At 39.9% G+C, this 70524-nt stretch overlaps 6 protein-coding genes across 13 annotated transcripts; 2 read left to right on the top strand and 4 right to left on the bottom strand.

Annotated features, from left to right (window-relative positions):
* The first annotated feature begins 16690 nt into the window (after positions 1 to 16690).
* hapln2 (hyaluronan and proteoglycan link protein 2) lies at positions 16691 to 27521 on the top strand. Its single transcript, XM_027029350.3, has 6 exons — positions 16691 to 16918; positions 18204 to 18304; positions 18407 to 18766; positions 23199 to 23315; positions 24919 to 25101; positions 26135 to 27521. The coding sequence occupies exons 2-6, from the start codon at positions 18229 to 18231 to the stop codon at positions 26410 to 26412; spliced, it is 1014 nt and encodes a 337-aa protein (XP_026885151.2). The 5' UTR covers positions 16691 to 16918; positions 18204 to 18228; the 3' UTR covers positions 26413 to 27521.
* Positions 27333 to 46046, bottom strand: bcan (brevican). 3 transcript variants are annotated; one of them, XM_027029347.3, is made up of 14 exons: positions 43559 to 46046; positions 38403 to 38485; positions 37658 to 38020; positions 37201 to 37375; positions 36811 to 36938; positions 36427 to 36720; positions 35426 to 36331; positions 34103 to 35167; positions 33362 to 33469; positions 33077 to 33235; positions 32005 to 32087; positions 30087 to 30231; positions 29635 to 29817; positions 27333 to 29362 (listed from the first exon to the last, which is right to left on the bottom strand). In XM_027029347.3, the coding sequence occupies exons 1-14, from the start codon at positions 43564 to 43566 to the stop codon at positions 29259 to 29261; spliced, it is 3804 nt and encodes a 1267-aa protein (XP_026885148.2). In that variant the 5' UTR covers positions 43567 to 46046; the 3' UTR covers positions 27333 to 29258. The 3 variants fall into 3 exon arrangements, with proteins under 3 accessions (XP_026885148.2, XP_026885150.2, XP_081552865.1); XM_027029349.3 differs by having other exon boundaries at positions 35426 to 36283; XM_081696739.1 differs by lacking the exon at positions 33362 to 33469.
* A 153-nt stretch (positions 46047 to 46199) lies between these two features.
* On the bottom strand, positions 46200 to 49988 carry isg20l2 (interferon stimulated exonuclease gene 20-like 2). The gene is made up of 4 exons (XM_027029354.3): positions 49854 to 49988; positions 48144 to 48980; positions 47828 to 48028; positions 46200 to 47494 (listed from the first exon to the last, which is right to left on the bottom strand). The coding sequence occupies exons 2-4, from the start codon at positions 48804 to 48806 to the stop codon at positions 47384 to 47386; spliced, it is 975 nt and encodes a 324-aa protein (XP_026885155.2). The 5' UTR covers positions 48807 to 48980; positions 49854 to 49988; the 3' UTR covers positions 46200 to 47383.
* A 13-nt stretch (positions 49989 to 50001) lies between these two features.
* Positions 50002 to 53980, top strand: mettl25b (methyltransferase like 25B). 3 transcript variants are annotated; one of them, XM_027029352.2, is made up of 8 exons: positions 50002 to 50286; positions 50441 to 50559; positions 50740 to 50959; positions 51127 to 51189; positions 51299 to 51433; positions 51584 to 52527; positions 52760 to 52944; positions 53278 to 53980. In XM_027029352.2, exons 1-8 carry the CDS (start codon positions 50185 to 50187, stop codon positions 53373 to 53375), a joined length of 1866 nt encoding a protein of 621 aa, XP_026885153.2. In that variant the 5' UTR covers positions 50002 to 50184; the 3' UTR covers positions 53376 to 53980. The 3 variants fall into 3 exon arrangements, with proteins under 3 accessions (XP_026885153.2, XP_026885154.2, XP_081552870.1); XM_027029353.3 differs by having other exon boundaries at positions 50120 to 50238; XM_081696744.1 differs by lacking the exon at positions 50002 to 50286 and having other exon boundaries at positions 50293 to 50559.
* Positions 53981 to 54097: 117 nt separating this feature from the next.
* On the bottom strand, positions 54098 to 55505 carry s100a1 (S100 calcium binding protein A1). The gene is made up of 3 exons (XM_027029355.3): positions 55348 to 55505; positions 54331 to 54489; positions 54098 to 54247 (listed from the first exon to the last, which is right to left on the bottom strand). Exons 2-3 carry the CDS (start codon positions 54469 to 54471, stop codon positions 54098 to 54100), a joined length of 291 nt encoding a protein of 96 aa, XP_026885156.1. The 5' UTR covers positions 54472 to 54489; positions 55348 to 55505.
* A 1113-nt stretch (positions 55506 to 56618) lies between these two features.
* tlr18 (toll-like receptor 18) lies at positions 56619 to 65620 on the bottom strand. Of its 4 annotated transcripts, none has more exons than XM_035530807.2 (5): positions 65401 to 65620; positions 62364 to 62462; positions 60990 to 61966; positions 59697 to 60873; positions 56619 to 59443 (listed from the first exon to the last, which is right to left on the bottom strand). In XM_035530807.2, exons 3-5 carry the CDS (start codon positions 61958 to 61960, stop codon positions 59021 to 59023), a joined length of 2571 nt encoding a protein of 856 aa, XP_035386700.2. In that variant the 5' UTR covers positions 61961 to 61966; positions 62364 to 62462; positions 65401 to 65620; the 3' UTR covers positions 56619 to 59020. The 4 variants fall into 4 exon arrangements, with proteins under 4 accessions (XP_035386700.2, XP_081552867.1, XP_081552868.1 ...); XM_081696740.1 differs by having other exon boundaries at positions 59277 to 59408; XM_081696741.1 differs by lacking the exons at positions 62364 to 62462; positions 65401 to 65620 and having other exon boundaries at positions 60990 to 61054; positions 61156 to 61345.
* Between the last annotated feature and the right edge of the window lie 4904 nt (positions 65621 to 70524).

Below are 70524 nucleotides of genomic sequence, written 5' to 3'. Positions count from 1 at the left end.
TTGCTGGGGCTGAGCTTGTAGTGGTGGGCTGTCATCTCTGAAGCAATGTCAGTCAAGCAAGCTGAGATACAGCTGGAAATCTTAGTGTCAGATGGAGTGAGAGTGAGTATATTAAGAGAAAAGTAGAGGACCTAGCACTGAGCTCTGGGGGACACCCGTGGATAGATGAGACACACCACCCTTTCAGCAGGACATGCAGGACTGCAAAGGATAGTTGCAATAGGACTGCCACCATGGTTCTACTGGCTAGGCAGTATTGAGGCATAATAGATTACTATAAAGCTTGACCTGCATGTCAGCTAACAGGACCAGTCAAAAATATGAGCCCCCATAGTCAATTTACCGAGAGTGGACATTCCTTTCACTAGAATAGCAATGGACATAATAGGCCCACTTCATAGGAATAGAGGAATAGAGAAACGTGAAAACAAGGCAGAAATCAATTTCACCGATAGAATTATTCTCCAGAGTCAGTGTCATCAGAAGACTTGTCATGACAGCACCAAAAGACCTGGACGACACTGGTCACAACAATAATAATAACAATTTAAAGTGAAATATTAATTTACAAAGAAAAAAAAAAAGCAATTAATGACTAGTCCAACTTTCTAGAGGTTCTAATCTTGTCCCGAGGTCTGTATGTGTCCAAGACCCATTGCACAAGAGAACGTCCATTAAGGGTAACGGAAAAGTAGTTGGCTAGGGTGGTGGTGTGGTGGGCTACAGGAAGGGACATCAGGGGAAGGTTGGAGGAGACATGGCAGCTGAGATGAGTAGACGCTTAGTAACATCATGACATCCCACAAGAGAACATCCATTAAGGGCAACGGAGAGAAGTTGGCTGGGGTGGAAGTATGGTGGGTTACAGCAGGGGATATCAGGGGGTGGTAGGAGTAGCAATGGCAACTGAGACAGGTTGAGGCTCAGTAACATCACGACATCAGTGGTAGTTATGCCTCGACAGAAAGAGAGACTAGATTAGGCATGTCTAGGTACAAGGGTGTATAAATTAAAGAACTATAATGTGCAGTGATGGACTCTGCCAGATTTGCTTGCCAGATGTCATGTTAATGCTCTTAATGTTATCTCTAATGTGCTTAATTTTCTCATTACTCATTACTACTATGTGATGTTGTAATCTGAGCATTTGAGTCAGTCTTATTCCTAGTTAGATGTGCAATTGTACTAAAAAGAAATCTAGGATTGTTTTTGTTATTTTCTATTAGGGTCGAGAGATAATCTGTTCAAGCAGTAATATGTACTTTTATATACTTGAGAAGGCTCTCCTGCAAGCTGGAAGACTAAAAGCTTAGTGTGGTTCCATTTACATTCTATTTTTAAATGTTTTAAAAATTGTGAATGTAATTAATGTTTTGTCCCTAATTTTTTATTTTTAAGTGGAGCAACATCACTGAGTGTGCAGCGGAATACTGATTCTAAGCATTCAGTTATTTGATCAAGTTCTGAGGGGTTTGAAAGTATCCTATTCCTAGTCTGGGAGATTCACAATAAATCTAGGTGATCTGATGTGATCGTGCATCTGGTAAGGTAGCAAGTTCAGGTTACTATATTTTGGCTCATACGTAGTTCAGATGAAACTAGGGAATGGTCTGAGATGGCATCCAATTGAGTTAGTATGTTAGATAACTATGCTATCTATGTCTACACTGCATGTCAGTCCTAAGTCAAGCATATGTCCACCAGAGTGTGTGGGTTCTCTTATATATTGGGTGAAACCAATTGATTCTACTATAGAACTAAATGCTGATCTTATGGGTCTTGGGCACTATTAAAGTGAATATTGAAATCACCAACAATAATGGCTCTTTCTACTAGAGTGACTAGATTAGAAAGGAAATCTGCAAATTCCTTAATGAATTCCGAGTAGGGTCCTGGTGGTCTGTAGATGCCAATTAGTGGAAGAGGTGGGCTTTTTATTGCTGGCTACATCATTTTTGCTAGTAAAAATAATTTTCAAGGACTCGAAATCATAACGAGCTTTCTGGTTCATGCCTAATGTGTCAGTATAAATAACTGCAATGCTGCCTCCACAGCCAGTTAGAGGAGGGCGGTGTAAATAAAGCTGTAACCAGACACGCTTCATTTAAAGCTATGTACTCATGTAGCTTGATCCAGGTTTATGTTTGGCAAAGTACATTAAATCTATGATCTGTTAGGATTTCATTTATCATGAGTGCTTTAGATGTTAGGGATCTAACATTTAATAAACCTAGCTTTAGATAAAAGGTGCAGGCAGTGTTCTGTAAATCAGTTACTTTAATACTAATTATATTATTAAGGCATGTTTTTCTTTGTTTTCTGTATTTCTGTTTAGCTCGGGAACAGACACAGTGTCAATATGATGAACCTTGGTTGACATCAAGTAGCGACCAGCAGATGGTTGGTTTAGCCTGGCCTCTGTTCTGGATTGTCATAGATTAACTAGGTCTGTCATGAGACTATAGTTTATGTTACAGGAAAGAAGAGCAGTAGTAGGATAGATACCATCCCATCCTAAAAGGCCAGGTTTGCACTCAAATGTGTTCCAATTATCTAAACCCCACATTGTTTTGTGAGCACCACTTGGACATCCAACAGTTCAGTGAGCGGCTGTATAATATATCGCCATGCCATATTGGGATGGGACCAGAGCAAACTATAGCATCGGACATCGCCTTCGCTAATTGACACACCTCTTCAATATTATTTTTAGCAATCTCTGACTGACTAAGGCATATATTGTTAGCTCCTACGTGAATAATTATCTTAGAGAACCTATTCTTGTCTAAAACCTTAAGATTACCTCCAATGTCTGGTGCCCTGGCTCCTGGTATAGAGCTAACTACTGCTGCTGGTGTCCATAATGGCCTGGCTAATTTCACGTCACATTTACATTTACATTTACGGCATTTAGCAGACGCTCTTATTCAGAGTGACTTACAAAAGTGGTTTGTCATTTACTCATAGACTATATTTACTCTATATTTACTCATAGAATATATCCATGTACAGTACAGTACAGTACAGTACAGTACAGTATGTCACAAAATAGAGTCCCCTGTAACCAGAGGTCTTTCAACAGGCTTCTCAATGGGTCTCTTGTTGGGTGAGGACAATCTCACACGAACTGGTGATGTGTAGTGCTCTGGTGGGCGAGTCAAAGCTTGTCTATTTTGCCATAACCCCATTCACCCCACTTCGAGGGTTGTAGTGCCTGAGCTGAGAGCTAACCTCCCCAAAGGCATCCAGAGCTTGCACTAGTCCTGCAGAGCCTTAACTTTGATCTCTCATTCACAGTACAAACACGTGCATCAGGACCATTCTTAATAGGAGGGGAGAATCCATCCTTGTTCCAGGAGAAAGGGGAGACTCCTCCAATGTATATGGAAAGCCCAGGAAAAGAAAAGGAAACTAAAACAGAAGAAAATTATGTAATTAATGGATAAACGGTTTTATATTAGAATGTATTGTTTATGTTAAAATACTGTTTACATGCATGGGTAGGACTACATATTTAGAGAGATCTAAAATTGTGTATAAAAGAAAAAAATTGTGTTTAAAAGCCCCATCCCATTTGGCTGCACTTGAGCACAGTACACTGGGAATCTAAATAGATGTACGTATACTGCTCTTCATTGGAATCTTGAGTTGTGGCTACCATCATCCCTCCCCTTGTCTGCTCTGACCACACATTCACGCCATGACTCACACCTACAGATGTACATGTCTGTAGTAGTTGCAATTTTATAGCAGTTACAGAAGCGAGATTTATCCATATACATATATGAGGTATGCACAGGTCATCAAATGCACAGTGCTAGCGAGCATTCCACTAATACAGCTATGGGATAGTGGCCTCACGAGATTGTTACTGAGAGCAGCAATAATTACAGCGCTCAGTCTAAGGTGCAAATTTGAAAGCAAAAGCGAAGGCTTAGCTCAGCACAGCTCGGTGAGCAGGAGACCAGTAGCGTCGCTGCAGACAGGAGACTCTTGAATAGACTCCTATCTCCTCCCTTCCTTCTTATCTCTGAAGATTTCATCACCTTCTTTGAGGACAAGGTTGCAGCATTCTGCCAGTCCTTTTCCTCTGCTCCTACTTTTTTGTTCTGTTTGCCACGCTCTGTAGCCATAACGTGGTCTCCCATATGCCACACTGTAGGGGTCTGTAGGTTGTATCACCGCTATTGTTGGTATCAAGGTTGCCTTGTGAGTTTGTACTACAGTAACGTTCTGTCTGCTGGGTTCTTGTTTTGTACGTAGGACCTTGTAAGTTAGTGATTGTTAAGGGCTTTGCTATAGACTTGTCAATAGTAGTTATCTGTTAATTGTATTGGTTCCTAGGGGGACCTTTTGAGTGAGTACTGATAGAAGTGTGCTTAGACCTTAGACCAGGGAATGAGATTCATTGTGTATGTATAACATATATATTTGTTTGGGAGTTGTAAGGGTGGGTGCAGTTTGCTTTTGATCTTGCTTTTCTCTTGTTTATACAATTGATTAGCGAAGCATTATATTTTCATTTTCTTTATTTTCAGGGAAAGTAATTTTAATTTGGACAAATCATAGACAGTTTGTCTGTTATGTTGTTGTTATGTCATAAGCCCACCTTGAAGTACACTCCAGACCACTTGGATTATGTTTCATTGTGTTTATTGTGATTATGCTGACATAAAAAAACAAAAACTTGGTTTAAACCCTATGAGTGTCTGCGTTTTGGCAACTTCTTATGTTATGCCCTTTGAGTTACTAGACATACGGGCTATTAGCTGCACTAGGATAGAGCCATAACATAAATTCAGGGCTTGTCCTCTGCATGTTGTTTGCTTGTTGTTGTCTTTGCACCTTTTGCTTGGCTGATTTCTTTTGTATGTGTGTGTGTGTGTGTGTGGGGGGGGTGCTGTCTTGTGTTTGTGTGTGTGGTATTTGTAGGGTTTTGTAGGCTTTTTGCTGTTGAGCATGTCTGACTTAGATAAGTTCACTACTGCACCTTCGGCGGAGCAGTTGGATTCGTGCTGCAAGGCTTACCTTTGGTTAATTGTGGATTTTTTCCAGAATTAAACTTCAAAAGTAAGTCAAAATGAAGGCTGACATAAATAAACAGTTAGTGGACAGAGCAGTGTTGCCAGAGCATGCCTGTGATATGTTTGGTAGTGTGAGCAGTGTCAAGGAAGAGCTTACACCTGTGGTAGAAACAGAGGTGGAAACCATGGTTGGTTCTACCAGAGCAGTATCTGGTACTCCAATAGCACTTACTTCCGACCCTGCTCTGTTGATATGCTTAAAAGAGCTGGAACTGAAACTCCAGTGACAACATGTTCATGCTGTACAGGCTGAAAAGGAAGTCCAGCTGAGGCAGAGATGGAAGCTAGTCAAGTTGAAAGCCTAGTTAAAGGCTTATTGTCAAAAAAGTAAAATAATAGCTGACTGTTGACTTATGAAAAGGAAGAACACACAGTCATATCCTAAATAAGTTGCTTAGAACTTAGAAACAGCTTGCACAGTGACTATTTTAAGAGACATGGATGCTGCCCATACCATTGTCTGAGGTAACACATTGTGGTTTTGAATGACTAATTCAAGGGTTTTTGTCTGTTCCTTCACATTTTAATAATTTACATTCAGGTGTAGTTACAAGTACTGTTATGGTTGGTGTTTATGCAGCATTGTCACTGGTGTTACCTTTAATGACCTGGTGGGAAAAAGAGATTTGCCTGTCCTGCAAGTGACAAAGAATCCTGTTAGTACTAATGCTAAGCAGGCCAAAGAAGAGATAGAGTTAAACGCAATATTTCCTGCATGTGTTAATACCCATGCGCAGACTAGTAAATTGAAAGATGTAATAGCCCTTCATGAATATGAATGGTTCTTGGCAGAACCTTGAGCTATTACTGTGAAGCCTGAGGTTGACAAGTCTGCTAAACTGAGTAGTCATTGTAAACCATCTGTGGAATTTTGCTAATATGGATCTTTGTGCTGCAAGAGAAAATCTTAAGCATGCACAATTGAATAATCCTTCATTACATCTATGAAGAGAGAGCATAGATAAAGTTAGAGGTTGAAGGAGTATTGATATAGAAATGTATTCAATTCAAGCACAATAAAAATCAAGAGTGGGACAGAGTCGTTCAAAGAGTCATACCTGAAGAGTACTGATCCTGGGTTTTAGCATTGGCACATGATCATGCGTTAACAGGCCATTTGGAGGTAAACAAGATCTTCCATCATATTTTGCTAATTTTTTTTCTGGCCAGAGTTAAAGTCTGATGTGCAAAACTATGTGCACGCATGCCAATTAACAGGAAAATCCAACCATAAATGACTGCTTGCTGCGCTCCAGCCAATATCAGTGGCTTTTGTTCCACTCTCCTTTTGAATTGTGTAGGCCACATGCCGAGGACAAAATTGGGTAATCAATATGTTCTGACAATGATGTGTGTGACATCAAGATTTCTGGAGGAGATACCTTTTACACACTTTAAAAACAAAGTCAGTAGGCAACACTCTGCTTAACTTTTGTTCGACATTTGACTTATCACAATATATTCAGATCAGGGATCAAATATTATGTCCAAATATTTTGCTCAAGTTTTGAAACAATTATTAATTAAACACAGGGTGTTGATAGCATTCTACCCAAAGTCACAGGGAGCTTTGTAAAGGTTTCACCAAACCTTAAAATTAATGTTACGAAAAGGCAGAGATTGAGTAAATCCTCAATACAAAGTGTATACAAGTTGAAGTAAAGTACTTAGTGGAGCATGGATTTCCTATCCTGAGCTCTAGTCCATGGAGATTAACTGTTGTTTGGTATTGCACTTAACATTCTTTGATTTAGTACTTATACTCATTTTGCATTTCTCCTAGGTATCAGCATTGATTCCTGTGCTTAGCAACATTCTAGTTCAACGGTATAATTGGCTGTAACCTACACATATCCAGCAGGTATCCTAGATTATAACCTACTGTTAGAGTCTAGGATACATTGCATGAGTAGATGACAAAGCACATTTGTAAGTCATTCTGGATAAGAACATCTGATAAATGCTGAAACTTACATTTAAATTTATATATGAGCTGGCTACAATGGTGTCAACATATATTGCCATCCTAACGTATATCCAAGCAGTTTTGCACCAATTCCCATTTCAGGATTTGAAAGACCGTGGTGTGATCTTAACAGTCAAGATATCAAGATATCATAGGTATAAGTCCCACAGGGGTTTGAAAATCAGGGAATTTCCACATTCTGAACTAATGAAGCCCTTCAGATAATGGGAGAAATATCTGCAATATTGTGCTACAGATCAATACACCTTCACTTACTACTACAATTCAGTGAACAACTAAATATTTTCATAAACGTCAATGAAAGATCTGTGCAGGTTAAATTGTTTACATAATTTTTATTTATTATTTTATTATTTTATATAACCAAAAAATCAAATTTTTGAGAGGAATGACATATGGCTGTGTGTCATGTGTCCATGCTAGATTAAAATTTTTGGTTAAATTTACAATGGTTGTGTTCTAAGCACTGCTTTCCAAGTATGTGTACAAAGCTAATATGAAGTTTAAATATTTTACTATAAGTGAGAGGTGCCAAATACATATAATGAATGTATTACCTGTAAATCCACTTGACACACCGCTACCACGTAATCTGTTGACTGTACACAGCTCTTACTTTGTGTAGTGTAATTTCAGCTGTACTTTCACCTTAAAATGCTCGCAAGCTTTGACCCACACCATACAAAGAGAAGAATCTGAAATAGTATGCTATAACAGATATATAAAAATATATAAAAGCATTCTTGATAATACATTGATTCCAACAAATTGGACATATCAAAGGAAAGAAAAAGAAAACCATTGCAACCAGTTTATTATTTTCACTGCACTTAGAATTGAGTGATGGAAGCATTATAATGTTATACTGGTGTAGTTTACATGCTTCATAATGTATGAATGAGACCTCAGTAGACCTGAACAGAAATTTCAACAGACCTCAACACTTGTGTGTCATGTGCTTACAAAATAAAGAGCAGAATACCTGTAAGCAATAGCCAACATTTTACAGGACGTTTATTAAACAGAAAGCAGATTACTAGGCCTATGTCAGTTTCATATTTTGTGATTGTCATATTCAGATAAAATTTGGGTAATTCAAGTTGCTAAAGTTTCTCCACAGGAGCCACTACAAAAATAAATTGAAAACACAGTGAAAGCATCGTAAAAACACATTTTCGAACATAATGTTGACATTGTATTGATGTACGTACTCTGAATATAATATAAATACTGAAGTTGCTCTGGATAAGAGAACTTCAAAATTCTGTGAACATCAAATATAAAACACTGAGGAGGGTAGAGACATGTTTGAACATGTCCAAGTCGTGCGTATAAAAACCTCTCCCTCTATTTATCTTTATCTCCCTGGCTCCTCCTCACCTGGGATTCCTTAAATGCTATTATGGCTCCAAGAAATTTCAGCTATTGATACCTGAGACCATTGGTCTGCTCTATCCGTGTGTCAAAGCTGAAAATGGGTATCTGTGCAGAGAAACAATGAATTATGAAGAAAGCAAAATGAATAAGAACTCAAGTTTGCGAATACTGTGCCTAGATTCAGGTGGTTTATTCCTCAAATATGCATTTCACTCTATTTCTCATGGCTGTGTTCACAGTGTTAAATCTGTCAACATGGCAAACTGGCTTTTAGAGGATGTCATTACTACTTATAATAGCTAAATGGCTTAATGAAGCATTCTGAGGATAAGGCTCTCCCTTAACACACTGACAGATTTTTCAGTGCTCAAAGGAAATTGCTCAGAGATGTTTACTAGGGTCAGTAACCCCTGAGAGACATGCCAATCATATCCATCAATTTAATATCTGTAAACAGGATGTATAGGTAGTGTCAATAATTCCCATACATTAAGACTGAGAATGCTAGGTTCACAAATGCCAGGTTCAGTTTTCCAGGAGTTAATGTTTACAGAAACATGAATGACATGAATTGTGTAACTATCATGCAACAGTTCATCAGACAGACCCTCACACCACTGCCCTTTATGATGTCATATGATCAGTTTATTTATGGTTTATTTATAGGCTTAATGTCTGTAAGCGATTAAGTAGAAACATAAAAACACAATTTGTTGTCTTCTGCTAGTGAAGGTGAAAAAACAAAAGTGCAATACCAATAAACTTTGTCCATTCACAACAGGGCAATGTTTCCCCACTAACCAAGAGAATTTTGGGCCTTATAGTCACCTTCTAATTAGTGACATATTACTTGCTAGTCACAACTACTCAATTTACTTGAATTGTTCACCATACACTTTTTTTTTCAGAAACTCAACTGACAACAAAGATGTGGTATTGCTCATTATTTCAGGGAGATGTTAATAATGTGTTAAAAGTGGACCTGGACCTCTTAACCCACAGCGGGTCCTGCTCTGTAAAATGAGATAACACTGATAACACTAAAGTACTTACTATATAACATCTTCACTGCATTCAAGCCATGCAGATGATTATATCCTGGAATGCATATGTGCATATTTATGATGTGCAGATGGCTAACAAAAATTCATGGTATTTGAACACAACCTATATCATGAGATGTTGGCTGTTTAGCATTTTATGGGGCAGGTTTGTTGGAATTATGGGGCACTGATATTAACATGTTTCCGCTGTTACATTAAGATTTATGGTGAAAAAGCCAGAATGCCATTCATTGTAGTTTCAGTCATTTGAATCCTTCGTTGCTTGTTGTGGTTTCCTAAAGTGCCAAATTAAAAATGTGAGACACTTTACCTCTTGCTCCTAAGAATGTGTTTGGATCTAAAAACTCCTTCTACTGAGCCATCATGAATAGGGTGTCCAGACACCACCAAGTCATGTTGAAATTCAAGCCATTCCAGCCTCTAAATCCTGGATTCTAGATATTGGACTAGATGCACAAAAGGGATGCAGTCAGGGGATCTGTGAATGGTTCTGTGGCCGAGCGAGATGCCGGCATCAGACAAACCGAGCTGTGGCACACAGACACGTGATACTCACAAGCTTCATGAACCACATGCACAAATTTAAATCTCTAGACAATCTTCATCTAATCTAACTTCCATCCCTTTTTCCATTCACTATCTATCCCATCGCAACAGCAGAGAGGGCGTGGGGTGAAGTAGTAAAGCACTTCTTTATGTAATGTCATGCACTCTTTCCAGCTCCTGACCTGTTCTACAGATTCACAGAAGACCCAGCAGTTCTTGTGAAGCGCAATCAGTCATGAATACCTGTGTATCGAATATGCATGCAAATGCTCACCATGTCTGGCATGTTATCGCTGCAGAGGCTCCTGGGGGCCTCAGATAAGGCAATCAGGCAATCGGCTAGTTTGCCGAGACATGTGAGTTTGCCTTTTGTGTGTGGTATCAGCTCAGGGACATGCCTGCAAAAGAACTTACCGGCAGAGACGCCAGCTAAGATCATGAGATAAGCACAAGACTGTGTGCTATAAATGTTTTTTTTTGTGCACAATAACTTAATCAATCATGAGAGAAAGAGCAATAAACAAACTATGGATAAAAAAATATTGAAACTTTTGTTTTATTTTTGTTGTAACCTTTTGTAGAGTGTCACTGATACAGGGTTAATACAGCAGTCAGAGACCTCAGAGACTGTGTGTAAGAGACTGTCAGTGGATATTCACCAATAACCAATGCTGTCTCAGTGCCTTATTCTCTGCTCTATTGCCCATTCATAGAGTGTATATTCTTGTATGTGAGACTTACCACTAGGCCTGTGGTAACAGAGTTGGAGAAAAAAAGATCTCTATCTGCAGTATAACCAGAAAAAGTGTACAGAGATAACATTGACATGAGTGTCAAAAAAAAAAAAAAAAGCCAGACATTTGACTAAGGATAGGACTGTTGCAAGTGTGTGCAGTTTGCTGAGTGAAACAGGCCAGGTGACCTACTCTGACCTATTGTGAGTTTTTAGACTGTAAAGATGTAAAAGTGTGTATAATGTACAATGAGTACGGTTGGTAGAACCCATGAGCTTTGTGGTGCCTCATCACAAGTTAAATCCTAGGATCTCAAATAACCATTAACCACTAACCACTTTATATTTATATATAAATATGTTCAGACAGACCATTTTAGCAAAACAAAAGTTCCCACCAAAATGTGTAGTAATATTATATTTTATCAGTCATCCTTCACCGTTGTGCATGCCATAGATTACAAGAAGTTCAAACCAACATAAAAGCACAAGTTAAGGACAATGGCTATGTGTGATGTTGATGGGGGTGATATGCTACCCTGAGACAGCACTTCCAGGTTTCGATTCATACAATTATTTAAACAGCCACTATGACAGCCATGGATCATGAAAGAAAACATTAACACACCCACACTAACCAATACAGGACATAAAGAGGGCAAAGAGAAGCAACCACACATAAAATGGCAGAGATACTCTTTAAGTTAGAAAAGGACAACATCAAATTGTGAACACCAGATACTGTAGCATACTTGAAACTATTCTCGCTGATTTTAACTGATAGAGAAAAGCCAGGGTCACCTTTAAGATAGATGTTTCTTTTCAAACAAATATTTGAAAAATAAAATATTCAAATATTTTTAAAAAGCACTGTTTGCATGAGGAGTTCTGCGAAGTTTAATGTCACTCAGTGTTTTATTATATTTTCTGATGATCTCATGGCAAGTAAAAACCTGCAAGGTGTTATTTGAGAGAGCAGATGTGAACCTGAACCTGAGCCAAACTCTGTGTCCCATTAGGACTGCCACACCTGAGTGCTAGTAGCAGCAGGAAGAGCATGACCTGCCATTTAGAAGTGTGGCAGAACGGTCTCTCTCTCTTACACATGCACGAGCAGTGCAGCGTGGTGTAGAACTGGGCCCAGATTACGAACACATTTCCCTGCTAGCACCTAAAACCTGTTCAGTCTGTTCATAGTGGAAGAGGAGCTCATTTTTCACAGCATATGTGCCATCGCATTATAGAGGATATGTGCTGTCAGGATAGGTATGCTAACCTTAGGTATGCTTCCTCAGTGAAACCAAAAACACTAATTCATCTTAAATGGCCACTACTCATTCATATTTATGGAATTTGGCAAACACTCATTTCCAGAATGACATTCATATTTATCAGTATGACAGTGCACACATTCCCTAGGAATCATTCCCATGACCTTGGTATTACTTGCACCATATTCTATCCACTCTACCAGGTGAGCTACATGAGACAAACAACAAAAGAATCACAGCAATGGGATTACATGCACTCAATAATCCAATAAATGCAAGAATGCAGATTTTTTTCAGTAATCTGATTAATATGTTTATATGCACTTCAGTAAACAGATAGGAAAACTCATAGTCTAATGAGTGTGGCAGTAACCTGATTTCTGCTTTGAGGCACTCCAGTAAACTCTTCAGAAGAAGGTGATGTAAATTTAAAACATTGTGATGCTGCTTTTTGGAGCATGGACTAAATTTACTCGCAAGTATGAACTTGCTTTTTTATGGTTTCATGTGCATAATGTTGCCCTCGTTAGAGTTTTTCTGGTTTGGTGCGAAGACCGAGATGACATCTTTAGAATGAGCATCCTTTCATGGAATGAGCATGTTGTGCTTCCTCCCATTACAAAGACTCAAAGCTTGTCTATCCAGGTACATTTACACCCATGTGCAGTTTGTGAAATCTGAAAGAAATCAGAAGCGAGGCAAGTTTATTTAGTACTTTTTATACACAGAAGCAAAACTATTGATTTCAATCAAAAAAATTTAATTAAAAACTATTTATTTAAACAGAACAAATTTTAAACAGAGATCTAAATAATGTTAAAAATTACATTTACAGCATTTAGCTGATACATTTATCCAAAGCAACATACAATTATGACCAAACACCCCTTGGGCAATTGAGAATTAAGGGCTTTGCTCAGGGGCCTAACAGTGGCAGGGATTGAACTGATAACCTTCTAATCACTAGAAAAGTACCTTAACCACTGAGCAACCACTGCACTAAAGTACTAGATGAGTTAAATTTAAATATGTAAAGTGTAGAGATAAATGATGAAAAGAAAAACAGAATAAATAAACAATTAAAAGTGCATTGTAATGCTGAAAATGTAAAGTTAAAAGTGCAGTACATGAGATAAGGGAGTAGCATAATATCTAAAAACTGGCTCTCCATTCAAGTCTTTACATTAGGCAGGACTAACTGGCCAGTTTCTAATGATCTGAGAGTTTTGCTCGACTCCTAATGCTTCAGAATATCAGATAGATCTCTGGTCCCACAGCATTAAGACCAGCAATAATACCTTAAAGTCTATTCTGTAGCCAAATTGGGATTTAAGAATGAAAGTGATTTTCCCTTCTTTTCCTTCTAGTGAGAACTCGAGTAGTTGCATTTTATCTGTGTTAGGAGCCTTGTTAGGACACAATTACAATAATCAACCCTGCTAGAAATAAAAGCATGGATGAGTTTCTCAAGGTCTGGCTTTGTCAGGAAATCTCTGAGCTCTCTTTTTAAGGTGATAAAATGCTGATTTAGTAAGTAATCGGATATGATTGCTAAAACTGAGATCAATGTATGCTATTAGGCCAAGGTTACAAGCTCTTTAGATTTCAGTGCTTTTGAGTCCAAAAAGCAGCTAGTGTGTGCTTCCCAATGCTGTTAGCAATATAAAAATCTCTGTGAGGCACAAAGTGAGTTGAGGGGACCCTATTTCCCAGAGGAGAGGGCAAAGTAAATCCAAGTATTGCAGCCATGGTTGTGGCAAGATAACTCAACATTTCTAAGATTTGGCCAAGCGAAAGCATGCATAAGTTGTGCATAATAGGAGAATCAAAGCCCAAGGAGCACCACACTCTTTCAGAAACTTTTTTTTTTTTTTTTCCTGAGAAAGTAATTCCTGCCTTGTAGATATGAATGGAACCATTTTAGAACCTTTCCTGAGAGTCCAACCCATTTCTTAAGTCTGTAAGAATGTTAAGGGCAGTGGTATCAAAGACAGCACTGAGATCAAGCAGTAATTAAACTGATACCTTCCCAGAGGTAGATATCTTCCCTGTATTTAAACAAGTGTCATTAATTACATTAATTAAAGCAGTCCTAATACTATGAATAGGATGAAGTCCTGATTGAAATTTGTCTAGACAGCTATTTAAGGCCAGTAAGTTGCTTGAAGATAATTTTCTCATTGATTTTCCCAAATCAACAGATTTGAAGAGGGTCTGTAACTATTTTACATAGGTGCTTCCAGATTGTTTTAATAGAGGTTTCACACATGCAGTTTTTTGTGAGTTAGGAAAAACACCCGATAATAGTGAGATGTTTACTCTCTGAAGTATGCCAGGTGCTATTGAATGTAACACATTTTTAAGAAGCTGGCCAATAAGGTGTCATAGCAGATGGATGATTCAAAGTAATTCATTGTATCAAATAAATCTGTAATTCAATAAACTTTTTTATAACTATGTGGTGATGCAGAGAACATGGGCTCACTTGTGGATATAGATGGACTAATGGTTTGTCTGATTGTAGATTTTAGTTCTAGAAAGGAGACAAACTCTTTATATCAGAGTAAGCAGATACATGCACAGAGACTCAGAGTATGCGGATACATGCACTGAGAATCAGAGTATGCGGATACGTGCATTGAGAAACCCAATTATAGACTTAATCTGATCTAAGAAATCAAAGTAAGTTGTTTACACAGCACTTGAATTACCATATAAATGCAGAAATCCAATAAAGACCATATTATTGTGTGTATGTAAATGCGCTGACACTGTAATGGGTGTACAAATGCTGTAAAGGTCAATAAGATGTATCATCAAGAAAGGATAACACCACAGACTCTGGCTAAGGGAAATAAGTCAAGGTGCTTTATTCTATAGCCCTATCGTGCCCATAAAGTTGAAACATGAATGTTTTCAGTCAGGAACATTATTTGTTTGTCTCAAATGATGACAAGCAGCCACATAGGTAATTATTTTTTTCCTCTCTTTTCTTTAAAGCTAGTTAACTAATGCCATAGTTGAGTCCTCCTAGGGTTCCATTTTGTAAAATGATTTGTGCCACGCCCAAAAATACAAATTGGCATACCAATATTAGTGCATTCTGCAGGCTTTTGGCTAATCACAGATCCATGTAGTGCATATGCTCCTGCACTGCTGTAATCTGTTTATCAATGAGAAAATCTCCTGCTGTCATTGCATGAAAATTTATAGGCATTAGTCACGAGAGAGCCAGCAGGTATTAACTTAAACTTAATCTCCATGGCAACTACCCTTTAGGGTAAGTCTTTATTTTTCTAGAAATATCAAACATCTTTGTCAGAAAAGGATGGGACCAACTGACTCCACACCTTGAAGCAGGCTCCACCCTGAAGCAATGCATCAGATTATTACTGCACTACATCAATCATGTGTGCCAAGACTCAGTACGCTCAGTTGATCTACATGAGCTAGCCCCATTTCTAAGATCTAGACCAAAAATCTCTAGTTATTTTTAGGAGAAGTGGAGGTGCCAGGTTAAAGTAATGTTTGAATGTTCTATAATGTGTCATTTTTCTGTAAAATTTTAATTGATGGGAAATAAGGCATAATCTTAATCATTTCACATTTTATAAAATCACAGGTTCAATTCACTTTGTCCAAATTCAGTGCCACGTTGAGATGATGGGAGAGTACTGCTTCTAGCTCAGAACTCCTCTTATGTCCACCAGGGGGAGATATATTGTAGTTAAATACTCAGATGATTTAGTATGGCAGTGGGAATAAATGGAATTTAATGAGGACCATTCGTATTTACTACTTCCAAAGAAAGTTGAGTACACATTTTAAGCATTGATGAACTTTTGGAGTGGCTTCAAAGTTTGGTTTTGGCAGTTGTTTCATGTGATGAATGTAAAATAACAGAAGCAGTTCCCACATGCATGCTTCAGTGAAAAATACAGGTTATGATTTATGAGCATTGTGTGCTGTCAAGAACCCAGACAGGTTCAGCAAACAAACTGATATCTCATCAAGTTCGGAGCATGCTCGGTCCTGCTATTCTAAAATTCTATAGGTGTGGATAGTATTTGAGGCTTTCCAACAACCCTTCAAATGACATTGCACAACAATATAACAACTGAACTGAAAATCCATCTACCCCCACTTGCCTCCAACTTCAGCTGTGTACTCATCAACAGTGGGAATAGGTTGGCTTGTATCCTTCTACCGCAACTCCAGAAAACCTCTTAATATGTTGTGCAGGGACGGTATCCTGTAAACCCCTGAGTTCTAGTCAACATCACAGATTACTTTAAATCATTGTGCTGAAACAACAACACCTTATTCATCAAAAGGATAAGCTGATGTTTTAGGCAGGATCTGAAAAGGCTGGAGAAGACAAACTGAAGGCAAGCCCAGCAAAAGCACAATGAGGCTGAGAGAAAGAGAGAGAGAGAGAGAGAGAGAGAGAGAGAGAGGCAAAGCTGTCACCCAAGCGTGCCTTTATGAATACTAATTACTGAGGTTCAGAAAGAGACCTATTGATGAATCAGCACAATGAAGAAGGGGCCAGAGGAAGCAGTGGAATCTCATTATTTCATTTATTCTCAGCCTCTTTATCCTGCTGGTGTTTGTGTGTCTGCTGTTGTCTTTGGGATCTGATGGGGATGTTGGTGACAAAGTGGTTATTGTGTATAAGGTCATAGAGAGAAAAAGAGATGGACCACTCTGCTTCCTGTGTCTGAAAACAGCAACTGTCCCGTTTGCAGTGAACATGTCATAGTCTACATAGCCCATCATGCACAAAAACGATTCCCCTAACTGAAACTAATAAAGCAGTACGTCAGGTACTACAACAGGCCAACTCTACTTAGCTGGTAAGTAATAATGGCTCAGATTTTGTATCTTTTGTGTGTTTTTTTTCCACTAACAGTAAAAAATATTCAAATGAAGTGTGAAAAGTAATCTGTAGGATTTACTTTAACAATGCTAGTCTGTTGTATTGTAAAGCGACTGTTGAGTGGTGGTTGATGCAGTGCATTGGTTTGAAGCAACTGACTTAAGAGAAGTCTTTTTTAAAAGTGTACATGGAAGAGGATGACATATTATGATGCATTTCAAACCTGAACAGTAGCCTCTGGTTGATTTGTTAGATTTAGCTATCCATTATATTCAGGGTTCTGCTCACAAGAAACATCAGAGTGCTAATATCTTTCATTCGAAAAAAGAGTTTAGTGGCGTACTCTGCCATCATCCAATGGTCTTTGTATAATGCCACCTGGGAACCCCAGACTTTCAAAATTGTTCTCCAGATCTGAGCCCTCTTCCACCACAAAATACAGCCTGTTGTAATTAGCTATGTACACCACGTTTAATAAAAATATGCTTTTAGACAATGAAGCAACTTCAGCTAACTCAACCAGCTATAAAGAACACAGTGGGGTTGAGGTAAAATAGTAATGCAGGTAGGAACTGGGTTTTGTATGTAATAATATATTTTTCTAGTAACATGACGGTTGAGAACCATTTGCTGCTTAAGTTTGCTTGTGTCTATAACAGGTGTATTCCTGTTTCCCATATTTAGATGAAAATAAGAGATAAGAAAAGGAACAATGGGGGGTCTGTTTGACTCGTTAACATCTGGAGCAGATGGAATAAAAAAATGTTAGTAATTAATCGGTCCAGAGCAAGAGACATACTGAGAGTTTGAAGTCAATCACAGCTGCCAAAGCTTAGAAAATGCTTGCTGAATCCTCTTAGTTGACCATATTTGAAAGAAAATAAATTTAAAAAATGAGAGGTTAACAGGTTAGACACAAGCTTCTGCTCATTTTCTGGTTAGGGTTAAGGTTTCTTGTTTAGAATTGTTACATTGTTGCATTAAAAGGACCTGCCAATGTTGTTAAAAGGTCTGTAACTAAACTGCACTTTGCACACAAACCAAAACTAATTTGGACCTCCGGGTGTCCAGTTGCACTTAACTGAACTAAACATGAAGTCCTTTATAAGGTAAATCAGATTATAAAAGACTAAATTGCGCAGACTGTGCAGACCAGAAACAATGTGGGACAATGTGGCTTTTTTTTCGTACATTCTTTATGCTGTTATAGCTAGAACTTTGAAAATTCAGTTTTGAATGGTAAATATTTTTCTTTTTGCCAGGCTGTATTCAAAGGTGTGTTCAGTTATGAACTGCAAAGCTTTCATTGTGACTGCCAGCTTACTCACATGGACTGAGGCAATTTACCACTACCGCAATAAAGGTAATGATCAAGATGACTGTAAGAATATAATATAATATGCTTTCATTCTATATATAAAGTGTTTCATTTTTAAAACTGCGTATACTGAAAACCATTTTCTAGATAAAGACAAAGAACTGCAATATCTTCTGGAACCACCTGTGTATGCTGAGATAACAGCACGGCGAGGAGAGAACGTAACCTTGCCATGTATCCTACAGACCAAACCAGCTCACTACAGAATTAAATGGACTAAAGTCGAACCCCTTCATCAAGGAGTGGAAAATATTGTTCTCATCACGAATGGCCATAAGGATAAACAGTACGGCACCTTGGGGCCTAGAGCAAGCCTGAGACGTGCACATGCTTTGGACGTTTCCCTTCACCTCATCAGCGTAGAACTTGAGGATGATGGACAGTATCGTTGTGAGCTGATCAATGGCATCGACGATGAAAATGTCATTGTTACTCTGAGGATTGAAGGTACAAGATTATAAACTATCCTAACATATGGGTTATCTGTGAAATCAATAGTATTTTAGTGTTGGCATGGAAGAAGAACCACAGAATGCCATTTCTGCTCAAGAACACCTCTTTCATTGCAAGGCCAAGTCTTTAAAGACTCATAGACAGCAAACAAGCAGAAAAGGGAAACTGAATCTATCAGAGAATACAAGACGTGGGTGGTGGTAGTGGTGATGGTGAAGATGCCTAAAAAGACAGACATACACAAGGAGGGTAACACATTTTTAAAATTGCTAATTTAATCAAAAATCAATGCAGCTCATTGAACACACACATTCAAACAAATTAACCAAACCACAATAAGAACATTACATTTGACATTAAAATTAGGTGTACAGCATCCAGGGAGTTTTTAATCATGCTCTTGTCCACTCTTTCATTAGCCCACTCACTCAGAACCCTCCCTGACAAGGATCAACTGTCCCTGTGACCCACACAGCCTGGACAATGTCTCTCAGGTGCACAGGATCATGCCACTAATGCTGTGGCTTCTCTGGCCAGTACAAGTGCCGCTGGGTGCCCATTCCTCCTCAGAAGCTGGTGGTCCCAGTCTGCTCTTGGGGCCATGCCCTCGTGCAACAACACCTCAACAATCCTTTCAGCTTCCTGGCCAGCTAGGAGGTGTAGTCCCAGTTTTCTGGACTCCCAGCTTAGTGCAGACCTCAGCCATGTCTGAAACTCCCAACTGGGAGAAGAACTCCTGAACTAGCCACCTGGCATCCTGGGAGTCCTTGCTGTGCCTTTCTCTGCTCTCTCATTGGCCTATTCCCAAAGCCACACAGCAGTTCAGTCTGCTGGCTAGGCTCAGCAAGCTGCCTGGCCAGCATATTTACGCTCTGGTCTAGTAAGTGTATGTCTCATGCCACTTAGTAAATAGTCCATGGTAAAGAGGACATAGCATCATTCCTAGCATCGTTGGTGGGAAAGAAGCCCACACTATCCATGGCGACCCTCTCCATTGGCGTGCCAGGCATAGAGACTGAAGTGGAGTGTATGACTGTTGCTGCAGTCCCTTCTTTGCCATGCATTTACAGCTGCACATCTGTCTGCCTGGTTATTAGGATCTCTACCACAGCCAGGTCAGTGTCATGCCTATGCTGGAGTGCCACAGCAGGCCCATGCACTGTGCCACACACACTGCCCAGGCACCGGCCTCTCCCACACATGGTAGAACAGCTCATCTAGTGGCTATCCCAGCCAGCATGAAATGCCTTAGCAGCAGGAAATTGCAACATCATCTCTGCCCAACTCAGATTTTGTCCCACTTGGAGTTGACCTCATGTGTCCTCCTACTGGGTGTGATGGAGCTGCTCACTGCTCACAAGTGTGGAGTTACTGAGGTTGACATCAGCAGCATTTGCATGCCTCTCAGCTGCCTCTGCTCTCTCCTCGAGGTGCACACAGTACCAGTATTCCTCACACAGCAAGAAAGGACATCAATGTTACTGCATAGGCATCCACTTAGGTGTCAGATAGTGAAGTGGTAATCCTGCAGCATCAAGATCCACTTCATGACCTGACCCTCATGCTGAACTGCATGATCTCAGTCAATGAAGCCTGATCAGTACACAGGATAAAGGAGATTCCATAGTGGTAAGGGCAAAAATAGTGAAAATAAAAAAAATAGCTCACAACAGCTAACAGCTCCCTCCTCATCATGCATTTATTGTGTTCTGTCTTGCTCAAGCACCATATGTAGTATGCAATGACTCTCTCAATTCCGTCCTGTAACTGTGAAAGGACGGTGCCAAAGCCCTTATTGCTGGAGTCTGTGTCAATGATGAATTTGCTGCCTGCGCTGGGAGATGCCAGCACTAGTGTCTCACATAGCCAAGAAGAGGTAACAGCAAGTGCATGCTCAGGCTCCTCATCCCACTGAAATGCAGCCCTTTTCATCATGAGCCAGTGTAGCAGTGTGACTGTACTGGCCAAAGGCAGGCCAGCACTATGAAGCCAAACCCAGATCCTCCACAACTCACCAACCGGTGTGGGCCACCACCACACTGCATCCACCTTTCTTGGGTCTATTTCCACCCAGGCTTGGCTCATAATGTGTACCAGAAAGCTCATGTGCCACTGAAGGAGGTTACACTTTTACAGTTACAGCCAGAGGTTTGATAGTTTGGAATACCTGCTCAGGCTTGTGAGCACATCATCAAAGTTGGGTGCCTGGAGGAGTACATTAACTAGGTATATGATGCACTGATCCTCGATGATGGTGGCAGGCAATTACTCCATGTTTGAATGTGTTGCCAGTGTATTACAAAGCCCAAAGACCATCATCATATCATCAATTGCCACTTACCAGCTTGCAAGCTTGATCCAAGTCATCATCGTTGCATTAGAGTGGGTACAAGTTGGGATTTGTAACAGCACTAAGTCACCAGTCGTCCCCACATGAGTGCCAGCTTTTATCTGTTTTATTTCTCCAGGTCCACTGGCACTGCCCCAGGGCTATCTGATGGCTCAGTGATTCCTACAGCTGCCATCTCCCTTACTTTCTGCTCTATGGCCTCTTTCTTTACGAACAGAAGCCTGTGGCATCAATGCTGATGAGGGTGCTGCTTGTGTAGGCTGTCAATGGCTCTTGGTCAATTCAGCTCTGGTGCAGCATATTCAGCTCCTCCAGCTTTGTTGTCTTCACTTATGAAAAGCCAGGATGCCTTCAACCTGATAGCATGCCCCACCTCAGAAGATGCACCAACTGGCTCTGATGCTGTGTGGTCAACTCCTCTAGAGCAGGAAGCTTCCCCCACAGAAAATGAACACCGCGCTGACAAGAAATCCCAACTCTCTGCACCTGCTCCACTGCTAGCCATTATGGACAACTTTACTTGTCTCCTCTTTGCCCAACATTTCCTTCTTGATCGAGAATAGCCTCGGCTACTGCAAGGAAATCCACAACAATTCTGCATGCATCCTGTATTTGTGCAAGCCAGAAATTGTGCGCTCAGCTCAGATCCCACACAACATTTCCTCCCAGTTGTCAGATGTGCTATGTTAGATGCGGGGGGGGGGGGGGGACTCCTGCTTGTAGTAGCACCATTGATGAGCCTATGCTAATGAGAGTAGTGAGCTGATTTCTATCTACACTGCACTCGAACCTAGTCCATGGCAGCAGATAATCTTCCTGGTTTGGCATCAACAATGAGGTTGGTTGTTCTTTCTGGAGGCTACCTGTTTCCTGCTGGCTGAGGTTCGTGGCATTGACTGATGTGCTGTCCTCTCTTCCTACACTGCCAGCACAATTCATCGCTACTCAGGAGCCTCTCAACTTGTTGACCTCTCCTTGAGCTCCTATGCCACATAGCACTGTGTTGCTCCTTGACATCACTGTAATGTCTTTACACTGAGAATGATTTCTACCCTCTCTGACTCAGCAGTGGCTGCCTAGATGCTGGCTAGTGTAGTGAGTGGCACATACTGTCTCAGCTCTTCTGGCACATTCAGGAAGTGCTCTGGTGCTAACTCTTCCTGCGCAGTCTTCTCGATCGCTGGCTATGCCTGTTGACTCACCTTGCTCAACTCTGTTGTCAGAAAACTTATTCACTCTCCTTTTAGCTTCTGCCTCTCCAGGAGCAGTCACCGGGCTGACAACCCCATCAGCACCTGTCTGAGTTGTAGCTGGAGGACAACAGTCAACACCACTGTCATCATGTTGTTCCAGTGGTGTCATTCAGCCACGATGCCAGATGACGGCTTGCAGCTGTGTGGAGGATGGCTCCTGAGCACCCTCAACATTCTACCAGGGGAAGTGGATACATGCTTTTTCTCTCTCTATGTCTCTCTCTTCCCTAGTCAGCCACGTCGATCTCGGATGGCTGGACCCATCTCAGAAAGGGAAGGCATAATACTTGGTAGCCCTTTCCTCTGGGCTACATCTTCTTCACCACCTGCCTTTGAGTTTGTTATCTTCAAGCTCATTGACCCCATCACACCAATGTAGCATTGGTGCCGAAAAAGAACCAGAGAATACGATTTATGATCAAGACCAGGTCTTTTATTGCAAAGCAAAGATCAGAAAGAAGCAGAAAAGGAAAACAAACTAACAGGGAATATAGGAATTTGGGTGGAAGATATGTAAAACCATAGACACACAAAGAGAGGTAGCACATTTATATAATGCTAATTTAACCAAAAAGGAATGCAAACAAACAATGAACAAACATACACACAATTTAATAAAACACATTAAGAACATTATATTTAAAACAAAAAAAGTCAGCAGAGAGGCACATGGCATCCTGGGAGTCCTCAACATGCTCCTCTGTTCTTTCAGTGCCAAAGTATCTATAAGCTACAAAGCTTTTAAAGGTCCAAAGAAAAACAACTTTTGAAATCATTAACACTAATAATCTTTAATATTCTGGTGTAACTGCATATATTTCAGGGGTTGTGTTTCCCTATCAAAGCAGCCGTGGTCGGTACAGGTTTACCTTCTTGGATGCCAAAGACGCTTGTACAGGGCAGGACAGCACACTGGCAACATACAGACAGCTCTACAGAGGTAAGAAATAATAAATGTGACTTTGGGAGGCGAAGCAGAATGCAGAAATGAGCCATGCTGATGCAGACACAGAAGTTTATTCAACACGTAACAAAACCAAAACCAAAACATGAACAGCAACACAGAGCAAAAACAGGACAATATGCGGTACGTGCAAAGAAACAACAGGCCAGCTGAAAATAAGCGTGCATGGTTTAAACACCAACAAGGAATGACTAACACACAAGGACTTAAATATACATGTTAACAAAGACTCTAACGAAGGACAGGTGTAACACACAACCAACTAACAAGGGAGGAGCGTGGCCACAGACACAGACACACACACACAACAACACACACAGCACATGCTAGCACAGACAGGACAAAGGGGGTGTCGATGGGGACCAAATCTATGATGACAGGCACAGGGAACAGACACAAAAGGAGACCAAGGGGCCGACAAGATAACCATAACGGGAACAGGGACAGTGACAAGAACAGGTACATATAGGACAGAACCATATAAAAGAGTGGGAAGGAGTCCGGCGAGTCCTCCGGTCGCTGGTTGTGGCGAGGCCCAGTGAGTCCAGGAGGAGGCGCTCATCAACGGCTTATGTGATGACAGCGTCTTCGCCTCCTTGGCAGATGTGCTGGGGAGCCCATTAGATGAGGCGCCCACCTTGGAGTCAGGTGCTGGCGGGGCTTCCATCTCTCCCAGTCTGGGCTGACAAGCAGGCACACGGGCTCTGGGGTCATACGCACTAGGTGAGGGATTGTATCTTAGTGAATTTGGCGATGATGACAGAGCCTTTTTGGAGGGCACAAGGGGAAGATCGCGGGCTCTAGAACAGCGTACTCTGGGTGGAGCCTTGGGGCTCGGGGTTCGTTGCTATCAGAGTTCCCTGACATCGTTTCTGATCTGGAAGTAGGATCTTCATGGAGGGCCTCCTCAACCTCCATGGAAGGGTCCTTAGAGTGGCTGGACTCCGCTTCTGACCTGAGGCTTTCAAGGTCATCATAGTCCTTACCCTATTTCTCGTAACCATCCCAGTAGTCCAGGGGTAGCAGGTATGACCCTGCAGAGTCCAACATTGGACCACCAGGCACCCGAAAACATTTTCCAGTAGAACTCTACCCCTGCACCATCAGGGAGCATACCCAACAAGATCCATCCATGCGGGTTGGGTTGGAGTGGCTATGACACTTCCTTCCCTTCTTGGCTTACGGTTGGTGTTTTGAAAACAGGACAATATGTGGCAAGTGACAAAACAAACTCGAAACACAACAGGGCAGCATGCACGGATTAAACACCGGCAAGGTATGAATAACACACAAAGGCTTAAATATGTTAACAATGACACTAAAGAGGGAAGCATGTATCACACAACTGACTATCAAGGGAGGGGTGTGACAAGAAGTAGTAAGCCTCTGTTTTATTTTTCTTTATTTTAGTCTTTCATATTCAAGGTACAACACTTGCTATTTTTATACACTTACTGTATGGTAAGTTGTTACTTCACAAGTTGTTAGACGGTGAAGTAATATTTAGGGAGACTTCTATAGTTGCACTTTTAGGGAGATTTCTATAGTTATATTTTTCTATTGCTTATTCCATGTGTAGCATGGACAGAAGGTCTGGACTGGTGTAATGCTGGATGGCTAAATGATGGGACTGTCCATTACCCAATCCTGCACCCGCGGCCAGCCTGTGGGGCAAATCTTCCTCCAGGGATTCGCAGCTACAGAGCCCAGCACAGGACCAAGGATCATTATGATGCCTTCTGCTTCACGTCTACCTCTAAGGGTCAGAACAATATGTGATGGACACAGGTCCTTAGTGTCTTTAGCGGCTAACAAGTGTCCTATGTGTTAGCGGTTTTAAACTTTGCTATGTATCATGGTGCACCAGGCACCCTGCCCGAGGGACATGCTCACTGCCACACACACATAGCACCTGCCCCACTCTCAACCAATGTTTCTCGCCTACTGCACTCAGTAAGATGCCCTGAGGATGGTTGCTACTCTGCTGCATCTCACTGCCCCAAGTCTTACCACCCACGATTATATATTTTTTTGTTATACTTAGCCAGATTGCCACTGTGCTCTTTGTCAGTTCCTTTACTCTGCTATGGAGAATAAAAACTCCTTTTCAGCACTTGCGACCCTCTCCCACTCTGTTGTCAGACTATGTTTTTAACCAGATTTGTTAATTGGCATTTGCTCCTTTAACAAAAAATAATCTTAGTGACTGTAGCTTTACAGGTAATCACAGGGAATAGCTGCCATGGATTAATAGCCATGTTAACATGTTATGATTTTGGCTAAAGTGGGAAAGAACATGTGCTGGATGGTGGGCTGGATAAATGGACTAAAGAAGATAAACACAAAATGCTGCTGTGTTTAAGCGCACAGGAGAGAGCCTGTTAGAGAGAAAGATGGCATTACTGCATTGACATTTGACTTCCTACCATGTTCTTGTGATATTGGCAGCTATAAATATCATTAGAATGCTGTGATGGAAACAGCTGGCTTGCCAGTAACAGAAACCACTTTGTTGATTTTCCATTTTCCAATTATAGCATATTATATCAAGTCATTTTAATATCTGAATAGCACAAGTTATTCAAAAAGTAATTTAATTGCATATAGTAGGTTACCCACCATATTTCTGTTTAAAACATGCACAGTTTATTAACCATTCAATTTTACCATTCAATTTTTATGAATGCTTCACTGCCTTTGCTTCTTTTGAATAGTTTTAGAACTGATGCGAGTAGAGCAATGTGGGGCTCTTCTGCTCTGTGTGTAACTCTGCTGTGTTTGATACTTAACTACAGGTTCTGTGTTCTACATCTCTGGGCCACTGAGTTTTTCAGAGGCTGCACATGCCTGTCAAGAGAGAGGGGCAGTTCTGGCCCTTGTGGGACAGCTCTACTCAGCCTGGAAGTTCCAGGGGCTGGACCAATGCAATGGAGGCTGGCTGCAGGACACCAGTGTGCGCTTCCCCATCACCACCCCCAGGGAGCACTGTGGAGGAATCCCCCAAGCAGGGGTAGTCAGCTTTGGATTCCCCAGCCAAAGCCAGCGTCTCTATGGGGCGTATTGCTACAGGTAGATTGCCCCTGCAGCGAGTACGCATCTGCACAAGGCACATTGCTAAGGCTTTACTGCTACTGGTAATCTCGATGTGAACAAGATAAAGTGCAGGCATCACTGTTACAGTTTCCCAAACAACCAGCGAAAGGTGGAACTGTTGAATGGTTTTCTAGAATTAACATCTGTGTTTGCAGGAATATCAGATAATGTTTGGACATGCTTCGGCTTGTTAGAAATGCTTATCTGTGCATTGAACACTGGGAGTTTCAACACAGTACCGTTATGACATCATCAGTGTGATATCAGAAGATTTCTTTTTGTCTTTTATTTTATTAAACCAGGCCAATACAATATTTTAACATGGGTTCACCAGAGAGATCCTTGTTTGGGACATATCTACGTGTATATTGTCCTAAGGAGTGTTGTGAGATTTTTTTTGGTTTAAATCACTTTTGAGTATTTGAGGATTCTTCTTGTTGGGATTCACAGTGATGTACCCTGTTCTGTAGATCTGTATTTATTTGTCCAGTGATTCCTGGCATTCCTGTAGTAACTATATTAATAATTTGCTCCAACAAGATCAAATTCATCGTGTTGGGCATATTGGCTGAGAAGCCTCATAATATATGAAAAATCTATAACCAAATAAATTAGTGTATGCTACTATCCAGATGAAGTCAGAGTATGTGGTAACTTGAATTAATGCATAATTTATTGTCCACTCTAAAATACTCAAACAGCATATACTATAGCACACATTCTTGCATCTTAACCAGCTTTGTTTGTGAATCATTACCAAACCGCTGAGTCTTCTATATGGATTAAATTGTATGTATGCGCATTAAACACAATATTGTATATGTGTACTATTATAAATTCAACAGGTGGGTCTCACATAAGTAAATGTACTCTGTTAAGAAAAAACCCAATATCATTGGATACTGTTAGTAAAAGACTTGTTTTATTATTTTTGATGAAACCCCAGAACAAATACAGCATCCTACATGTTGCAGCAGTATTGCACCATATACCAGATGGCACCTTAAGGCTTGATTTCCCCCCCCCCAACACTGAAACAACAAAATATTGTATGATGAATAAAAGACGAATAAAAGTATCTGTAATGTAGTTCTGTGGGCTACCTTTTTATTTGACTTATTCTGTCTTAGTCTGACTTCTGTTGCATCCAAACTGTTTCTAAAAAGGGTAGGGAAAAATTCAAGCCACAAAATAAATTACCATGAAAAGACCTGTTTACAAAATCAGTAAAGTGCAAATTGCAATGACAGACCTAGAAACTGTTTAGTACATCAAAGACACATTCATTCACACATTTTACAGCCAATTAAAGGTTAAGAACAATGTTTTGTTGTTCTGAATTCCACTTTATTTGATAGATACTGATGCCAGTGGATGGAACAATGTGTACATTTTTGCCATCTTATGAATGTGTTAGAATCTGGATGGAAATGTTTTAAAAATTACAATTAGATTTAAATCACGCTCTCAAACAAACCTACGAGGAACAATTAAATAATTAAAATATCAATTTCTGTTAGCATGGGACAAAACATCTGTATGCTGAACCAAAAAGAATTTGATGTCAATAAAATGAGGAATAAAGCAATAAATTCAGGATATAGGTCAGTAAAACCATCATTATTACATAGAAAGTAAGGAATTCTGGTAAGAACTATTTCCCAGAGCAAGTTACAGACCTGAAAAAAGTAAGCACCAAATTGAAATGGAAAAGTAAAGCTTGTGTTTCACAGCCAGGCACCAATTAATCCAACAATTAGACCTCCTGGCTAAATATTTATGGAGAATTTTCATTGTTGGCCTAAAGCTCTAATACGGAACTGCTGAAACTATCAGGCCAGTTTTTGATCCTGTAAAAAATGGAATGGAAAAAGAGTACAGTGAAACAATGCTACCTGGTACTATTCACAGAGCTGGGCAGATGGGATCCTGATTCAGCTACTCCTAGTCAGAGATTTAGCTGGCTGTGTACTGAAGCGAAAGTTCCTGATCTTGAGCCTAGACTGCTCTTACAATGCATGGCTGAGAGGCACAAGTTTTACTGTGCACAAAGGCGTGAATGACAGCTGCTGGTGAGCATTAAAAACCTAATTTCCACAGTCAGGCTTAAGCCTGGTGAGCCAAGACTTGATCTTTTAATCCCTTTTTATCTTCCATAGATTCTTCTGGGCAACATATGATGTTTATCAAGGCTAGAAAGGCCAGGGACAAGTGAACAAATCTGTCTGTGATCGTGACGCTTGATGTGTTTTGGTTTTTACATTTATTTTTATTTTTTTTTTACATTTTACTTGGTGGAAACATTTTTTTATATAGTATATAATTTTATATTTATATTATTTATTTGAATTATGCATGTTGTTCTTCAAGCCTGGTTCACCTTGGTACACCCGTTGTTTAGCTATCATAATCTGCCTACTGAGAAACATAATGGCACTAAGATTTTGATGGGATGAAATTAAGTCATTATGAAACAGTGGCATCAGTTCAATTCAGACCAGCTGAGGTTAAAAGGTATTTGTTCCATTATGTTTTGATTTTTCACTTGTGCTTCCACATATGCTGCCATTGTGTTGGAACTGTGTTGTTCTACATTTACTTACTTTAGCGCTTTTTGAATTACGGGTCATAGAATTACAAAATAGGTAATTCAGTGTCATATTCTACAAAGAAAGAAACTGATAAAAGGAGTAGATGGTTGCAAGGGTGATGTGCAGATGGCTCTTATTCTAAAATGCTGCTGTAAGCATGCTTGGTGGAAGTCTCTTGAATGAAAGGTAAAAAAACAGAAGAGAAAATGATGAAACACTAATTGGTATTAAGTCTTCACCACTGTGTTTTGGCCTTTTCTGTTGCTGTGTCTTCTATGAATACTTCTTGGTTCTGAGCAGTGGGTAGTGTGATGGATTCTCCATTTGACTCATTCGGTTCTGTCAAATACAAACTGCATATGACCATGCCCTCATATTGATCTAAGTTACATTTGTGTCCACAAAATTGCATCTGAAATAGGAAAGCATCCTAAAATAGGATGGTCATTTCTGCACTAAGAAGGTGCATTTTACAGCCTTGACAAGCATTGATATGCATCATCTGAGTATTTTATCATTACTAGAGTTACCAGCAACCTCTCAATTACCTATATACAATATCTTGTCCCTAGTGGCTAAAACATGGTAACATCAGTGGAAGTCCTTCTTACTTGGCGTGCAGGTGATCTGTGGCTCCTCCCACTGCCCATTGCTTTGGCACCGGACGATGGGGTTGTGCCTCTGAATGAAGCCATCCTGGCAATGGTAACGCACCTGAGCACTGCTCTCATATCGCTGCCGCTGACGACCAAACAGCAGAGCGTTCAACACAACCGGGGGCTGGCCACAGAAAACTAAGGAAGAGGGGGCAGCGTGATTGGGCACACATAAATAAACAACAACAGAGGACTGTGTTAAGCCTTACCACCAACACCGTGAGTATTTTACATATTTAATTTTTAGGTATTTAGTCAAATAAATATTGTCAAAACCAGCATGTGTAACCTTGCTATGACCATAAATACTTAGACGACTAGAACTTTGTTCGTTTCTCCAATTATATGAAGAAACATAACCCTTTAAATAAGGTTACATGTATACAACCACTAGGTGGCAGACTCACCAATGCCCTTCTTGCAGGTGTAGGGCAGATGGTAGTTACAGGGGACATCACTCCAGCGCCCCTGGTCATGCCACACCATCACCACACAGTCTTCTCCAGACAGGAAATAACTATCAGGCTGTCCACGACACCAGTTCTCATACAGCTGAGTAAGAGAGAGAAAGACAGAAAGGAGGAGAGAGGAAGGAAGATGGACATAGGAAGAGAGAGGGAGGAGAACATCATTATTGTGAGGTATTTAGATCCTGTTTCTTCTTTTGTTGTCATGGGTATTATATTAAATGTACAAAATCCAAGTTCAAACGAAATGGTAAAAGCATTCAAACCAAAAAAGATGATTCTACACTTTAGTCGCATTGATCTGGGGAACTTCCTGCATTTTGTCTGGCATTATTATTCCTGGAGAGTATCTGACCCTGCCTTCTTACATTGTGGAGATATTTGTGCAAATTTATAGATAAAACAAAAGGATTCTGAACTGAACAGTGATGAGACACGTTTTAAGGTGCTTCCCTTAATGCCTCTTGGAAGAAAATGTCTGAGGTGTCTACTTCATATTTAAAGCCCAGTAGTGTCTATTGGTTGATTGAAATGTGCTGACACCTAAACATATTGCTGGACCTTTTATTGTGACCTCTGGGCCTAAATAGTTTCTAAGCATTGGTGTCTATAACATCTACATGACAAAAAGAGAGTGCATACACAGTTGTGTTGCATGCTTGAACATTTGAGTAGCCTCAGGGTAGTACTTAGGACATCATAACAGAGTATTTTTTAAAGGTGAAAATGGTAGTTACCTGCCCACAGACTGACCAGCCCTACAAGCACTGTTGCCACAACAGATCCCATACCCTCACTATGACACATGCCCATTACGGTCACAAACAGTTTTCTCTCCCACACAGGGAGAAAGGCAAGAAGCACAAAGTGTATATGCACATTATTTGTTGTCCATACTGACATGCGTAGAGGTCACTGATGTCACTAAGCTCTTACTTTCATCTTTCCTTTTAGCATACACTCACCAATCGCTTTATTAGAAACACCTCTGACATCTCATACTTACACTCACTGGTCACTTTTTTCTTCATCTTATAGGTGCATTTTCTGCTTGTGCAGTTATATTGTACTGATAGGAATGTGTAACTGGTTCTCGCAATGCCGTTAATAACTGCTCAGTTTCTGACATCATTTTGGTGGCAGATCATTCACAACACAGTGCTAACACTGGCATAGTAGGGCATGGGTGAGGGTTGAACTGGTAAAAGGTTGTCAAACATAGCAGTGTCACTGTGGTTTTTACACAATCACTGTAAGTCCACAAATTCTGAACAGAAATCAATGCGCCATTAGCTGTAAGAAACTCCCTCAAAGTGTTTCTAATGAAATAACGGGAGTGTATGTCTGTATACTGTAAATTTGTCTGCTGTATACTTTAGTTTTTTGTGCATGCTTTGGAAATAGTACACTGCTGAAGAAAGAGGTTGGCCCAGTGGTTTTTGGTTGTATAAATACAGTTCAGTACTACACATACCAAAGAAAGCAGTCATCAAAAAGAACAGGCCTCAACACTTGCACGTTCCAGCAAAAGAACGTTCTTGTAAAATAATCAAATTGCTGCAAACTGAGGAGACAAACATGCAGTGTGAATTTTAAAAAACTCTTTGATTTGGCTTAAAGGAACATAATCTTAGCACCATACTTAATTCCTTGAGAAATGTGTTATTTGTTGTTGTGTTGGGGGTGTACTAGAGTCTTTAGGAAAGAACAGTTTAGGAACACTGAGAGTCATTATTTCTGTTCCTATCCCAGCACACCACACTGGTTTGCCATTAACAACATAGACCAGAGGGCTCTGTAAGATGGGCCAGGGGGAATCATCACATTTCAGTAATGCGAGGGCCTCTACAAAGCTTACCAGTGGGTTGCCATCAGACCAGCGGAAGTCACCCTCAATGGTCCTGTCATTGAGGCCAGTCCACTGGTACTCCCTGTATTTATCTGTGGAAAGAAACCTGCATGTGAGTTAGATTCAGATTCATGCCTGAGTACCAGCACACACACAGGTCTACACATTGCAGGCATTAGTGACCTGAGCGACACACTGGTACACGCAGACGTGCACAGGAAATGTCACCCACCAGGATGCCGTGGGTTACTTTCCTTGCCAAAATTGTGCTACATGTTGTAATCACAAAAAGGGCATCACTTCTGTAAGCCTTGTCAACAAAAAGGTCAAAGTATAGAATCAAAAAACCTATAAAATGCAACTACAGCACTGGTATCTACCTTTTTGCTTGTATTTAACACATGGTATCTAATTTAAATGTAAAATTAATGAACATAAAAGTGCCATCCACCAAGCTTATCCTATTCAGATGGCAATCATTCAGTTTGGAATTTGGCATTCAATGGCAATGACATTTTGCTCCTTAACCATTGTGGGGGCAACATGGATCTAATCTGACTTCAGTGTGAATGTAGATACCTTATAACACTACACCCTAGTGGTTTGAATGATAAATTAGATATTACTTGTTTTCTGTGATATAATTTTATTAGGTATTTACATTAGTGTGTCTCACTCTCAAAGTAAAACTTAACATTTGTTTGTGTGAATATCAGTTATGAGACTGTGTAGGAGCTATGGATTCATAATATTTTAAATGTGTCTGAAATCATCTGTTAACCTTTATGGCTGCTCAATCAAGCCACTGATACACCTATCTAGTGAACTACATATATGGTGACGATGTATTGCTCTGTTGCACTGAGAAAAGTCCAACATCGACTGAAATGTTTGCACGTTATGTACTTTTGCATGTTTTTCACTGCATGCACACCAGTGTAATGGAACAACAGTTGGTGAGTCCTGTTTTGTCACACTGAAACCCCTTGGGTGAGTTCTGCAAAACTTCCACTTATCAAGCAAAAAGCAGTTTTAGATCAGGTGCACAAAGCAGCTTCTGTGAAGACCTGTTTAGACATACCGTTGAGGAAATGCTGCTCTTCGGGGGACATCACAGAGACCAGATGAGCAGCACACATCCGACAGTGTTGCTCCGCTGCCTCCCAGCTCTGGCGTTTTGAAAAGTGCTTATAACAGTTGCCCTGGAACTTTTCCCAGCCTGGTTCACACTGTTCCAGATCTGAAGAGGACAATACAGGAAGAAGCACTCATTAACAGTAAAGGTCAGAATCCAAAACCTCACATATAGAACACTATCCATTTAGGTTTTGATCTCATGCAGGGATCTCATGCAGAGAATTCTTACCATTTTGGCAGAATTCGCCTCCATAAGTTGGCAAGCAAAGGCATTTGACACCGGTTCTGATGTCTACACATGTGCCTCCATTTGCACATGGATTCTCCACACAGCTGTCTAAAACACACAGTTCCCACTGGTGAACCGACCAGTTCTGCCAGCTGAGGTTCCACTGGTTTAAAATGTGTATGTAAAGTGCAAGCGCAGACGATCTCAGCACATAACCAGGTGATATTGGTGGCTGACCACTAGGTGGGGACATTATATAGCAGGAGGAACTGTCTGTCTGTCTAAGAATTGTAACATGTCATTGCAGTGTAGTATACAAGGTTTGTAAAAAACAGGACATTTTGGACAGAGCTCCTTCATTAGCTATGCAAGAAAAGTGCTTCTGTAGCTCTAATGGAGAAAATTCTCTTTTTTAAACTAAGGACTAAGGCAAGTTTGCTTAAATCAGGCATCCAGTGTAAACCAGCTTGTTTCTTTAAGTGCATTAAACAGTTCAAATGGTCTCAAACATGTATTTTTGTGATATTATACCACAGTATAGTTTGTTGAAAGTAACATATAGAAAAAATTAGGCATTATACCAAAATTAAAATATTATAACAAAATTAATATTATAAAGAAGCAGACACAATTCTGAAACCATCAAATTTAAATAAAACAGAAACTAATTTTAATTAAACTATGTCACAACAGAAAATAAAAAATATTCCAATCATAAGGGATTGCTTCTAATTTTGATACCTGAAATGCCAGTTCTGACCAGCTGTGCTGCAGTGGTGGGTGGAGCCAGAGGCTGTGTTGGGGTGGGCATTTCATCCTCATCCTGGCCGTTCTCAGAATCGGCCGTTTTCGTCACATCATAGTCCTCATCTTCTTCGTTATCTCTTGCCACAGTGATGGAAGACCTCTGGCTTTCCATCAACTCTGCAGACGGAGCTGTGGTGGCGTCTGATTCAGTGGAGGAGTCGGTGCTGTCTGTGATGAGCGTGTCATCCCCACTGATAACCACATCTGCCCTGAACTCCTGCGGTGGGGTGCGAGGTGCCAGAGTGTTTGAGCTGGGCATCAGTGTCGTACCTGAGAGCAGCATGACCTCCACTATAGAAAGAGTGGTGTTGGAATCACTCTGAGTGTCATTAGCATCTGTTGCATTCAGAATCAGCAGCTCTGTGGCGTTGAAGGATAAGCTGGATGTGGGGGTGGGATAGGGAAGGTCGGGGTACTCTGTGACTGAAGAGCCTCCTCCAGAAGCCTCTTCCTCTCCTAAAGAGTCTCCCTCATGGCTACTGCTGCTGCTGCTGTTTTGATTGGAAGCTGCATCAGCCTCACTGGACAGAGTTGTCACTGTGGAGAGGACATCAGGTGCTTGTCCAAGCTCCTTCTGCTCCACCTGCTCCACCTCTTCCTCCACAAAGCTGTAGTTGGACATAGTACCAATCTCTGGAGTGCTACTCTCCGGTACAGGACTTTCCACCTTGCGAGGGGAACTTACTTCCACCTCCAATGTCTTCTGAGTAACTGATGTGCCCATCAGGTGTAGCACAGGTGTGGTCAAGAGGGTCGCTAAAAGGTCATCATCATGGTCTCCAGAACCATCAATGAACTCTGGACCAGCAGTAGATACTTGATTTTCTCCTTGGAGTAGAGGGGTTATAGTCACAGCTGAGTCATGAACACTCTCAGTACCATCTGAACTGAGAGACAACATTATGGTTGGGGCTGAAGTATGTCCTTCTTCGTGCCCAACTCTGTCCACAGCACCAGAAATTTTTTTCAGGCCAACCTCCTCATGGCTGAGCCCTAAACCTGTTACAGAGTTAAACAAATATTTAGTTATAATTTTAAATACACTCAATTCACATGATTTAAGACAATCAATTTCAACCAAACAAAGAATAATTTAAAAAGAAATTCTGAATATCATGAATAATCCAGCACACATTTGTTTTTTAAACCAACATGAGTATACTGATGCAAGTTTCACTTAATTTACCATTATATGATGTTCCATTTCACATTTCCACTGATCACAAACTGAAAAGGGGAAAGATTATAAAAGCTTACTCAGTGTAGGCTGAATGAGATCTGTCAGTGAATAACTCCTAGTGGTGGTTTCATATAAAGTATAATCATATGAATCTTGAGTCAGGGTGGTAAAGGGTGCAGGCTTTTCTGTAGCTGGTGAGGTCATGTCCCCTCCTGATCCCTCAGAGGTTCCTGAAGTGGTGGTTCGAGCCACACTGTTCAGACTTTCTTTTGATATCATTGGAAGAGTGGCATTTCCTGCATGCATTTCTGCTATAGTCTCAAATTCATCCACATGGCTTCCATCTTCATCATCCAGGTTAGTCTCAGGCATAGGTTGGAAATGTTTGGATCCTCCAACCTCACGAACCTCAGAGGGTGGCCCCAAGCTGTCGGTTTTAGTTGCTGGTTTGCCCTCTGTATATGTTTCATATTCCACTCGCTCGCCTGCTTCAAGGTTAGTGTCTGGCATAGGCTGATAGTGTTTATGATTGTGAATTTTCTTTTCATAATGTGTTGTGCCAATCTCTGCATCTGGATTTTCTACTTGCTCACTCTGTTTGGGACTGGGCTCGAGGTGTATCTTTGGCACAAATTCAAAACCAATGTGGCTAGTGAGCACTTCTTTCCATGAGTCCTGAGTTGACTCAGGTTCCCATCCATATGTTGCTGAGGTGGTGAGAACTTTCTCATTGATGATGGTTGCATAAATGTCACTATGTGGAGATGGTGTAGGGTCATGTTCATTTGGCTCCACAGGTGTCTGTTCGCTGGAGAGTGGTAAGGTCTCAACAGCCCCCTGAGCCTCGTTCACTGTGTGCTGAGTCATATATCCCAGACTGAACAACTCCTCAGGCTCAGCTAAGGTCACGATGCCCTGCCTGTCCTCCTCTTGCTCTGTGGGTAAGTAACGAACAGGAGGCACTGTTTGAAAATTGAGGTTTCCTGTGGACAAAAAAATTTCAAACAATAACTACTGGGCAGCCTTATTGGCAATGCGTATGAGTTTACATTAAAGATGCCCAACAGATGCCAGTTACCCCTGAAGCAGTAGGCGTCGTGACGAATGTGAGGATCAGGGAAGCCTGTCTGGTTGCTGAAGCGGTAGACTGTCTTGACGCCAGCCTCAGAGCCCCCACATCGCTCCCGTGGGGTGACGATGGGATAGCGTACGCTGCCGTCAGCCAGCCAGCCTGGGTTGCAGTGGTTAAGGCCATCATTCCATGCAGCATAGAGCTGGCTGGTGGTGGCCAACTCTGCACCCTGCTGCTCACAGTACGTCTTAGCCTCAGGCAATGTGAAGCGCTCGGGACTGGACCCGTGGAATACCTCACCTGAATTGAATATTTGGTCGAAAATCAATTAAGTATAAATAGTATGACTGTTAATTGCTATATAGATGTTAAATAAATAACACTGCCTACCATGAATGTTCTCTATGTAGCAATACACATCAAAAAGCTCATTTTGATCCATCATGCCATAGTTTCGGATGCCTGGTAAGCCATCCATGTCTCCAAAACAGCCCTCCCGAGGCATATGGATAGGATACCTGAAATAGGGTATTTAATATTTATTAAAATAATTTAAAACCAAATGTTACATTCTTATTTAAACACTGCTACCCAAACACTACAAAGGTTATAAATAATAAGATGTACTGTTCATAGCATATACAAAACAGCTCATTGCTAAAACAGCTTGCTGCTTATCATATAAATAAAAGTGATGAAGATATCACTTATCCACCTATTAAAAATGGGCAGAGCTAATAAGAACAGTTTTTAGGACTAGTTATCCAGTAATCCACACACCTGACGGAGCCATCTGCTAACCAGCCAGCATCACACTGCTCATAGCCACTGTGGTACGCAGCCAGAAGTTGCTCTGGGGTGGCAATCTGAGCCCCGATATCCTCACATGCATCCTTGGCCTCATCAAAAGAGAAAGCATAGCGGCTGGAGGCATGTCGATAGTGGAACACCACACCTGAGGACATTCAGTACTTCAGTACCCATATGGCTTTGTAAAGGTACCAGTTGGACTCTTATAACCATTAGCAGTACAATTTATAGCAACAGCTATGGCATATGCAGTACCACTCATTACAAACAGCAGCAACAAAGCCTTCTAATTCTATAACGAACCACCAAAAAGATCACCACATGCATTACTGATTGTTACACCAATAATCATATCCATAAAATTATTGAAGGCACCGAACATGAGTATTTTAGTTTTAGGGTTTTATGCTGACAACAGGACAATGACCTTTGACTTTGATCTGTGCCAGGGCGTGAGCATCCTCCAAGCCGTTCTGGACCTCACAGCGGTAGAAGCCTGTGTCGTTGTGCCTCAGGCCGTCCAGCTGGAGAGTGAGTTCAGCCGAGGAAGAGGCATAACCGGGCAGTGAGGCACGTCCCTTATAAAGTTCGCTGACCTTCATCCTTTCCCCTTGAGCCACCAGGATCTCAGTCTCTCGGTCTGAGGAGAGCTTGCTCCACTTCACTCGTGCCAAGGAGAACATAGCGTGGCGGCCTGATGACACGAAGCATGGCAGAATCAGGGAGCCTCCAAGCACGGCCGACACAGGGGGGCTGTTGGGAATGGTGACCTGGAAGAGCCTGGAATCATCTGAGGAAAGGACATAACGCAGCTCAGAATGTGACAATGTGAGTGAGGGGTGCATAACAACAGAACATTCATCTGGTGGAAAGCTAGCATGTTAGTGTCCATGGGGAGAGAAAATGTTCTTTCTTGCTGACAGTTCAAACTTGAAGCCCACTTCAGGTGGTGCATAGTTACAGTAAGAGTTTGAGTCCTGAAAATAACCCACTGACAGATTAGACTTCACAGTTCTGCCCTTGGGCTTGTTACCTTCACACAGTAGGAGACCAAAACTTATAGAACAGTGTCTGGGGAGGCACAGTAGCAAAATACAGATAGGCCTCCATGTGCCTGGTGTATCAGGTCTCATAAATCATGGCCTGAGTGTCAGTAAGTGGAGGTGACACACCTGGTGCTGGTCTGGGGACAGCAGAGGACGGCAGCACAAAGGGACAGATGGCACACAGCAGTAGATGCAGGAACATCACTGAACTGAGGAGAGAATCGGGGGGGGGGGGGATAGAGTTGGGGGGTTATGCAGGAGAAGACAACAGCAAGGCTAAAGTCAAGCATTTTAACTGGTACTGTAAGGTCAGTTTAGTGTGGGAGGCAAATTTTGCTGGTAAAAAAATGAAGCATGTGATCACCTGAAGAAAACAGCACAACAAAATGACATGCCACTACAACATAACATTTTTTTGTGTAGGCATTTATCTGCCCGTATTCTGTCTAGTCTCAGTGTAGAGCACAGAGTATTCACTGAAGATTGCCTGAAAAAAAGTAAGAGGAAAAAAAAAAGAGTGATTGAGAGAGTGAGAAAGTTAGTGAATGAGTGAGAGTGGGAGAGAAAGAATGCTAAATGTGTGTTTATCCTTTTGCTGTTGCCAGATTGGAGATAAATCATGAGCATCATCTCTTATGGCACACCTTCTACAACTCAAAACGTCTTTAACTTTCATTTGATTATCAAAAATAATTGAATATTAATCTATTCCAACTCTACTAAGAGACTTGGCCATTAGAGAAGCGTAAAAATGAATAAGAAAGAACAAGGACTAAATAATTAAATGATGCTGGTTCAAGAAATCTTTCACAACAGTGCTCTTCTTATAGGGTTTGAACTGGCTTTGATTTCTGAAAAGTTTTTTTGTTGTTGTTGCAGCACATCTTTATTTGTTTTGCATTTGCTTATCTTTATCTTAGACATCATTGTGGCTTCACATGTGCATGTGACTTTTGACTCAGCAATTGAGGATTGCTGAATAGGGGATCTGGCAACCTTGCAAGCTCTCCAGCTGGCTTGAGCTGGGGCTCGGTAGGCTTTAGGAGCTATGGAGTGTGCTTAGAATTCTGATGATGCAACAGACTAGCTACTCTGTTCTTAACTACCAAAAACACTGTACTCAAACATTTTCTTCTCTGCTTTGTGCTCTTCTCATAACACACCCGTTTCTATTAGTCATTTCAGCTAACTTGGGGGAAGTTTTTAATCAGATTTCGTAAGTCTAAAAGGAAAAGTGGAAGAAATTAAAAGAAAGGACCACCTGTTAGAGCCACTGCACTGATCTTTGTGAGGGCTGTATGAACTACACAGTCTTGCTGTAAGGAAAGCCTAAAAAGCAGGTCAGACATTGGTAGACAGTCAAACAGTGGTGGACTTTCCAGATGTGTTTGTTCTGTAGTTATAGGGAATACAGAGAGTTCCCATTATTGCGTTAAGTAGATAATTCACAATGTGGGGCTGAATATTAGTACAACAAGCATTAGGGGAAAAATATGTACAGTAATACTTAGGATTATTAGATTTGTCTATGCATTGATTAACAAAAATAGGTCAGTTACTTAAGGTTTACACAAAACTACCTACATTGAAGATTGCCATATAGTGTAATTAGAGTGTCTCTCTCACAGAGAGAGAAAAAAAGAGATTTTTACACGATGTGAAATTAAAGGCGTCTGGGAAAGGACAAACCACTAGTCTGGGATATTACAGTGTAATAGCACCCATAGAGATGGAATTAAATGTACGTGGACAACAGAAATTTGAATACATCACAGACAGAAATCGGCAGAGATCCAGAAGGAAGCCTAAGTAAATAAATTTGTGTGTATTGAGTGTATTGTGCTTTTGGGTTGGTGCTAAACTCACAACAATAGACTACAACTCAAACTACACTTAGCTCATTAGAAAATATATAGGCCTTCACTCCTCAATAAATGTTTAAAAGTAGGTTTATGAACTGGCCTGAGTAACAACTTTAGCATTTGACCATGCTGCCTACCTGCTCTAAAATGTTCAGAGACCTTAAGACGCCAATTTAAAAGTTAAAAAAAACCCCACCACCACAGCAGTATTTTTTTTTTACTGCCAAACTGCTCTTGTTATAAGATGAAAGTTGTTTTTTTTTTAACCACAAATTCTTAATGTTACATATTTTTTTTTGCTTTGAATTACAGCACAGGACATCACCACAGATGTGGCACAATAAGAATTTGGATCCAGAGATCCAAGAGCAGTGGTTTTCCTGTAAGTATGCAACAGGGCCTACAAAGAAGTAATCCACTCTGTTGACATGAAACCTTTAGACACAGAAGAGCATCATGGCATCCTGGGGCTCTTCACAAAGACATGGACAAACAAGGCCATGGCAGCAGAGGACGGAAACAGAGGGAGGGGGCATGTCTGAGAGCGCTGAAGATTGCCATTAACTACATGAAAAGAGAGAAAGTGCTGTGCTCAGCAGAAAATCACTGGGTGTGTGCTGGACATCTTCGCCAGGGTGAATCTTGGACTTAATGCTTGGCTTGGGAGGAAATTAGAGAGGCGCTCCTAATTTTCGGTGGCAATTTCCAGAAAGCCTCTGAGAAAATGGAGGCAACCTAAATGGAAGGAGACTCAGCAGGGAACACCTAACCTTACAATTAAGCTGCCAGCTCTCCCCCCATTTAGCCCAATTCCTCTTCTTAGGAAGCCACTGCCTCCTCTGTCTCTCCTGCCCTGCCTGTCTAGCATTTATAAGACTGGTTGTTAATTGTTAAGAGTATCAGGGCAGTCAGCTCTGATCCACATTTCTGTCCCCTGAAAATCAGTCTTCCTCACTGCTCTAAGCGCATGGTCTACAGCCATCACCACATTTCCACAGTTTAGCGGAAAATGAGTGAGACCGCTCACTCCGGGGATGAGTGAGGGAGACGCAGTCCTGCAAATTCAGGAGCATTAGTCAGGCGTCATCACTATGGCCTGCGTCTGTAATACAGAAGGACTCTGGGAAATGGCACCGGTCCGGGAAGAGGCCAGGCTTTCCTGCGAGACATGGAGAAGGATCAAGTCAAGATGAATGGAATAAGCACGAGAAGGAAAGGAAGAAATTGGCAGGGACCCTGAAAGAAAGGACAGAGAGACAGAGTGCGTTGCTCTGCGATTATACCAGGCCACGTGACAGCACTTTTTTATTTATAAACCAGATTTATATGCCAAGTGTAATATTATGGCTAGTTCTTTTTTTCCCTTTGGGCAGTTTAGAATGAGGTTTTATAAACGGCGGGCCCATGCCTTTACCAGCACGCTGTTATCACTGTGGAATGTAGCTTTGTCTACTGCTCTTCCTCCTCTCATGGCACGAACCTGACCATGATGGCTCCTCCCCCACTTCGCAAGGAGCCCACCCACCCCTTTCAACCTCATACCATGCGGCAACCAGCACCTGGTCAGATGCATAGATGCAAATCATGATATAGGAAAGATGGAAAGTAAGTGTACAAGAGAGTTATGTAATACACATTGGGGTACATCTGCCTTTTTACATCCTCTGCGACACGATGACTGCACAAGTCTGCAGGTCTACTGTATGTATGTGTATACACAATCACATACATGCAACACAGAAATGGCTGATATGCCTAAACTGTGTGCTTCCTGTAGGTGGGGTCAGACATGACCTGGAAGGGATAGTCCAAATGTCAAGAAATCCCATCTGTTATTCCTCAGCAAAGACATGTAAAAATGAGGGGGAAGACAGCAGTCAGTATTTTTTAATGCTCAAAATTAAGAGAGAGTGAAGACAAGCTGGTAAATATTCCTGTGCTTTCTTCCATACACACTACCAATCAGACTTTCTCAGTTCAGGTGATCCGATGTAAGATTTCATTGCAGAGGATCCAGGTATGACTGGATAACACACAATGTGAGAGACTAGCTTAGGATAAGTGCGTGCAAGAATACTGTAGGTAGTGGACAGTCTCACTTTATCATCTGGATAGATTGTACTGTGCCAAAAACATGGCATATAAATCTCAGCTTTGTTTATTGCAGTTTAAATGGCTTCACTAACTTCACTTGCCAAACACTAACAGGTAGAAATGAATCACCTTCATGGAAGGCACAGACACACAAGAAGTCTGGCTCACTGTGCGTGTACATTTCTGTTTCTCTCTCTCAAATTCCAGTCTGTTCCCACCCCTGGCCTGTCTCACAGGTGAATGTCTAAAAAATTCATTAACCCTCTGAAATTGTTAATGTATACAGCACAATAGTGCACATCCCTTAGTTTCAGGTATGGTTCTGGCCTGAACAAAGTGCTTTTGTAATTCTGAAGGGTGAACCAAGAACGTGTATCACCATTCTAAAGAGCAGTCTCTCTCAATAAGGATCCGGTGTGCAGAACACACATCCTGAGTATCCTAAGCAACTATATGGTAGTAAGACACGCTACGGAAACATCGTTATATGTGGAAAGATTGTAACTCTATAGGCCCTCACAGATAATGCATAAAATGGATGGATCATTCAAACACATATTGTTACATGTGAGTGTGTCACTGAGTTCAATTACAAGTGGAAAGCATGCAAACCATTATGCCACTAGTGAATAGCATTTGTAAATTATTCCTGTTATTGTAAAGAAAAAGTTTTAAAAGTTTTACATTACTAGATAAAAATATGAATGTCATTATAAGGGATATGGTGTAAAATTGCATGCAGTTCATGGCTGAGGCAGATTAATCTGATTGCAGACTGTTTCGGACAGCTATAGAGTCTATATAAGGAAACGGTTTCATCCTAAAATGTCAAGAACATATATACATATATATATATATATATATATATTATATATATATATTTTTTTTTTTTTTTTTTTTTTCCCCAGCAGTTGATGAATGTATGAGCGCGACAAAATTCAAGGTATCAGTTACACGGTAATTACAATGATATACCAGCGGTACAAAAGTTAAATCTTAAACTTACCCGCCTACGTACTACCTCCACCACCAACACCAAAATAATTAAATTCAAAGAATTACAACTGCACAAAAAGCGCTAATAAATAATGAAAAGTACTGTCGACAAGACTGCCGTACTAGCAACAGCTTTCTCACCTAAAATAACATTTTAAATAGAACAGTAAATATTCGCCCACCAAGACCCAATAGACACCTAAAACGAACTAGCATAAACCAACGCCAACTATCAACTAAGTACAATAAAAACTTCATGCATCAGTCTTCATCTTGTGCACGAATTACGCCGGGAATACAGATTGGATAAAAAGATCCAGTTATACATACCGTATCATCAGAAAGCACTTTTCATTGACGGCAATGGCTAGTTTTAAAATGTCCTTCAGGTAATCTAATTTTTAGTCGTTCCAACAGTGTAAATCGCTAAAGATGGCAAGCTTGTGCCCGAAGCGGAGAAAAGGAGACGTGGAGGAGATCAAGCATGGACGAGATGGGTAGCAGAGAACGAGCGCAAGGATTTTCAAACAGCCTTCTTCCATTAACCGATAGGGCGTACTGTTTTATTTGTCCTGTGGGACGATTGAAAAAGTGGGATGAGAATTGAATGGACATTGATTGGTCAGATAGATGTGAATGGCCCAAAGCAAAAGGACTGTTCAGAGAAACCGATCCTCAACGACTGGTTCAAGTTTTTTAACTGAATTATGAAAAAAGGCATTTGAACACAGACAAATAATCTCAGCAATAAGCATCTTTGATTAAGGTTGTGCACGCGAAAGATCCACTTATTTTCAACGTTACAGAATAAAAAGACCAGGAAAATGCAACCCACCACGTTTCCTTCTCTGAATCATATAAACGAGCATAACCTTAACCTGGAAGCGTGAAGGCTTAATTGGGCGGGCGCGCGTTTCACACTCGCGTCGGTCGTAACCATACTATCAAATATGAGGCATTTTAAAAGGCGAATGTGCAAATAATAATATTAATAATAATAATAATAATAATAATAATAATAATAAAGCACAATGCATCCTTGATGTTCTCATAATTTAAAAAAAAATGTTATGGACTACTCTTGAAACACACACGTGTACAAATCATTCCCATCACTCACATTTCAGTTCATTTTTAAAATTCAAATCAAGCATAAATTTACACTACCCATATTATGCCATATACTATTTTTGTTCGACTATATGACTTTTTTGCAAGTACGCTATGCATTTATTCTGTTTAATACATATGAAGGAATGTTTGTCATCTTGAAAGCTGCAAACTGTAGTTATTATTCCAAGCATTCCTCTTGACCTTGCAAGTAAAAGGATCTGTGTTAATGTGTAGATCATCTACAAGTGATGCACAGAAGAAATTCTCAAAACAGGAATAAGCCACACACTCCTCTCCACCTGTGCAATAAGCAAAAAAAAAAAAAAAAAAAGCAAACAAATGGACTGGTGAAGCAGTGGCCATCCACAGAGGAGCGATATGTATGTACTTCACATCATATCTATGTGCTGCATGTGACTCATTTGTGATTCAAGGCCTCAAACATTAACCAAATCCATTTGATTAATGTCTGGACACCGAGGTACTGAGGCGTCTAGCGGCAAACAGAGTGAATCAGGGTGAATTTGCCTCTCTGCAGCTGGGACGACCCACAGAGTAAGAGGAGGGTGAATACAGCTTATTCTCACTGACCAGCCGAAGTATCAAACACTGGAGGAATTTAACATACGGGCAAACAACAGGCAGCCTAGATGGCTGCCAGCATGGGCAAACTTCATCATTAGCTGGGGCCCGAATACAGACTAAGAACATCCAGGTGGTCATTATATCTTATAACCCTTATAGAGGTGGGTAGAGTAACTGAAAACCAGTTATTTCAGTGACAAAGTGACCAAGTAAACAAAGTCTACACAAGAAAACAATAAAATAAATAAATAAATACATTTTTAAAAAGCAAGTAAAAACACTTATGTTCTGAGTATCCCAGTGTAATTCTTAATACAAATAGAATGTTTCTTTTTTTGACCAGATGAGGTGCTGTTACCAACAGAACATTACTAAACACCAACTAAATGTTAAAATATAACTAAAATGATTTAAATGTATTCCTCACTAATACACTCCCGTATTATTACTTTAGTAGAATTAAAATATGTTGCTTAAGTATGCAAACTGAAGAAATACAAGTACTCACTACCAGCCTCTGCCTTTATGCCTTAAAGAGAGACTCAAGGTTGTTGCTTTGGATGTGGAAGAATGTGGACGGTTCCATGAAAAGCGAAACCCAAAACATTAGACAGACATCACAAAGGGCATCATGGGATAAGTTAGAAAGATTCTCTCATGGTGATGAACTTTTTACCTTAGAAAAATACATTTATATATAACAAATATTAACAGCCAGGACTGAAAAACAATGTATTAAAATGTTATAGATCACTTAATGATAAATTTGTGCTATCCAATTGTCCCTTATTATCAACGTGAAATACTGAGAGATAAATAAGACTAATGAGCCGCCAATCCCATGTTTTGATAAACCCTGAAATAAAGTCCACAGGCAAATCAGATAACTACTAACATCTATTTAAAGTAATCTGCTTGTATTATAAATGCAGCTCTCTTATCCCTTACATCTTGGGAATGAATGCATGCATATTTCTTCAAACAATTAGATACTATAAGGTAAAATTTGCTGTCAAATTAGTATATTTTCTACATGAATATGATTAGTTTATGTTCGGCTGATTACACCCCACTTCTTTGTCATAGGAATACAGATGCTTAGCATTCACAGTGTTTTAAAATAGATACATGTAACCAGGACTGCAGCTATGCTCAGCAATCCAAACCACGACCAGGAAACTATGAACTCACACTGAACAGCATCCAGCTTTGGCATACCACGTCTGCAGTTCGGTTAGTCCTTGCCATTTAGGATAGCTCAACCAACTTTCCATTTCTAAAATCAACTTTTTTTAATAAAAAAACAAAATAGGATAATCTTAAGAAAACAGTGAAGAGTACACAAACCAATTATTTTCAGAAGTAACTATGACGAATGAGAATTCACTATTTGGTGCTGAAAAGTGTTAAAACATTTTCTGACCACATTTACCGGTCACCATCTGAAAATCACACCAGCTGTGATTCTTTCACAAGCTGACTCAGACAAGTCAGATGTCCAACTGTGCATAGGAGTCCAGGAACAAGGCTAAAGGAATTTCTTTACTAAAATATATCATGCAAGGTGTTCCTGATGCATTAAGCATACTGTACCTAACCGGCTTGGATCCATGAAATTACAATAATGTTTGATGAACAGAATTTGAGAGTGAACGGCTTGACTGAAAAAAAATCTTTCAGTGATGATCTGGGAGGGTGGCAGTTAATTGAGCACTTGCAATGAAAAATCATACATGTTCATTTACTGTTTTTCTGCATTCTACAAAATAAAAGCAATAATATAAAGCATTATTTCAAGTTTTATTTGTAAATGCCCGCATTAATGAAGTCTATAAAGCATTTAGCATTTTACTGTAATTTAATGTAAAAGTTGTAAAAAATCAAAAAATAAAATAACTGATTATACAAAAAGGGGAAATTACTGATATGTTTTTTGTTGCAAGGGCTCAATTATTAATGCTGTGGTGCAGGATTCATGACATCAGAACAATGATGAACATAACTGGAAGGGTGGCAGAATTTCTCAGATGTGTTTTCACCCTGCTATCCACAGCAGAGAGAGAGCGCAAGCGAGAGCGAGAGAGAGAGAGAGAGAGAGAGAGAGAGAGAGAGAGAGAGAGTGTATGACTTCTGTGGCCATTCTAATTAAATATTTTAATCTTTTGAATTTCAGTTGACCTGGAATTCAAGAATCACCGAAACTGAAATCGTAATTAGACTACTAACAGCTTGGACTAAGAGCAGAGTTTACTGCTTTAAACTGATAATCTGGAACGAGAACACAGCATGAGTTTTTTTACATCAGCTGCTAAAGTCTCATTAACTGTGCCCCCTTGTGGTATAGAAAAATGATTGTTCATGCCTATATGAGAGGACAGTGAAAAAGGTATGGTTTAAAAGAAACAATGTTTGCCTCACTAAATAAAAAACTGGCATCATCCAGGATGTTTTCTTTCTCTAGGAACCAGGTTTAGAGGCCAAAATCCTCTCCCACTCCACCTGAACTACTTTATAAAGCTCCATTGTGGCTTTAGCATCTTCAACTGATGAGTGGCCTTTCTTTTCCACCTGAGGAGACAATAATGGGTTTGAGTGAAGCTGTTCTAGCCTATAATATAAGAGTACTAAGATAGGTACATTCAATGAAAGTCTATGCCCAAATGAAGTGAGGAGGATGACAGCATCTATCCTTCCTGAAAAGCAAACTAAATTACCTCCCCTTGAATTAATGCAGGTAAAAAATTTTTAAATATAGCACTGAAGTAAAAAATTAATCTACAAAATCTAGTTGCCTCTCCATTAGCAGAGGAGAGGAAATAACTGTGCACCATGCAACTGATGTAAACATGCCCACAAATATCCAATATGAAATCTCAGGCTTATGCTATTTCATGAATATACCTGTATATCCTTGTTGAAGAGAATCTTTGTGAGTTTCTTCAGGGAAGCAACTTGCTTCTCAGGCAGTCCAGCTTTCCGATTCAGGATCGGAATACGCGACGTGTCTCGTATAAGGAAAGCAGGATGGGAATAGTGCAAAACCTTCAAGTCATTCTGGATGGCATGACCCACAACCACATTCCCTGAGAGAATCTTTAAAATCTATGGGCAGAGGGATTAGGGGTATTGCAATAAGTTTTCTGGCAGTGAAGATAACATAAAAAAATGCACAAAATTTTGACGATATTCAAAACACCATAATGGTATACTTCCTTACTTCTCTCTGGGCTTGTCTGAAGGGTGTCGCATTGCGGAGATCTTGCCATCTTACCCCACTCCAGCGGGTACGAAAATCTGTGACAGCATTAACAGGCTTGATGAACTTGTCATAAATGACATCCCCATCATAGGAGACTATGCTACAACGGGCCAGCTCACTGCAATGGCCTTTGGGCCCTGTGCCTACCATCTCACAGTCAAGGGCTATATATTTCAGTGGGTTGCCTGCAGATGTTGCCTGCAGATGTAGCCACTCTGCTACATCTGCTGAAGAGGACTGTCTTTGAGATTCAGAACTTGAAGGCACTGTGGATTCCTTGACAGTCCGTGAAACAGAGTTTTCATGTTGGGCTTGGGGATAACTGCAGGGATTTGTGGACAATTCTTCCTGAGAGGTAGAGGATTTGTGGTACCCAGCACAAGTTTGAGAATCCTTCTTTTGCTTGTTTTTCTCATGCCACTGCTTGTTTCTATATGCCCCTTTTTGACAGTTATTTGCATTTTGCTTTTTTTTTAGTAGCCCCTTTTGCTCCAGTAAGTTCCTCTTCCTAATAAATCTTTTGTATTTGGCTTTATCTTTGCCTTTCTGTTGGCTCTCATCATAGTTGGGTGCATTAAAGGTCAAGTTCAATGTAATTCCTGACATACTTAATGTGAACATGTGTACCTGAGAAATAACTGCAAATACATTAAAAGACTATCTTCTTCAGATGCTAATACTTGTTAAAATGTAGCCTGATTGTCCAGTTCCCCAAATGCATAGAAGAACGATCAAGTTCAGTGGAACTATTAACACCTGGGAAGTAGTTCCATTCATATCAATGTGATGTCCATCCTGAGAAGAAAAGGGTTGCAACATTGTTAAGATTTTATTAACTGTACTATTGTTATTATATTAAAATGGGATATGTAAGAGTTACACCATTATAACAAATAGAAAGGAATCATTGAAATTGAGTCCTATGTGAAGAGCTAGATTCTGTATTTTGATATGTAATCATAATACATACATAAATGATACTTCTGTTGTCAAAACAGACAACCCTATTAAAGCTATAATTTTGCCATTTTATAGCAGCTATATGCTATCCTACGCGCAAAACAGCGCATGTCCTTTCACAAGCATTTTACCGGAGGAATTCGATTATCTCCAACATATAATGGCAATAAGAATAGTTTGTCAAATTCAGTGTATTAACAGTATCCTAGCTACTACTTAGCTACTTAATATCTTACACAAATGCCAAGAGTCATAGTTAGTTAGTTCCAAACATGTATGAAGAATTTATAAGTTTATGACCAATAACATTTCACATCTAGACAAAAATAAAAAAAATGGCATTTTTGTCGTGTACTTTATGGTTAACTAGCAATACAACACTGGCTAAAGGTAGGAGGACTAACAAAGGTAGTATGAGACAGACTAAAATATCTGGACAACTACGGTGTTGTCGATCTCGTTGGCTAGCTAGACCTCGTTATAGTATTGCAGCTAGGTTGTTAACATGAACGAGCTGCTGACATAGCTAGTTAGCCAGCTAACCTTTGTTTACGTTCAGATAGCAACCAAAACAAGTACTAAGTTAGCTAACTTAGCTAACGCTAACTTAGCTAGGAACGCTAGTTAATCAGCTGCCGCTTGCTAGCTAGCTCCGTAAAACATCGTCTCAGTGTGTGTCCTCATAACGGATTTAAGTGGACATCTTACCTTTTATCGACGTCATCTGAAAATACAAACATTAAAATAAAGGTATGCATAAAATTACATTCACAATCGTTAATTTCCAATGAGCAGAATACACACGTGGGTGCTCTACGCGATCTTCCGGGTTTAAGGGCAACTTCCTACAGTCTGCCGTTTTCTCCAGTCTGGCTAGGGTTAGCTTAGCTAGTGAATAGGTTTGCAGCATTCACATACAGTAAGAATTTAGCTAACAATAAAGTGGCCTGTCATGTCGCTGGAAAGCGAACCTAGTTAATTTTAGCACCTAAGTTATGAGTAAATTCGCTGTCGTTACGGCCACCGGGGTACTGGAAATATGTTTTTTGCTCCCCTTTCTGAACAGGAGCAGAAGGATTTGGCGAAGAGTCTGGTATTACTCCTGTCCAAATATAAATACATATCCGACTCATACATAATTGTAATTATCAGTTTATTTTTCCTCTCATACCAGTTTTGTCATGTTCAAACGTTGGTTCTGTTTTCTTTCGCTGAACAGGTTAGCTAGCTATTACGAGTTAAACCTGAGAGTAACGTTACTAAGCTGTAATATTTGGTTGACTTTCACTTCCCAGGAGTTTTTCAGTGAGAATCTGTGGGAGACGCTGCCAGTTGGATGGCAGAAAGCTTTGGGTGATCTGTCGCCACCTCAGATTGCACAGCTGCTACTGGACAGGGATGCTAAAAAGAGAATGTAAGCATAACCAATTAAGTTCCCAATACCAGGTCATTTGTACCCTCACACACACAGGCAATCTCTTTTCAAAACGTTATTGGTTTAACTTTATAAAGGCATGTGATACTCACCAACAATTCCATCTCTGGTTAAGATGTAACTGTGTTTTATTTACACTTGGGGCATTTATTTTTTCAGTTACCCCTCTGTGTGGCCTCTCTCGTTACTTGCACTCCGAGCCACTTCTCATGCACTAGTGTTTCCACGAATGCCCCCAGGCCATCGGGCACCAGACCATGTGGCCCCAGTGAAACCAGAGGAGTTCCTTTCAAACAGCAGTCAGAGTTCTCTACTTGGTCACATCTTTCGCAAACATGTAAAACCCAAGAAACAACATGAGATCCGTAAGCTTGGACTGGTGAGGACATTTATGCAGCACAGTAGCAATAAAAGCTGTAATATGTAATTTAAAATGACTTTGACCAGCAGATGTCAGTGAGTTTCTATTTTTATTTATTCACTATAGAATAACCATAAACTTTTACAATTTCTTCCACTTTATTCACTTTTTTCACTCTATTTCAGATGGTTAAGCAGCTGTGTGACCAGACTCACTGTAGCAGTGTGGTTGATGTTGGATCTGGTCAGGTAAATTTAGTGTTACATTCCAGTTGATGCAGAATCCTTTATTGGTTTTAAGTGGTTTTAAACCTATAACAAATTTTAACACTAACAAGCACTAACTTATTCATGGTAGGGCCACCTGACCCGCTTTTTGTCGTTTGGCCTTGGACTGGATGTTACTGGCATTGAGGCTGACACAAACCTTGTTTCCATGGCTTCTATATTTGATCAACAGCTCTTGTCAACACTAGCCAAGGAGAGACAGAAGGTATTGTTCATTATTATGTTATTACATTGTGTTTAGTTACAGTTTATTCCAACATTCCCGAGGAAATGAATTGTGAACAATGATGAATAATGTTTAACTGTTTAAATACATGTCCACCGTCACTGAGTTTCAGTGTTTTTACTTTTTCAGTCAGGCACATCTCGGCTCCCTCACGTAGCACCTGGTCCTGCACCTCGGCATGTAGTTGGCTGGGTCAGCCCCAGAGCCACGTGGCAGGTCTTCCTTCAGCAGCTGGGGAGGAGGGAGAAAGACAGTGAGAGTTACCCAGCAGGACCATGTCAAAAGAGACAGAGGGTGTTGGTTTCTGGGCAGGAATGTGAACTTGAAAAAGATATTGATCATGGAAGCCAGCACTTCTGCACAGAGGAATGCAGCTTTGTAGCTTGTGCTACAGAGCAACCAGCTGCAACTGTTCTTCAGCAGTGTGATGCAGGAAACTCATCTCAGTCAAACATTGTGATAACACAACCTCAGCTTCCTAATGCATTTGTTTTAAACCACCCATATAAGGTGGATAATGGGAACACTATGAAAGAGTCACCAGTGGGTGAAATACCTAGTGCTGGCACAAGACAGGATTCTGCCATACATCCTAATAGCTCCTTTGGTATTAAAGAAGCCAGTAGCTCAAATTTTGTCCTAACTGGGCTTCATGCTTGTGGAGATCTTAGTGCTACTCTTCTACGCCATTTTGCTAATTGCCCCTACATTCAAGGAATCACCTCTGTAGCATGTTGCTATATGAAGATCACTACCATGGAAAATCCCATGCCTCCTGGAGTCATGTCCCCTCCTCTGTTTGACCACCCAAAAGAGGAATCACTGTCAGAATATGGCTACCCAATGAGTGAATGGGTGAGAGGGTTGCCTAGACATCAGCTGTCCTATAAGGCAAGAGAAGGGGCATGCCATGCACTTGAGGACTATCTTCATAGACTGAGAGAGGAGAGTGGCTTGCTGAAAACACACTGCTACAGAGCAGCACTGGAGAGCATCATCAGAGCAGAGAAGCCTCACCTACGCAGGGCCAGCATCCAGACCATAAAAAAAGCCCATATGCTGTCATTTGCAGAGTCAGTATCATTACCAGCATAACCATTAGTTATGCCTTACTATCTTACTAGGGCACATAAAGTCTTGATTTGGGATTAAAAGGGTTTTAGTTTTAAGTAAGCCTTGATTATTTACTCTTACCATGTGCCTTTAGTACTGAACCGTGTTAAATTGCCCATAGTGTTTATTGTCTTAGTTTTTCTTTCTGTGAGGCACCAGCACAGTCATTTTTTTTTCCTCTTGATTATGTAGGTATGCCCGTCTGGGACTGCCCCGTGTGGGCCTGCCAGGTGACCTGCCCATCGATCCTGTTCATGTAGGAACCATGCTGAAGCAACAGGACAGAGTGATAGTGTTCTTCAGCCTAGCTCTGCTGCTGGCACCAGTGGTAGAGACCCTGTTGCTGCTGGACAGAATGTTGTTTTTGCAAGAAAGAGGTTAGTGGTTAAGACTACCAGAGGCGGTTATTCATAAGCCAAGTGCTTAGGTTTAATGCGGAGATGCCGGGTGGCAAAATTCTGCAGTTTGGTGATTCCATTGCCTTAACCCCTCCTTTAAAGTAATGTACAGATGGAAATACTTCAATATTTTGAATTTTAAATTATCTAAAACTTAGAATTGTAATAATTCTACACCCATCATGTTTTGTCAGTTGTAAAGATCATAGTCCTGATCATTTAAAGTGTGTTTTCTTCACTTAATTTTGGGGGCCACATTAGTTTGCACTATGCTAGATGCAGAATAAACTAACACGTTGATGTCATCCTTAGGTTTTCAGAGCCAGTTGGCACCTCTGTTTGATCCAGCCCTGTCACCCCGAAACCTTGTGTTGGTGGCAGTGAAAAAGGCAGATGAAGAGGCTTGTTAATCCAAGAATGGTCACCTGCAGTTTGTTGCCTCGGGATTTTAATCTGTTTAAACAAAATTCTCCGACCTGCTTATTGCATCATGAAAATGAAATTAATTAATCAGTTTGTGCAAAAAGAAACTCTCCTTAGTAGAGCATTTTTCCTGGCTGTTGTGTACTGCCTAGGAAAAATTACCAGTGAAGGAGATACATTCTTTAGACTGCACCTACATTTAATCTGTGTGAAATGATCGCGAACACTCTCTATTTTATGAGTGCACTGACATGGCTCCTGTACTACTGCAATTTATCTGAATTGCATGTGGTGTGTATAGCTATTTTTCCCCCCTCTCTTTTTAAATATCATCATCATGTGTTTCTCTGTGACCATTGTCTTAAATATGCATGAACATACTTTCAGCCATAACATTTCAGAGTAGACACATTTGGGCAGGAAATAGTGAATAAGAAAACTGAAAGACATTCTTGGTTCATAATACTTTTGTGCTTTTTTTTTTTTTTTTTTTTTTTCTTTGCTACATTTAAAACAAGTTCAAGGTGAGAAATGTTCAAGGTGACAAAAGTGTAGTGTTTTAATGGAAGATGCAGTAAAAGTGAACTTAACATTTTTAGCATTTTAATGTCAGCACAGCTACATTCTCACCATTTTCAGACAGGTTATCAAAAAATGTCACCATTAATGAGCTACTGTAACAATTTGAAAGAGAACCTGAAGCGACATGCTAGTTTTTCATACTCTCAACAAAGAATTCGTTACATGCCACAGTAAGGGCTGCCACTAGCACCACAAACTCCTGGAAGTCCACCTCTCCATCTCTGTTCTCATCCAGATCAGCCATTATCTTCTCCACAACCAATGGATCTTTGCTTGCCTACAATAAGAGTGCACAAGGCAGTCAGACCAACATATGCACACATTTAGAACGCTTATTGAAGCCATGAGAAATAAACTCACTGCTAAGAAGTCACCCAGTTCTCCCTGCAGTAGACACTTCAGCTCAGCTTTACTCAGCTTGTATTTGTCCCCCTCTCTGGAAGAGTATTTATGGAACACCTTTATAAGGCCTTCCATTGCATTTTCCAACTGAGAAACCATGTTTTATGCAGGCTTAACCTGTGTAGAACAAAAACCAAGAACCAAAGTCAAGCATGCATTTTCAAATGAACATTGAATTATTCAATGGGTTGTTTGTCACAGCAACAAACCCATTATTGTTAGTGGCAAGGCAAATTCATACCGTTTGGCATTTTAACGGTCACAATGATTCTCAACGTCTAACACACTACTTCTCCCCCAACCTGCTCTTCCCATTACTAAAACTTGCTGATTACACAGCTCACACAGGCCAATTTCACACACTTTTTAAGGAGAGATCTGGTGTCTCGATTGACCCCAGCAGACTGTCAGCATTCAGTGGAGACAGGCACACATCAAATATTTAACAGCCTTTTGTCTGTAGCTTAAGGGGTTGCAAAAGAGCATCTTCATTAAGCCATTTCCAGCATATGACTGTCCTATTCCAGGAACTAATAAAGAGACCAGAATTAAATCAGGTCAAGTCTTGTTCTGTTATCAGAGGCAGTCACCCAAATGTAGGTTAACTAACAGATTTCAGTGATGTCACAAATATTTAACCTTAAAATGCCACCACATTTTTAATTGGAGTGAAAATATTGTTCACCCCACTGCAAGATATTTCAAGTCATTAGAAGCTATAAACCGACACTTATTTTACTTTGGAAATTCTCATTCATGCATTTTGCTGTCCAATATAGGATACACAATATCGTTCACAAATACTCAATAGCATTGCATAGCTCAGTCATCGATCACCAAACTGCCATTCTATGAACAGCGTTAATAAAAATCCTAAAAGTCCTTACCAAACACCTAAATTAATATCGCACAAATTAATTAATTAGTCTCATTTTATTCTACGTCTCACAAACTACAGCTGATCATTTCACCTACCTGAACTGTGAAATTAATGATCTTTTTCAGAAAGTGGAAGCAGGAATTGACACCTGGGAAAATTGTCTCCACTTTCTACCATTCCAAATGGCGACGACTCACGTGTGCAATTAGGTTGTAGGCTGTGGCCAGTCCGCCAATCCAATCGCATCAAACTAAGGACATGCTACGTTGTCTTAATCGTCTTGAAAACACGTTCTTCGTGTTCCCCTGATTAAGCAGCGACACTAAACATTACATGAGATTTTTTTATTTAACATTTCAAATACTGAAACCGAAACGACTCTATAAAGTTATTTCATACGGTTTAGTAAAGCACACGACATGGTGCATGCAATGGGCAAATACGCAAAGCGGCAGATTTCCTAAGTGATGCGTTTCAGATATTTCTACAATCGGTCCATCTGCAGTTATAGTGCACACTTTTAATTGGCTACTTTGTTAATCTATAATGCAGCTATATAGCTTAAAAACTAACCACAACAGTACAACTTCGACTTTAAATGTCAGGAAAAGTTGGATCTAACATTGCGTTGCCTGTCGAGGGAGGTCAGGGCACTAAATTTCTATGCACCGTATTGAAAGAACATATTTGAAATACAGAAGCAGAAAGTACACAGTTTTAACGAGTCCCTTATTATAAATCATTTATCAACATAACTATAATAACTCACAGTACTTTTACCTTTAAGTACATTTAAAAAAACACTACAACTTTCATTGAAGTAATGTCAACGAGTGTATCTTTACTTTCACTTCATTATTCTCTGTCCACCACTGCAAACACTTCTTCAGGCATGCTTTATTCCAGCTCTCCTTATTGAAATCCAAACCATATATTGACCCATATATGCTATATCATTTAGGTAAACATTATAGAGTTTAGCCTATATACATTCATAGAACAACTTTGAAGACACTACATTTTGTACTTGGTTGTTATAGTTTATTAAATGATTTTGTCAGTGGGCCTACTAAATAAGCATTGTCATCAAAAAAAAAAATTTTTAAATTTGACATTTTAAACATTTGAGGCTTTATTTTACTTTTCAAAATGCAGCTGTATGGTTTTAAGCATAACTTTCTAGCTTTACAAGCTTTGTGTATAGGATATTCTTGTGTTGTTATTTTTGTCATAGGTAGTTGAGCCATATTACCATTTTTGTTATACTGTTACTGTTAAGTTGTCATTTAGTACATCAAAATAAGGCAATTGCAGAATATACACAGAATAACTGTGATGCAAAAATTTAGCCTTCTACAGCTACCTGGATAGTTAGCTAGCTATCAAAATAATGAATAATCCCAGACCTTTTTTTCTTCACAAACACATCATTTCACTTAGTCAGAAACCTCATACAAAGGTTGCTGTAAATGTTCTTATGTGGTTCATCGACAAGCTTTGGATTAAGATTACTTTCAGTTAGTATCCAGCCATGATCTCTCAGATATCTGTACCCAAATAGGTCATTAACAAGATAAGTCCCTTCACAACACTCGAAAAGATTGATGAAACATTCAGTGCACAGTTAGTTGCTGTAAGTGTGGAACACAGAAAAACGATGTACAAAGCTCAGTTTGTGTAGAGAACATCTTTAAACAGTAGTGAATATACAACTGCGAACTCCTTGCACTGTTCAGGGGTGTGTGTCCACAAAAATAATACTGCTAATGTGAGTGGAGTCATAAAAGAATTACTGCAAAAAAATGTGCATCAAGGGAAGAAAAGAATTCAGGTGTTTACAATGTTATCACTTGTTTTATGGTGACAAAAAAACAAACAAAAAAAACATCTTAAATTGACTCCATGGATGTTTTTGATCATAAAGGAAAAAAGGAAAAAAAGTAAAGGAAATACAATATTTAGAATAATGTAATATTAAGTGTTAAATATGCCTCAGTTCAGCAGTTGCCTTTTAGACTTGCATGTATAGTGTTCCAGGATAAATGCAAGAAAATGTGAAATGGTGCCATCTACTGTAGTAAACACAGAATCTTTTTAATGAAAATTCTTTATGTCACATAGATAAGGAAGAGGTCAAATTGAAGGAGAGCAATTTAAATATAAACAGATGACCTCTCTCTCTCTCTCTCTCTCTCTCTCTCTCTCTCTCTCTCTCTCTCATACAAAGGCAGTTCTCTCTACTGGGCTTTAATTTAGTTCAAAATAGTGTAAAATAAAGCATGTGGAAAATAAAATATATGTATTCCTTTTGCTGAAATTTAGTTAGTTGATTAGTTAGTTGATTGCAACAAAAATAACCGCCTAATTTCACATTTGATATTAAACTGATAATACTAAATTAAACAAATAAAAAAGTAATTTTAAAATAGTTTGCTGCTTTACATACTTAACATATGATTTGCTGATTGACTGTCAAGAGTTGTTTCTGTTAAATTGATTTTTAAAGTGGACATGTGTTATTCTTAATGTGAGATTCTCAATTATTAAGATGGCAGTCCTAAACACAATCAATCAGGCTGTCATTTCTAAAATTTGTGCTGTGTGCTAATAATGAGCACGGACTGAGAAACTAGGTACTCAGCTTGCTTGGAAAGGTATTTGCACCTGCAACCAAGAAAATAATTATTGTAGACAGTCTGGTATACAGTTATGAGAAGAGAAAAAGTTAGTAATCCCTTGGAAATGATCTGGATTTTTGCAAAAATTTGATCTGTGCTAAAATGTGATATGATCTATGAAGTCATTTTAATATTAAATCATAAATTATAATAACAGTCATCAATCATATTTAACAAACCAGCTATACAACATTTTACAGTGACCCACCTTCTAAACAATATATGTCACTCAGGGAAAAAGTATGTAATTCATAGCTAATCCTGTGCCATAATCTGAAGAAGAGTTTAGTACATACGTACACACACAAAGATGAATTAAAACAATTTTATACAGAGGAATGAAATACCTGTTTACCACTGTGAGGACTGATAATTATCTATAGAAAGCATTAATGGCTTTTGCCAATAAACAAGGCAGCAATGCATTCTAAATATAAGGGTTCATATACTTTAGCCTTATGATAAATAGTTCTGTCTTAAACTACCATAAATTACTGCAAATTATCTGTTGGCTGTTTAGACCATTTATTAAAAAATCACATGGAACTGTAAAATGCTGGGTGCGTGATTTTTTTAAAATATAAAATAAGTAAATAATTGTGAGAAAAGGCTATATCTGGATTTCTTCATGAAGTGTCCTTAAAATATGATCCGATCATTCTTTATTCCGTGATAATTTGTGTTGGCAATAACCTCAGCCATTCAAATTGATAATAGAACTGATTCAGCCTGGAATAAGGATATAGAAATTTTGGGTGCCAGTGCTAGGATTAATAAAGTGATCTTTTTGTAAGGAAAAAAATGTTTCAGCATTGAAGATTAGTATGCAGCCACTGCCACTGTCAAAGCTTCTGATTATTTTTAGGCTTGAAGACCCAAGGGATTATCACAATTACTGTCTTCATCATGTAACTCTCACCAACTATGGCCGCCTGCCATACCAAGACACCGGGACAGTCTGTGTCTTATGTTACAGTGTACTGTGGTGTACATTCAGCATGACAAACTTGACCATTGTCCTTTATGTTTAGGCCTACTGTGTCATTGATGTCCTGAGACCACAGCCCTCTAAGCAGGTCTCTGGAAGATGTTAAACTTGCTCTGCAGCTGGACGTCTGATCATATCTCCCTGTTCCTTCACTTGTTTAGCATCCATGGGTCTTTGGTTCTCCTGGGGTAGCTCGGCAATGGACACACCACTCCCTCTGGAAAAACGGCTCCGATTGATGCCTGAGAACTCTTGCTTGAGATTCGGATTGCCCAGGACACTCTTCAGCTGGGCCCAGAAGAAGGCCTGCTGTTTGGGATGTTGAGGCCACTCCAGATAGGTTTTGGTACTCAGCATCTTTTTGAGTTTACAGTACTTGCTGGGCAGAGTGTCAGGATCAATGGGCTCCTTTACCACAAGGATGACATCACTAAAGGTCTTGCCAATGGCTCGTTGTTGGGCAAAGTAGAGTTCATAGTTACACCACTCACTGTTCACAAAATGGTGCGAAAGCACAAAGATAACCTTAAAAAAGAGCAAGATGTTAAATGTGCAAAATGGCCTAATAACCATAAATGATCTGCCAGTTTGCTAAATCTGGAAATCTGACACACAGATATGCTCCTATGGGGCTGTGATCATTTGATTGGCTTTCAGTGTAAGCACCCAAGTAAATTTCAAATTCTAAGACATAGTATTTGTCCTTCTAACCCATGTTGTGCCATTGAATAATTAGCTGTTTTCTTTCCTAATTTTACATTAATTTCATTATACATACCTTACAACTGTTTTCAATGTTCTGAATTATATTGTCGATGATCCATTTCCCTGGTGTGAAGTCTCTTTCATGAATGCAAATTCGGTACGGGGGCTGGCAGTTTTCTAAATATGACAGCAGCTGGTCCCTTACCCATTCTGCATCCGAGTGGCTGTAGGAAATGAAGGCATGAAAGCTGTACTCCACAGAAAGTCTTCCTCCTTCTTTATGAGCCCTATACTTGGCTCTGATGATTTGATATGTAGCTTTAGCATACCAGGGTACATTTAGGAAGTAGCACATTAGCATGACAAACAGCACAATGGATGCAGTGGTGACTACAGAGATAATGACAATGAGTCTTATATCACAAGCTACATGACCAGGAAAGTAGTGAGATATCATTGTATTGAGCAGGTTTTCTGGGTGGTAGCACTTGTAGTCCTCTGGCCAGTCTGTGATATTGACTTTGCCCTGGACGGTGGTCTCCTGTATGAAGACATGCAGCTCACAGGTGCAGTGGTAAGGGTTGTTACCTGCCCGTAGCTGCTCCAGAGTAGGCATTTCTTTAAAATAACTCATGCTAATAATTCCAAAGGAGTTTCCATCTAGAGATAGAGACTTTAAATTATAGCTTTTCCAACCAGAAGGAATGAATTTAATTTTGTTATTACTGAGGTGGAGCTCCTTTAGATTGATGGCCTTGTTAAAGAAGTCCATGTCTAACTGGTCCAGATTACAGTAAGAGAGATCAAGATAGGATACAGTAATTGGGAGACATTTGAAGCTGTCAATAACCATATTGTTATGATTAGCAATGACCTTACTGATGTTCTGTTTCCAGTAGCAGATTCTGTTACCTTCCGTGCCTAGCTTGTTGTGACTAATATCGATTGTTCGCAGCTGTTTGAACTCCCCTGCCAGAGACGCAAAAGAACTGAGGCTGGTCAGCTGATTATTGCTGAGGTTAAAACTGTGAAGTGATTGTAGTATTTCATTGTAGTCACACTGCTGGTTGAAGAGATAGCTGTCCTTCAGCTGGTTGTTAGAGATATCAAGAATTTCAACACCTCTCATCTCCTGCCATGCATCACAGGGAACAGTGTTGAAGTTTACATTATGTATGCAGAGGTGACGGATCTTGTTGAACCATGTAAAGCGCCAGTCAAAGCGAAGGATGTCTGGGTTGCTGATGTCCCTGTTAAAACAAATACACAGGTGAAGAAGAGAGATCAGATTTTTATAATGTATTAATTATGCTTTGATATTAAAATGAATCCCTATTCATATTAATCACATAACTGTAATACTTACGAGAGAACCATTAGGTCCAATGCTAGATTTGTCACACTTGATTCCTGCTCACTATTTACAAAGGTCTGTGAGCGGGCAAAATCAATGAACAAGAGTTGCAGTACTTTAATTGGACTTTTTTGTAAATTAACAAGTGCCATTCTCAGAAGTTCTTCATTAAATTTACCTCGATAAAAGACCAGCTGCTGGGAATTAATATACTGTAAGCCATAAAAAAGATCCTCCTTGCCAGAGTAATACTTAAACTCAAAGAGATTACGAAAGCGAAGAACTTGAAATGTTTTGTTTGCAAGGTCTTTTAATATCATAGGGAGTGCGTGTGTTCTGTTATCTATTGCCACATCAAGCCACATATTTTTTGTTGTGATGTCCTTCAGATAACCTGTCTCATAAACATCCAGACTAGAACCAGTTTTAATGGCAAACTTCTCCAGAGACAAGTTCTGTAATGCATCAAGATCCCCATTTTTCAAGATACAGACCAGGGGACCACCTATGGAAAGTATTTTTAAATCCTTGAAATTCAAAAACACTCCACCCAGAGCTGTCACAGTGTAGAGATTGTTTGACATGTCCAAACTTTTCAACTTGCTGAGTGGTGAAAGGGCTTTCAATGGGATAGCAGTCAATGAGTTGTTGAAGATATTCAGATCTTCCAGTAGGGGATTTCCCTGAAAGGCTTCATCCTCAATCACAGATATATTGTTGAACTGAAGCCAGAGTGCCCGTAGGAGTGGTAGCCCAACAAAATCCCTGTTTCGGATGACCTGTATAAAGTTATAAGAAAGATCCACTTGCTCCAGAGAGGGAGGGAGATGCCCTACTGGTACATGTTCCAGATGCAGGCCTCGGCACTGTGCTGCACGCTGGTCAGTCGTTATCAGACAAGACTGTTCAGCTCGGACTGGTACGGTAAGGAGGGTGGCTTGGAAACCAAACACAAGCCTCAGCAAAGTAAACACACCTGCCATTTGGATCTGTGTAGAGATACATAACAGTATGAAGGGTTACGTGTATATTATCCTATACATATAAAATTAGCAAAATATCTATCTATACAATATATAAATGTCAGCCTTGTAAACAACCAAACAACATTAAGTTACTATCTTTCATAATGATAGCAAATTTTTATACAAGTTTCATTTTTTCTTTCGAATTGTCCTCACTCATGCCTTGTGCGTTTCACTTCAAAGGGAATATTTTAATTCCACATTATATTCCACATTTAAGTTCAAAATTTTCAGTCCACATGTCCAAAGCTGACACACCCATAACCATAACCACTGTTGCTGAAAACCTCTTTGACAGAATTATCCTTTATGCCCCATGAGCATTTTATCAGTTTGAGACATTAAAACAGTCTATACATACCTTACATATGTGGAATAAATTACACTTTTCAAACACTTGTGGAACACTCCTAAAAAATAACCTCTTCAAGGTTAGATGTCCAGGGCTGCAGCTAGAAACCTGTAGGTTTGAGAATATTTGAAGTCTGAGTTTTCTGAAAACTTCATAAAAACATTCTGACAAAAATGTCCCAAGATCACACATGACAAATATGTAACAAAATACCTGGGTGTGTTTCTCACAAATGACTGGATTTGCCCGAATACGATGACTGCATTGTCTAAGTTTTTCCATGATACTTTTTTGTAAGACTCTCTGCCCATACAACATTGTTAAAAGAACTTCAGAAGCGACAATAAGCTCATAATATATTTTTTTAATTATTTTTTAGCACAGGTTAACTGTCTCCTATAACTCTCCATTTATTTATTTTATGCTTATAATAGAGCATTCATTTTTGTGTATTTTGATTAAAGGTTTTGAGTGTAAAAAATATTTTTCAGAATAGAAATGAAATGGTAATTTCATATAAATAACAGTTCAAGGGTGGAACATAACACAATATAATTATTTATAAGTGAATAAAATGCATCCAACATTTAACTCCACTACATTAACACTACATGTTTAGATTAGGGAAATTGAAAGAACAACTACCAATGATTTAATTTTAAGAATTAAGTAAAATTAAAGTAGTTGTTTTCTCACATATATGTCCCACAGATTACTTGGCATTGCCTTTCACTTCCATAAGAAGGTGGAACCCAATTACCCATTAAGGAACTAGGACCTCCTATCTGTAAATGTGTATAACTCTGGTTGGCCATTAACAAACTGGTCCCCAACTATCTGACCTAGAGAAAATGATTTATTAGTGTGATGGGTTTTAAATATGCTCTGGTCATAGTGAACAAATCATCCTTAGTTTTAAAACACTTGGCACATGTTCTCTCTGTTTAAGCAGCTGGAACATCTATTTAAGGAATGATCTGGAAAAGCTACATTTAATGAAAAAAAAATCATGAAGAGATAAGATTTGCAAGTCAGATTTTTTCCCCGTTTTTAAAAAAGAGATGATATTTTGTCATGGCACGACCCGGCCCCCCGACTCCTTCCTGTGTGCGTGTGTGTCCTTTGTCACGACCATATTGTGCTAACTGACCATCTTTGTAGCACTGGAGGGTAAGAAACGCCTGGCTCACGCGTTTGCCAACGTGCTGGACACATACCTTCGGCAGGGACACTGTAAATATGGGGGATGCAATGCTGACCTGCATCAGTAAGGACCTGGACAGGCTCCTCCAAGAAGAAGATGCAGGTGGAGCCCCATTAGAAGCCCCTCATAAAGTCCCAGAGATCCCCGCTAGCACCTCCCTCGACAGCCCTAAGAAGGAGGGAAGTGTCTCCCATTCCTTTGAAGAAGGAAAAGATGATGGACGGTATTCCTCCCGACCCCTCCTGTACAGCAGAGCCAGTAATTAAATAGGATTCGTTGTGTCTCTGCCCGAAGTGGAGCCTGTACTCCATATCGGCTCACTCTGTCCTTGCTTGGAGGAGGTAGAGTATCCGTGAGGGGTTAACGGAGGATCCAGGGGATTCTGGGTCGGACAATATGGTGGTTGACCTGCCCTCCATGGACCAAGATGATGAGAGCTATGCTGAGGGGCAGGAGTTTTACTGTGACTTGGTTGATAGTTGCCTGTCATCAAGGCATGGAGGAGCTTCCCCTAGAGGCTCTCTTGGATGTGAAGTCGGAGCATTCAGTGGACTCCTGCATGGAGGTGGAAGCCACACCTGTGCCTGAGTCTACAAAGGGTGCACACCACTCCAAAGCCTGTGCGATTCCTCATAGTCTCTAGGAAGGTGCAAGTGTCATCCAGTCATTGTCCTGGTCCCTGCTGTCCTCCCCTCTGTCCTGTCCGCGTTGGCCTGCGTCGGGTTGCTCGGCCCTCTGACCTCGCCATTCGGTATTGGTCTGGGGGCTGTGGCCCGATAGGCTGCGCACCGAGAGTTATGTCATCAGGGGGCGTCTGTCACAGCATGGCCCCCCTCTCCTAGACTCCTCCCAGTGTGTGCGTGTGTGTGTGTCCATTGTCACACCCCTACAGTATTAATTGACCATGTCACACCTGTTCATATTTATGTCCATTGTTAGGACAGGTGTTTAAACCCCTGTTGTTCTTTTGTCGGTGTTTGACCCCATGTATATCACACGTAACGCATTATGCGAGTGCTTCCTTGAGCTGCTGTTACCTACGTTGTTGCAGTTTAGTGTGTTTTGTTCTGCTCATTGTGTTTTTGGTTTTGGTTTTGTTTGTAATGTAAATAAACACCTCTTTGTTACAGAGACTTGCATCAGCATCCAACTTCCTTGTCATGTCTCGTTATAGATTTATAAGGTAATGATTATGTTTTAGAAAAAAGACCAGTTAACAAAATTCTATAGATAAATAAAAATATAAAAGTATATAAAAAAAAAATAAAAGCAACATGATTGACATATAAAGTCCTGATTTAATAAACCTTTAATCAGAATTCTCCCTTCAGTCTTTTTAGAGACTACCACCTTATGTAATATTTCCTGTAAAAAACATGGGCGGGAGGGGGGGGGGTTGGTTCTTTTTTTTTTTTACAAAGGTCATAATAAAATAATAAAAACATATTTGTATAGTTCAAAAGATGCAAATTTATAGATTAGGTATCCTAAGTATTGGCTAAAAAATGTTAACAAAAAAAAAAAAAAAAAGCTTTATATATAATTTAACTCATAAGCGTATGGTTTTTACCATCCTGCATATAATGGAGGATGTTTGCCTCTATTTAAAGATAAAGCGTCTTTGTTGAATTTTGCCTCTATTCCATATATCATCTTAGACAGTTTTGGGGATAATCAATAAACAAACTCCTCCATAACACATTCGACAGTGCGTTAATTAGAACCTCATGAAATCAACAACTGAAAATTTTCCACACACGCAACCATGTACGACTAACTGCGAGCATCATTACCATCGGACAGTAAAGTCTGTTCATTTAGAAAACGAAGTTATTTCCTTACCTGACGTTAAATTCTGATAGCCATTTGTCCGCGTTGTAGCATCATGAGAAAAGCTTAAAACGTTCACTTGAGTTATAGCTTTGTTTAATAGATTGTATTTTATTACACACTTGTCTAGTCGTTTTGAGAGGCTGTTTAACAGACTGGTGAACTGAGGAGAAGCAATGATACAACACATGAAAAACAGACACGCGACACTTAGGCTTAGGTTTGTCTCGTCTTTGACAATTATTGTGGAATGTGTTCGTTGAAGAATGTCACACTTGCGACCAATAGTGGCAGTCAATAATTTAGCTATTTCGTAGTACCTACACTGTGCATGTATGCGCTGTATGTGCGCGGTTTTGAATATCACTGTTATTTTAACGTGAGCGCGCAGCAGTGTTATGTTGTTTTGGTGGATTCCAGTAAAAGTGTTCACTTGTTAGGCGGGTTGCTTGTGTATGCTCTTTTCGTGGTCTTGGTAATATACACAGTAGTAAATGTTTATTATTAGCTTAGCCAAGAGGTGGCTAATAACGGCTTTCGATACATTTACTCAGTTACATGTAATTATGTAAAGTTTTAATAAATGTATACTTTTTTTGCATTTTAAAATAACAAAGCATATGGCTTACTAAATTCACATGCTGGTACTAATTCTTTTTTAGTTTTCAGTTCATTTTGGTCTGTAACAGCCTTACTTTTAGTTATTCCTCTCACTTTTGAGCTTTACTAGTTGATTTCTCACTAACTATATTACAAGAACAAGAATAACAACTAACCAACTTCAGCTTCTATGGTGACAAATACGATTTGTACTAAAAATGTACATTCCATCTACGTATAGAGAACTATACGTATTCTTTAACCTGGTTTATACGTACGTATTCATGTCATTTCTTTCATGACTTCAGTGAAATAGCAAACATTGCATGCACTGAAGTATCGATTTAGCCTACTCTAATCACGTTTATACATTATAGTCATTATAATCATGGTGATAGGCACTTCCTTTTGCCTTGTGGGTTGACTGGACCTTGAACATTGTTTTTTCTGCATTTTTCCCAGATGACTAAACAAGTGGGTTTTTTTTAGGCAGTTCATATTTTCCGTACTTCAACAAGGTTTGACTAAAGTAAATTTGAAAATGGAATCTTCAGTATTTGCACTTGGGCATAGTTTTTGAGAAAATTCTCACTGGAATTTGGCATTGTTGAAATCAAGTGATTGAAATAGCCTTGAAGACCATCTTTGTTCTAGATAGGGAAAACATTGCAAATATCCTCCTTTTTCCAAAGCTAATAACAGGTGGCACAGTGGCTTGGTGGTTATCGTGTTTACCTTGCAGCCCTTGGGTCTTGAGTTCAAGTCCTTATCTGGGTGGAGGTTTCCATGTTCTCTCTGTTTGGGTTTCCTCCCACAGTCCAAAAAACATGGAGGTTATGTTGATTGGATACTCTAAATTGTTTAGTTTATATATGTATGTCTAGTGATGGTTGGTGCTCTGTCCTGGTCATAACCTTCTCCCCTTTCCCTGCACCCAGGGGTTGAGAGTGTGCTGTGTGCAAAATTGCCTGCTGCTTTTCGTCAGGTGTGTGTGTTAAAAAAGTGATATATGTAAAGCATCCTTGTGTTTGAGGAAGGTGCTATATAAATGCAACTAATAACATACCTGCAGTGCAGTTCTTAAGTAAGTGCACAATGCTATTATTGTGTTGTTAGACTCAAAGGTATGGGATTTGAAATTAAATGTATATTACAGCCCTTTGTACATAGTTCACTATTTGTTCAGGGAAGTAATAAGAAGTATCAAAGGCATTAAAGTTCACTATTATAAGGCTGAAAGGTTAGACTAAACTAATTGGAGATGTAGCCAGAGAAGAAATGTGTCAAAACAACATATTCATACACTACGAGGAAGCAAAATTACATTGATGTGGTGTGCTTAGCAATGCCAACCGACCTGACAGAAGACATTAGTGGATGACCAAAGAACACATTTAATCATGAAAAGCTACAGAACAAAAAGAATCAATTGTTCCTCTGCATTACAGAATGCAATGTATTTTATTTATTCATTCATTATCTAAACCACTTAATCCAATTCAGGGTTGATGGAGACTAGATCAGGTTGCAAGGCTTGTCATTTATTCCAAGATTCTTTGGCAATTATTCAACTTGCCAAAGCTTGGTTCATATGTTAGAAACCAGGATTTTCAGGATTTACATAGATGATTATCTATGTTTTAAACCTATCTACATCGCTTATCAAAGCAGCAATTCATAGTATTGGATATCTCTGCTACAATATTTCAAACATTTAAACACATCCACTACATAATTTCATCCTATACAGAACCCTTAAATTAATATTTTGTTGCCCAACCTTTCAAGGCAATCACTGCAAATTTCTGTAGCTCCACCTGTTAACATGTAGTTTGCCCAACTCTTCCTGTGCAAACTGCTCCATCTGTTTCATGTTTGAAAGGTGTCTTATCGAGTTTGCTTATTTCAGTTATATCCAAAGATGTTCAATAGGACTCAAATCAGAGCTTAGAAGCCCATTTCAGAATGCTTTGTTTTGAGCCATTCTTGGGTGTTTTTAGCTGTGTGTTTTTGGTCATTATCTTGTGGGAGGACCCATGACCTGCAATTGAGTTCCTGGGCAATACATTTCACCCCAGAATGCCTTGATAGTCTTGATATTTCATTGTGCCCTGCACAGATTCAAGATACCCCATTCCAGATGCAGCAAGCAGCCCCAAAACATAACTGAGCCTCCTCCATGTTTCACAGTAGATATGGTGTTCTTATCTTTAAAAGCTTCATTTTCATCTGTGAATATAGAGTTAATGTTATCTAGTGCAGTTTCATCTGTCCAGAGGACATTCCCTGAGAGCAGTGTGGATTATCAATATACATTTTGGCAAAATCCAGTCTGGCTTTTTTGTACTTCTTTCAGCAGAGGAGTCCTTCTGGATCTTCTTCCATGGAACCAACTGTCAATCAAAAAGTAACATATGGTCAGATACTGGGGTACATTGACCTTGGAGTTTAGCTTGTATCACTTTCGAAGTTTTCTTTGACTTTTTGTCTACCATTTTCCTCTTGTGGCCATGTCTAGGGTGGCTGACTACAGTGCCTTGGTCTTAATAGACATCAAGATGCTTGAAGATGGTGTTACAGCCCTTACCTTTAACATGCTTGTTTTCTTCTTGAATTCCTCAGACAACTCACTCCTTTGCTTTCTCTGGTCCATGTTCAGTGCACATGATGATACCAAACAGCAGCATGACTACTTTTCTCAATTTAAATAGGCTTTATGACTGATTATAATATTTACGTCATGCATAATACTAATGAAAGAATACTAATGAATAATAATGAACAGTTATTTTGAAATATCAGCCCCCAAAGTCACCCCCAAAAACAGCATGGTTTTGGCAGACTAGTGGCCTGCTGCAGCTGTATTATTTCTATTATGTGAGAGATTTCTACACTTTAATGAAGCCATATCAGCCCTGGTTTCCTTCAGTTCTGTTAGGACATCATGTCCATAATGTTAGGACAATACCTTTGGTATGGTTTTTTTTTTCAGCTGTATACTCCTTATGCTGAGCTGCATGGGCAGTGTCACAGTACGGCCCCTCCTCCCAAACTTCTCCCTGTGTGTGTGTTTGTCCGTGTGGCCACGCCCTCCCTTTGTTCCACACCTGCTTCGCGTGTGTCATTAGTATGCATGTATAAAATTCTATCGTTTAGGTGTTACGGTTGTCGGTGTTTAACCCTCATAGCCTGTGTGCTTTTTTCCATGTTATATGTGTTAATAAACTTATGTATTTGTTTTACGCGACTCGTCCCCACATTCTGCTCAGCCTCCTCGTTAAAGGCAGTAGGTAATTGTACAGCAAGCTTCTTCTTTCTCTGTCATTCTGCCTCATTAGCACATGCTATGATTAATAATAATTATTATTAATAATAATAATAATAATAATAATAATAATAATAATAATTAATCACTGTTCTTTGTACCTAGGAGGAGAGGCTGCATGTCCGCTTTGATACTGTCAATGTGGAACCCAGTCAATATAGTGTGCAAAAACATGCTACAAGCTAATGTTACAAACTGTGTCATACTTATGGCTTAACACTGCCTCTTGTAAGGCAAGCAGAACTTTCTGCCATAAGTCTATGGCGTGCATGAGGAATGTCTATGGAAACTCTATTGCTCAGAGATAAGTTGCTTGTGGTGCTCTTTTCTTGTAAATGAGAATGTAAGATTGGTCTGAGAGTATGCAAAGTTAAAGTGGGCTTCCCCTCTAAGTAACTTTGTAACTGCAAGCCTGAGAATATTGCTTTAATTACACAATCAACAATCTCTGTTTCTGGCTTTCCTCTGCCCATCCCATTCTCAATCTAGTGTTAGTTTATCTTTTTGACCTGGTTTGCTGAAAACGTCTCTGTATAGTCTTTCTTTTTTATCTGTTTTCTCACTTTAAACTCATTAATATTTTATCTTTCAGACCCAGGAGTTCTGACATGCCACTGTTCTCTAGCTCACCCACTTGGAAGACAGGAATGCTCTGAGGGGTTTATACTAGTAGTACCTCTGAAATGTGGCAGTAATAAATGAGTGTACTCAAACATAGTTCTTTCCAGACTTTTTGTTGATGTAATGGAAGCTGCAGCCCCCGGCTCCTGCGCATGCAATTAACTCAGAGGTAACCCACAACACTACTCTTTGAAGATCTCCTTATCAAGCCGTACTGGTAAAAAAGCCATTGTTCTCCTAACCTGACCGGACCTTCACCCCAAGGACAACTCATAACATCCACCCTAAGAGGCCTCCATTATAAACACGAAAACCCTTTTGGCTCTACCAGGATGGCATTTCAAACCCCTTATCAGATCTTCAAAGCCACTCTATAAGAAAGTTTTATTACTCTGCAAGGACACATGGCCCAAAACTTTACGACCCAGATCTGGCTTGAGGAACTAAAAAAACATAAAAATTCACAACCCAGAAGACCTAGATCAGAAAGACTTATTAAAAGTTCCTATTCTTGAAGGACTACTGGATTTTAACCTTTCCCATATGAAAACATCATAACAAAAACAAATTAAAATAAAGGATATGCCTTT

This window comes from Electrophorus electricus, chromosome 14 (genome assembly GCF_041902795.1).
Source record: "Electrophorus electricus isolate QZ-2024a chromosome 14, ASM4190279v1, whole genome shotgun sequence".
NCBI classification, from domain to species: domain Eukaryota; kingdom Metazoa; phylum Chordata; class Actinopteri; order Gymnotiformes; family Gymnotidae; genus Electrophorus; species Electrophorus electricus.
The sequence above is the reverse complement of the archived record's forward strand: the minus strand, read 5'-3'. Positions and strand labels throughout refer to the sequence as shown.

Bases quoted from the DNA above. Each gene is read 5' to 3' on its own strand.
- hapln2 (XM_027029350.3), top strand. From the start codon at position 18,229: ATGAACTGCAAAGCTTTCATTGTGACTGCCAGCTTACTCACATGGACT. The intron at 18,767-23,198 runs GTACAAGATTAT...CATATATTTCAG, and splicing joins TGTTACTCTGAGGATTGAAG to GGGTTGTGTTTCCCTATCAA. The intron at 23,316-24,918 runs GTAAGAAATAAT...TTCCATGTGTAG, and splicing joins ATACAGACAGCTCTACAGAG to CATGGACAGAAGGTCTGGAC.
- bcan (XM_027029347.3), bottom strand. The intron at 35,168-35,425 runs GTAAGCTTTTAT...ACTCTGTAACAG, and splicing joins TCTCATTCAGCCTACACTGA to GTTTAGGGCTCAGCCATGAG. The intron at 29,363-29,634 runs GTAAGAAGGACT...TGTATTTGACAG, and splicing joins ACAGATCACCTGCACGCCAA to AACCGAATGAGTCAAATGGA.
- isg20l2 (XM_027029354.3), bottom strand. From the start codon at position 48,806: ATGTTCACATTAAGTATGTCAGGAATTACATTGAACTTGACCTTTAAT. The intron at 48,029-48,143 runs GTAAGGAAGTAT...CTCTGCCCATAG, and splicing joins TCAGACAAGCCCAGAGAGAA to ATTTTAAAGATTCTCTCAGG. The intron at 47,495-47,827 runs GTATATTCATGA...TTGTCTCCTCAG, and splicing joins TCTTCAACAAGGATATACAG to GTGGAAAAGAAAGGCCACTC.
- mettl25b (XM_081696744.1), top strand. From the start codon at position 50,327: ATGTTCAAACGTTGGTTCTGTTTTCTTTCGCTGAACAGGTTAGCTAGC. The intron at 50,560-50,739 runs GTAAGCATAACC...TTATTTTTTCAG, and splicing joins AGGGATGCTAAAAAGAGAAT to TTACCCCTCTGTGTGGCCTC. The intron at 51,434-51,583 runs GTATTGTTCATT...TTACTTTTTCAG, and splicing joins TAGCCAAGGAGAGACAGAAG to TCAGGCACATCTCGGCTCCC.
- s100a1 (XM_027029355.3), bottom strand. From the start codon at position 54,471: ATGGTTTCTCAGTTGGAAAATGCAATGGAAGGCCTTATAAAGGTGTTC. The intron at 54,248-54,330 runs GTGAGTTTATTT...CTCTTATTGTAG, and splicing joins AACTGGGTGACTTCTTAGCA to GCAAGCAAAGATCCATTGGT.
- tlr18 (XM_035530807.2), bottom strand. From the start codon at position 61,960: ATGGCAGGTGTGTTTACTTTGCTGAGGCTTGTGTTTGGTTTCCAAGCC. The intron at 60,874-60,989 runs GTAAGTATTACA...TTGTTTTAACAG, and splicing joins TTGGACCTAATGGTTCTCTC to GGACATCAGCAACCCAGACA. The intron at 59,444-59,696 runs GTATGTATAATG...CTCTTTTTTAAG, and splicing joins ACATTGAAAACAGTTGTAAG to GTTATCTTTGTGCTTTCGCA.